A 72,089-nucleotide genomic window follows, 5' to 3' on the forward strand; every position below is an offset into this window, starting at 1 on the left:
AATGATTATATATAGTGTAATAAAAATTCATATCATCTAATAAGTAGCTTACACAAAATCAATTAGTAGGTTCTCTTTGAATGGATTAGTTGTAAGGGTTCTTATGATAAAGACTTAAGATTTTTGATTCACTAATTTTTGTTTTTGAAGTAGTTGATAGCAGCAAAAGAGATGGGGGCTGACCTCGGAGTACAAAAAGGTTGAGAATTCAGCTGGAGGTTACCTCCCAGTTGTCTAAACTATACCAACTTTAAACATCAAAAACCATAAAATTTTAAAAGCCAAATCATCATTAACCACAATCCTTAAACTACTATGCATACAAAATTGAATAATAAACCAACAACATTTAAAGACATTGTTGCTATTGATCCACTTATTGACATACTTGAAAAAACTCTATGGGGTGTAAAGTTTAGAGACATAATCAAAAAAATAAAAATAAAACACAATAGGACTCGGGCTAGATGTCCTCTTCTTTCTCCTAGTTACCATTCTTCTGCTCCTCAGGAGCTTTCTTCGTCACATTTTTCTCGTCTACTTTCACCAGTTTGTCCAGGATGGTTTTTAGCCAATCCTCCGCCAAGAACCCATATATGGATCGGGTTGTCTCAGTGATCTCTCCCAAGTCTTGTTCCTCTTTGTTAGCCTCTAGGAAGTAGAGGGTTGTGGCCACAGAGTGGATAACCTTGGTGGAGAACTCAACTAGGATTACGAACTTGTGATAGATAGTGGTATGATTATCTGCTAGGTCCATCATAGCCTTCTTAAGCCTCTCCATCTACTTCTTAATGTGGCTATGTTTGTCTTTCTTCCTAGTAACCTTGGGGTTAACCTTCATGAGAGAAGTGACGTCTTCCCCCCACTATGAGCTAGGGTAGCTTTCAAGGTCTCAAAGACATGGGGATGGGCTGATAGTGCTGGGGCTAGGTTTGATGTCCTGGTGGAGTATTTTCTTTTTAGCAGGTTTCTCCTCACTATTAGAGGAGTCAAAATTGGATTTGTACTTCGGGGGGTCTTAAATTTCTCCATGTGGAGATGCTTGTTGGTTCTCCTAGCACACTATTTGCTCTTCTTGGTATCTGCGTCTGACTCAATAATGCTAACTTTAACCTTAGGGTTGATTTTCACCTTAGTGACATGACCTTTCTTGGGCCTCTTAGGAGTAGAGCTGGGGCTAGGGTCTAGGGAAGTTTGAGGGGTGATAGAGGCTAGGGGGTTAATTAGGAGAGGGGGATTCTGAGCTAGGTGTTGGATGAAAAGTTTATTCATTAGGCCTTGGTGGATAAGGTAGGAGGGTTTCCCCTCCTCATGTTTCCTTCTAGCCTTAAAGATGCTATCCTCCAATCAATGCAGTAATAGAAATGGAAATGAGATAAGGTCTAGATTTCTGAAATGATTCAGAATAGGAAAATGATAATAATATAGTACTTGAGAGAAGTTGTTGAAGGTAATGTATTTGATAATTGCATAGAAAATGCTATCCCATGGCTTAGGAAGGCCAACCTGCACAAATCCACCACATAATCTCATTGGTTTCTCCTTGGATTTGAAGAATTTATGCAAACTCCCCTCTTCATTGACCTTAGCTTGCCTCCACCATTTCTTGCTATCCAACAGAAAATCCCCATCCCTCACAATAGTTTTTTTAGAAATTTCAAAGCTCATGTCATTAATTGTAACTTTTCTATCCTTCCAATTTTGATAGAACTACATCAAGATGACCTCGTTGTGTTTAACCATGCCCTCCATATAAGTTTAAAGGCCCCCCTCTTGCAAATAGACCATCACAGCTTTGCTATTGTTGATACACTCCTCCACATCCACTAGTTCAATATGGTCAATAGTGCCCATATTGTCGCCTAGGTCCATAACTGACTCCTCCAATGACATAGCCTTGCTTCAGGTTTTGGAGTTGCAAAATATAAAATGCCAAGCCATAATGGAAAAAATGAAAAGGCATTGTATAGTCATCCTAAATCCGCAATGTTTCCCAAAAAACCAAAAATCTCCCAACACAGTATGTCTAGACAGTTTCTTTTCATCTGCAAATGACCGTTCTCAGTTGTACCAATTGTGGGAATTAACCAACCCATATTTATGATCATTACAAAATTATTCTTTAAATCATGTAGAATTCCCCCTTTGTGTCCTTTTACTATAGTCATCAATGTTCACAGTAGTCAGAACATAAATGTTAATCAAAATCCAAACATGCAAAAAAAACCCTTTATTGAGTGCCACATTCCCATGACCATGTGTAGAAAAGGAGACTTGCCACCTGATTTGATAGTTCATGTGTTATTATTGAAGGTACACTCCCTTTCCATCAAAATTTGAGTTGATGATGACAATAAACTGATGTCATTCCATTTTGCTAACCACATGACACTATGGCCAAAATTGGCAAGGTCATCCGCCAAGCTATTTCCTTCCCAATATATATTTTCCATGTGGATATCGCGATAATCTTCCATCATCCTTCATGTTTCATCGATAATGATTTTAATTGACCAATTATATTTGCCCTCTTCCTTAGTAGCTTTGATGATTAGCATAGAGTCCCCCTCTATGACCAGCTTAGTGACTCCCCAAGTTCTCAATTCTTAGACCCTAGAGAAGCGTCTTCCATCATAGTCACCCAAATAAGTAGCCACCAACATTCTCATGTTATTCTAGAGGATACCCTCACAGCAGTACTTCCCATCATGGCCAACCCATCAAAATTTAACTTTATCTAAGACTCAGGGGGGAGGTACCAAATTGTTTCCTTTCTTGCTTGGATTTTGGAATTGTCAAACTGTGCCACCATCAGGCCCATGCCCCAAGCTAAAGCCCTATTCCTATCAATTTCACTTGGGAGATGAGGTGATGGGGGAGGGGGTTTCCAGTGCTAGATCCCGCTACATTCCTTTAGGATCCTGATAACTTGTTGAGCCACCCCCAAGCTAGTTTTGGCTTTCTCCTTGAAGATCCCACTGTTCCTCTCCTTCCATATTTTTCATAAGACATAATGTAATGACCAACCATAGTTTGTTTTTTCATTATATTTACCAAACACTTTTATGCCTATTTCATGGATATGTTATTTTCAAGGATATTATTTCATAACTTGGACTAGAGATATATCAATGACGATTATTTAGTTCACTATATTTCATTTGTTGTTTTATGATTATGGTTACTAATGCATTAATGATGCTTTAATAATTCATATTTAATAAATGTAATTTTTCTCATAGCAATGTCAAATGATGCTTTAATGATGATTAATTCATATTCATAACAATTCATTATTTTATCTGAGAATTTTATGTTTGACTTAAAATTATTATGGTACTTACCCCATACTTGCATGTGTATGATGCATGTGTCTATTTTATCTTTCTATTTGTCATATTCGATGTGGTTAAGGGAGGGAGTTGTGGTCACCTGCTAGTCAGGATCTACATGATGTACCACTCCCTACCATTGCTTGTTTAGTTTAGGTATATTTATATACATGTACATGCTCATCTTTTATACAAAATGTAGGTATCAAGGATGAGCATGTTGTACCACAATAACTGAATAGTAAGAATGCTAAAGAGATAATATTCAGGTCTACTCCTAGCCATAGACTAATTACTTGTCCTAAGAAGGAGGACATGTATTTGACTTTTCACTATTTTTAAACCCACAAGTTTATCTTTGTTTGTGTTGTTTGCTTTTGAGCTTTGGTTTGTTTTGGTAATGTTGATTTTATGTGGATTTCTCTATGTGATTTATTTGGTAAATGGTTTAATTATAATATTTGGGTCAATCATATAATTAAATATTATTTGGTTAAAAAGAAAATATTAAAGTATGAGAATATTTAATTAATTTAAAAACAAATTAAATATGTGTTTTAATTTAAAAATCTTAATTTAGATATTTGGTTAAAAAGAAGTTAGAATATGACGATATTTAACTAATTATAAATTTATTAAATATGTACTTTAGTTTGAAAGATTTAATTTAAAAGTCTAATTTAAGAAGTTGGACAAAAAGAGAATTAAACTATTAAAATATTAAAGAATTAATGTTGCTTTATTATAATTATTTATTTAATAATAATTAAATTAGAGTTGCATTTAAACAATGAGCTTTGATTATTATTATAAATATTAAATAATAATCTATGTTTTTTTAATTAGTGTTTGCACTAATTAATAAATTGGAAGAAAATAAAATATAAAATAATATTTTAATTTAAAAAGTTCTTTAAGTGTACATGAAAGGATTAACTAGTTAAAGTTTATTTTAAGGAGAGGCCTTTGCATGTTCAAAAATTAGAAACCCTAGGTAGAGTTAAACTCTTTTTTAAGAGATTCGAGCTCATTTCTACACACACAAGTTTTGGGAACAAAAATTCAAAATTAGATCAAAAAAATGTTGAAAGTTTCAAAGGGTTCAGATTTGCACTCATTCATAGATTATCTAAAATTTTAGCTGTGGTTTTGAGGCAAAGTTTGAAAACTCATTTTAGAGATTTATTGAAAGATTTGTTTACTTTGTATTTTCTTCTGTGCTTGCATAATGGTTATTAATTTACTATATCAATTCTAGATGAAGAATTATGTTGTAGATTTTGAAAACAAAAACTTATTAATCAAGAAAACTTGATTGTGGAAAAATTGTAGAACATTATTATGACTGTGTTCTTTTGAACCCCTTTTTAATATAGGGAAAATTGAATTATAGAAAATTGGAAGAAAATAACAATTGAACTGTTAGGTTTCAACTTTAAATTTATCATTTGAACTATGTGATTATCATGAATTTTCTAAATACAGATGAATATTCTTCTTACATCTAAAATAATTTGATTGCAATATTTATTTGTAAAGCAAAAGATTAATTGAGAGGAAAGTATGTTGTAACTAAACATATACATGCATGTAAAAATAAATATGCTAAAAATAGAAAGCTAAGTATAGTATGGTTGCATGCATGTAAAAACAAATATGCTAAAAATAGAGAGTTAAGTATAGTATGATTACATGCATGTGAAATAAATATGATAAAAATAGAAAACTAAGTATAGTATGGTTGCATGATTTGAGAGATCAAAGACATGCAAAAATACTAATTGCATGTGTATTTTTATTTTATATAAATTAATTTTCAAATTTATTTATTTAAAAAAAAATAGTAATTTATTAATTTCTAAAATTAAATAAACATTATCCATTTAGTTATAAAGTGAATGTTAGTATTGGTGATTATTTAAGTCTAATTAAACTCTTAGTTGCATATGAATGATTTTATATTTATTAATGCAAGAGGGAGGTTAATAAATAAATATTTAAAATTTTATTATATTTAAAGAGAAATTGTGGTAGAGTTTACTTTGTAATAATTTAGTTAATAACTACTTAACTTTATGAGAGGAATTATATATAATTAAATTAAATTTATAATATTATCTCTAGTTGCATTATGAATTAAAGAAAAAATAAATGTTATTAATTAATATAATATTAGTATTTAGTATTATACTAAATGTTATATTAATTTCAAATTAATACTAATATTAATTAATACTAATATTAGTATTATACTAATATTAGTATATTATATTAATTAATATCAGTATTAATAGTATTAATTAATATTAGTATTTAATCTAATAGTATAATTTATGTTATTAGTTAAATCATATATGATTTAAGGTTATTTAAATTAATAACATGATAATATTGCATGATATTTTATATGCACAAAAAGATTGGATTTTTAAATACTTCTTATTTCAAATAAGTATATTAGTATAACAATTTATATTAACATATATATTCTTACTTTATTTTTAAACACTTCCTTATGACATAAACTAAATAAGAGAAATTGGTGGAAGCAAATCATGTGGTTGAAAACTATATGTTTTCTAATATTTTATTTATAGTCTTGTGATGTTTATTTCCTTGATATTTTTTCTTTGTGGGTTGTTTAGTTGGCCAAGTTAACATGTGCAATAGAGGCATTTTTTGGAATTTCTTTTATGATTATTTGACTGAATGCCACGATGAAATTTATGATTTAAATTGAGATTTATGAGCTTTATGCTATTGAGTATTTATGAGAACTTGGGTTTTGAGAACCAATGCTATTTTTGGGTTTTTTGTTAAGAAAACAAATTTTATCAATATTTCTTATTTAATTCCTATAGTACGTACTCATATTAGTTGCATTAAACCTACTTGATTAATATTTAATTTAATTATTAAGTATTTATGTAGAACAAGAATTAGTATGCAAAGAACATTAACAAATAAAGTAAACATTCACAAACCAAAAACTAAATTCACATATATGCTTAGACAAAGAAAGCAAACAAGAAGTGAAAACCTCACAAAAGAAAACACTCCATGCTTTCTTGATTCTGTAGATGTGTCCTTTTGCTGTGGATGTATGCTCAAGATGCTCAAAAGCTGCTTCAATGGAGATGGGTAATGGCAAATTGGTAGCTTTGTGAGCTCTCAATTTGGCATTATAAGGGTATGGTTGATGGCTTTGGTTCTCAAAATAGCATGGTAACTTTAGCTCAAAGATTGTTGATGAAATGGCTTGGGATGGGATTCAATTTATAGGCTAAGGGGTAGAGGGATGGAGGGCTTAGATGCAAGGATGGATGAAGGCTTAAGGAGGGCTAAGATGCACTCAAAGGGGAGCACATGGATTGTGCTTGTTTAGCACCAATGGGAAGGTGACACTTGTCACAAGGAGGATGAGTGTGAGAGGGTAGGGTAAAGGGTTGGTTAAAGACATGATGAGTGGGGTTGAGTATGTAAGAGGGATGTAAGAGGAATGAATGTGGAAGAGGGAAGAGTGTGGAAGATGGGTGTAAGAGTCATGAGTGGGCTTGTAAGAGTCTTTATGTTTTGTAAGAGCACTCATGACTTAGTGGTTGGGTTTTTTTGAGGGGAGACTTTGGTTTGGATTAGGAAAGTCTTAAACTTGTTTAAGGAATGTGACAACATTAGGGGGTGGATTAGGCTTGGGTTTAGGATTAGATTAGGGATGTTAGAGATGTGCAAGTGGATGGCATTAATGAGGGTGGGTGAGTTAGTGGCTAAGCTTGGTTAGTATGGGTGGATGGGGTCGATTAGGCTAAATGGAGGATTAGAGATAGGTTAGGGGTTTTTGAATTTGAGGATTTTATTTATCAAATAGATTTATTTAATAAATGGAGATTTTTGGAATTAGATAGGAGAAAAAGATTTAATTGATAAATAATAGATTATTTGATTTATCAATTAGGACTATAGATGATTAATTAAATTAATCAACTAGGGGATGACAAAGGATTAATTAAATAGAAATTTAATTAATAATGCCTTTTTAGATAACTAAATAGGATTACTAAAATAGTGTAATCAAATTTAGGTGTCTACAATTTATACTTTAATTAAATTAAATTATATCCTAAGGCTAATATACTATGGAATTAAATTTATTTAATTTAATAAATACGCCTATCTTAATTAATTAAATGTAATTATTTAATTAAATGAGAAAGGTATTTCTAATTAATTAAAAGAAATTATTTAATTAAATAGAGTACTTACTTCTAAATAATTAAACAAAGTTATTTAATTAAATGGGAAGACATTCCTAATTAATTAAATAAAGTTATTTAATTAAACAAAAGTGTCTCTAATTAATTAAAGATTATTTAATTAAATAGAAAAAGTAATTATGAGAGGATATTTCATTTTATTAAATTAAATATCTCAACAAAATCTCTCTTCAATTCAAAAAAGGGGAATTTCCAGTTCACTATTGATCAAAAATGAGTTAACATAGTTAACTCCTTTTTCTACTCAAATTAAAATAGTTAACTCTTTATTTATCTCAAATTAAGTCTGTTAACTCCCTTTAACTTAGGGATCTCCCTTTATGACTGAAACTCATCTTCAATCCTGACCGTTGATCTGAATCGATCTCAACCGTTGATGGATTCCAGGAAACTCTATTTAAAAGACCCTCATCTCTTCATTTGGGGGAGGATGAATTGATTTGCTATCGAATTGCTGTTGAAATTCATGCTCATATTTACTTCCATTTCTTGCACACATTCTCATTTTTTAGTTTAATCTCATTTTAGTTTAATCATGCATATGCTTAATCTAGTTTGCTTCATTTGTTCTTAGATTACATTGCATCTTTCATTTTCTTAGACTAATCCGTATACTCATTCTTAGCTTAATTCCATTGTCAAATCCTTCGTTCTTAGAGGGTCTGGTTGCCTACACCTTGATTGTGAGGATATTAACAGGCAAAATCCCTTTAGATAGAAGGCAACATGTCGCTTTGCAGGGAAAATTTCGGATGTACAATTCAATGTTCATTCCGCGATGAATTCGCAAATAAGGACCGTGTTGAAGTGTATGTGTTAGTATAGGCCACATTTTCATGCATACATTTCTAGCGCCCACCGTGGGGATTCATTAATTGACGTTCACGAAGGCATTTGCGGATCTCATTCCAATGGCCTAACACTAGCTCGTAAACTCCTTCGTGCTGGTTACTACTAGCCTAAAATGGAGCAAGAAGCTATTAAATATGCTAGGTCCTGCAAACAGTGTCAACTACACGGGAATCTCATTCACGCTCCAGCTAGAGAGTTGATTCCCTCTACTTCAACATGGCCATTTCAACAATGGGCCTTTGACTTGGTAGGACAGATTCACCCAACCTCTTCTAATGGACATAAGTTCATTATCACCACTACAGATTATTTCACGAAATGGGTAGAGGCAGTCCCTCTCACAATTGCTGATGGCAAAACTGTAGCACTTTTTATCACAAACTACATCATCTGTAGATATGGTATACCATCCTCAATCATTACTGATAATGGAGGACAATTCAAAAATAAAGACCTTAAGGAACTGTGCAAGAAATTTAAAATTACACAACATTGGTCTTCCATTTATTACCCCCAGGGTAATGGGCAAGCTGAGGCATCAAATAAGGCAATTCTCAAAATTCTTCATCGCACAGTCAGTAAGTCAGGGCGAGATTGGCATCTCCAGATCAATCCAGCCCTGTGGGCATATAGAGCAAGCATTAGAACTCCAACGGGCACAACTCCTTTTGCGTTGGTATATGGGGCAGATGCTGTGCTCCCGATAGAGATTGAGATTCCTACCTAGAGAATCTCTATGAAAGGCCTTATCACAGATGATGACTGTAGGATAGCCCAGCTTCAAGAACTTGTGTTGCTGGATGAACAAGGACAAGTGGCCTGTGATCATCTACGAGCATATCAACAAAGAATGGCGCGAAGCTACAATAGGAGGATTAGGCCACGTGACTTCCAGCTGGGTGATCTTGTCCTAAGAGAGAATCCTAAGAATCAACAACAACGAATGCAAAAGGGAAAGTTTGAGCCAAACTGGCTAGGTCCTTACATCATTACTACAGTATATGGATCTGGCGCCTATCAACTTTCTACAACTGAAGGAGAAGTGCTTAAAGAGCCTATGAACACTCTCCACCTGAAGTGGTTTTTCAGTTGATTCAATCTCAGCAAGCTCTCTGTACATATCTAAATGTCCTGAAAAAAATCCTAAAAATCAGAAAAAGTTTTTAAAAAAAATTAAAAAAAAAAAAAAAAAATCCGAGGTGAGAACCTGGTAAACAGGCACCTCTTGTTAGTCACTTTCATGCTTTTGCTTTCCTGCTTATCCTGCTCATGTATCCATGGACTGAGTTTTGTCATAGGTCAAGGGCATTCCCCTCTAGTGTCACTCTTTTCGAGATTTTCCTCATAGAATTTCCTTCGTGACAGTCACCAGTTGTTCTAACTGCGTCTGCCTACTGTCACCAGTGTCACTCTTTTCAAGATTTTCCTCATAGAATCTCCTTCATGACAGTCACCAGTTATTCTAACTATGTCTTCCTACTGTCACCAGTGTCACTCTTTTCGAGATTTTCCTCATAGAATCTCCTTCGTGACAATCACCAGTTGTTCCAATTGCGTCTGCCTACTGTCACCAGTGTCACACTTTTTGAGATTTTCCTCATAGAATCTCCTTCCTGACAGTCACCAGTTGTTCTGACTGTGTCTGCCTACTGTCACCAGTGTCATTCTTTTCGAGATTTTCCCCATAGAATCTCCTTCGTGACAGTCACCAGTTGTTCTGACTGCGTCTGCCTACTGTCACCAGTGTCACCCTACTGAAGAGATTTCTTTCTTACATATTCTGGACATTGACACTTGACATCATCCCAAAAACATTAATCTCAATGATATACTTGTTTGGATCTTCTGAGCATTTTCTCTTATTGCTTTGTTTTGCTTTATCATATCTCCTCGAGCAACATCGATGATGTCATCTCTGACTAGAGAAGTAATGAATGGGGGCATGATCTTTTCATATGTTTTCTGTTTGCGGTTTAGTTCCAATACGTTGATACATTCCTATAAGAGGGGTGTCCACTATAAGAGCCTCCATTCCGTATTAGATGGCCGTGTGTACCTCGACTCCTTTTATACAGATATGTCAACGATATTGGTTCTTCTCCTTGTTTGTTGGAGTGAACTCTTCATGCTATAGTACATATTGATACTTGTTCTATTAAGTGAACGTACGGGTCACTGCGAGTATATTTAGCACACTTCTGTCTCAGGTTACGAATGCAAGGGTCGTTGTGGACAGCATGAATATTGAATACTTTGCATAAGAGGAATCTCCTGTGTGTTTGGTGTGCCTGTCATACAAGCAACATTCAGGTCATCCTAGCATTCATGCTTTGATGCTTATGTTAACTTGTTACAAATGTTCTGGTCATTCTGGCTTCTTGTGCCTCGAATGCTTACATTTAATCCCAACATTCCAATAACGTATGTTACATTCATATTTTCATGATTGCAATGTCAGTGGAAGTTGTGTAACATACGAGCTTTGTTTTATATCTAATGATGATAAATCATTGAGGCTTGGTGACCAGACCTAAGACTGCATTTATCATAATCTTGCATACTTCATTGGCATTAGCACGCAATTCGATGGTAATCCTATTCATACTCCACATACATCAGATTCCTCCACAGCTGCACAAGCGTTTGGTTCATCGATTCTCGTTCCTCCATGGAATACTTGTGACTGTCAAATAAAAAATGTATAAAACTATGTCAGATGTCAGTTCATACATATACGTTCTATCTAAACATACATCTCATGAACATCAGAGAAAAACAAAACAGACAATGACATGTACACAGGAATACTCGGCTCAAAATCTCGTATATGTATATATCAAAGAATGGGTCAGTACAAATAAAATGGGTGCTACTCAAGTGCAATCGATCAAAAAAATGATACATCTCGTGCTGGCACACCAATCAATACATAGCCAGAGATCAAAATGAAAGTCAGGCACAGAGCATCTAACTCTGTCCTGAACCCTCGCCTCCGGGAGGAGCAGGAGGGATAGGGGCAATAGGTGGTGGAGGGGGTGGTGGCATATCCGGCCTGACAGGAGGTCGTGCACCTCCGAACTCTCGTGCGTACTGAGAGAATCGCTGCACCTACAATGTCTCATCAAGTACTACACTAGTGTATGCAGCATAATAATATGCGGCTTGAGCAGACTCGAAGCGGATCTCATCCTGTGCCAACTCTAGCCTCCGCTCTGCAGCCTCCGTGCGCTCTCTCTGGCGATCTGTCTCCCTCTATATCTCTACTAGTTGCGCATCCTTGACTGCCACTACAATCTGCAACTCTCCCAACTATCGAGAGGCTACACGAACTCGCTCTCGGTACCGCCATACCGCGTCCTGTACTCCACCTACCAGCTGATCTGGCATATCCTCATCAACCATCTCTGGTGCATGCTGAGGTGGAGGTGCCTACTGCGGTGGAGGTGCCTGCCGTTGTGGGACCTCCTACTGAAGAACCTGCTCCTCTGTCCTCTGCCTCCTCTGTCGACTATGTCCTGCTCCACTACCCCTAGCACCTGGGTCTGATCCCATCTACCGTGGGGGAATAGGCATTTTCTGTACCCGGTGTTGGACCTGTGGTTATGCCTGCTGCTGCTGTGATCCCTGTCCCTGCCCCTGTACCTTCCCTGCCATCCCTAATGGATCTATGAAGCATGGGAATGGATGACTCATCAAAAATGCCTGATATGCAGGCGTCATCCTAGCATCTACTACCTCTGGCAGGTAGTCCCACTGAACTGCAACCAAACTACGAATATCTATCATGGATCGTCCTGGATCCATTCGTGGAGGCCATCCCCGCTCTATATCCTTCTGTACCCTGGCATAGTTACAGTACTCAGCCGCAATGTCCTATGGTCTACCATACTTTCGCCACACTCGAGAGATGACAAATCTCTCTATAAAAGATGTCGTCCTGCCTGCCAGCGGTCGAGAACTAAACATCCAAGGTAGCTCTCTCGGGGCATCATCCCAATCCTCTGTCACTCTCCAGGGTTGCCATATAACGGACACCAAGTCATTGAGATGTGCCCGCCAATGCTCAGTCTTACCCAGGTGGGCCTGGGTAATATGCCCTCGATATCTGCAAATGTAGGGCTCCATGGGCTCCCGAGAATCCTCAAAAATTGGTCTACATACAGGGAGATGCTCCCAGGCCCAGATTTGTAATACATAAACACCTGCTACCATGGTCTTCTTCTCGTGGAAGACGACCTCATGCATCTCATGAAAAAGATGGGCCAACATACACTGACCCCACCCAAAGATCTCAGGTGCCTCAACCATCCTACGGAGCATGACACCCCATACACACTCCAACCCATGCTGTCCCCTGTCAGGACATAGGAAGCAGCTCAAGAAAATACCCAACACAGATGCCAACCTATGTGTAGGTCCATAAGTATGCATCAGCTCATCCCAGCTGATGGCCTTGCCCCTCGATAGCTCTCTCTCAAAAACAATGGATAGTGCCTCTGTCCCTAATCGAGGCACTGTATCATATACAACCCAGGCACCGTGAAAGGGAATCCTCAAGATCCTCCATATGTCCTCTGGTGTGATGGTCATCTCACCCATCGACAAATGAAATGTGTTCGTCTCCGAATGGAAACGCTCTACCAATGCAGTCAGTAAACCGTGATTCACCATCACGGCTGGAATCCGACATAGTGAAGACAAACCCAATCGGGCAATGTGTGCCCGATCTGCATCATCCAAACTCCGTAATAACTCTCCATAAGGCAGATAATGAGATCTAAATGATACGTCTCCGAATACCTCCTACACGCAAAACATGGAAGCATCAGTATCAAGTCGAATCGAAGCATAAAAAAAAATACAATGCAATTTCTAAATGCAAAAATTACAAAAATGGCACAAAATTTTGCGCGAGATTGCTGAAATCTCGCACGAATACATATGGTTTCGTGCAAAATAGTTCTCTCCTCACACGAAGAAACTTTCCTTCGCACGAAAATAGATCTCCTCGCGCGAAGATAGATCATCTCGCGCGAGAAAAGAGGTTCTCACGTGAAACATGATTTGCCACACGCGAAGAATCTACATCTTCGCGCGAAGCCAAAATCGCCTCGCGTGAAGATATTTTGACCGCGCGCAAAGAAACAGCACATCCTATTTCTTCGCGTGAAGAAAGAATATCTTCGCGTGAGAAGAGATCGGTCTCGCGTGAAGAAAGAACTGCACATCCTAAAACATGCTAAAAATGTGCATAAATGATCTTGAAAAATGTGTAATTGAAAGTATGAAGATGGGAGATCGATGACTCACCGATGGTCCGTAGTCTGCTGGCCGGCTGTGTCATTTGGAGCGCTCAAAATGATGATATCTCAAGTTCACTGCCATGTCTATATCAGAGCTCAAAATCACTAAAAGACAAAAGCACAAATGAATTGAAAATGACCCTTCAAGCCATTATATAGGTGTTGACCAAATTTTTCAAAGTTCTCAGATTTGCACAAAAATCACACCCTTGGCTAATTGGACCATTCTGGATCCATTTTCGGGATCAAATTTGAGATCTGACACACCCAAAAGCCTTAAAAATGCATTTAAAAATTTTAGGGACCAATGTGATCAAGTGCTTGTGCAGTCAATCTTTCTGATACTTTATAATTCTTGGAATCTTTTCAACTTTACATTCTCCATATTTTCAAAATTCATTTGGAAAATAGTCAACTGAAGTCAACTTTACTGCTTCAAATCATATTTCTGGTGTGTCATCTTTTGATTTTGCTCCCGAGGGGGCATGATGATTACATCATTAAATACTTATTGCTCAGGGCATTTAGTTCCCATCTTATGTCCTAGTCACTTGGGGCATCTCGTCACTTGGGGCATCTCATCACTTGGGGCTTTTTGTTCCCTTCTATTTGACATTTCTGCCATCTATCTTATCTTTTCATCAATTGATCAACCTTATAACAACTCTTCTCAGAGTTCGATGGACAGGTATTGAGACAGTCTAAACCTTGACTCTTGAGGATCAAACCTTGTTCTGGGGATGATTCTATGACTCTAATGAGACCTTGTTATCTTTTATCAATTTCGGGTATCTAGGTGTTCTATCTGGATCCTTGAAGGTTAAGCTTCATTCTGGAGATAACTTTCTAAATGCTATTAATTTCGGGTATCTAGGTGTTCTATCTAGATCCTTGAAGGTTAAGCTTCGTTCTGGAGATAACTTTCTAAATGCTATTAATTTTGGGTATCTAGGTGTTCTATCTGGATCCTTGAAGGTTAAGCTTCGTTCTGGAGATAACTTTCTAAATTCTATTAATTTCGGGTATCTAGGTGTTCTATATGGATCCTTGAAGGTTAAGCTTCGTTCTGGAGATAATCTTCTAAATACTATCAATTTTAGGTATCTAGGTGTTCTATCTGGATCCTTAAAGGTTAAACTTCGTTATGAAGAAACTTTTTAAATGCTTATCAATTTTAGGTATCTAGACATTCTGTCTAGATCCTTAAAGATTATGCTTCGTTCTGAAGATAGTCTTTTAAATGCTATCAATCTTAGGTATCTAAGTGCTCTGCTTGAATTCCTTAGGATTAAGCTCTACTCTAGAGAAGGTCCTTAAAAAGCTTATCAATTGGTCTCCGCGTCATCACCTTCGGAACCAATCTCATGTTCACATCATGCTTTCTGATTATCTTTGAATTGAACGTGTTGCTCGCACATTCATTCAAAGAGGGGCAAAATGTAATACCCCAAAATTGGCTCATTGCCATTATACCAATTCTAGTCTATTTCTGATAATTCCAAAGTCCTATTCTAATAGGCAATTCTCATTCTGCTATTCGCTACTTGACTTAATTGTCAGATGCAGAAAAACCATAATCTGCATTCATCATATTTCTTATTTAATTCTTATAGTACGTACTCATATTAGTTGCATTAAACCTACTTGATTAATATTTAATTTAATTATTAAGTATTTATACTTTAATTAAGTTAAATTATATCCTAAGGCTAATATACTATGGAATTAAATTTATTTAATTTAATATATACGCCTATCTTAATTAATTAAATGTAATTATTTAATTAAATGAGAAAGGTATTTCTAATTAATTAAAAGAAATTATTTAATTAAATAGAGTACTTACTTCTAAATAATTAAACAAAGTTATTTAATTAAATGGGAAGACATTCCTAATTAATTAAATAAAGTTATTTAATTAAACAAAAGTGTCTCTAATTAATTAAAGATTATTTAATTAAATAGAAAAAGTAATTATGAGAGGATATTTCATTTTATTAAATTAAATATCTCAACAAAATCTCTCTTTAGTTCAAAAAAGGGGAATTTCCAGTTCACTATTGATCAAAAATGAGTTAACACAGTTAACTCCTTTTTCTACTCAAATTAAAATAGTTAACTCTTTATTTATCTCAAATTAAGTCTGTTAACTCCCTTTAACTTAGGGATCTCCCTTTATGACTGAAACTCATCTTCAATCCTGACCGTTGATCTGAATCGATCTCAACCGTTGATGGATTCCAGGAAACTCTATTTAAAAGACCCTCATCTCTTCATTTGGGGGAGGATGAATTGATTTGCTATCGAATTGCTGTTGAAATTCATGCTCATATTTACTTCCATTTCTTGCACACATTCTCATTTTTTAGTTTAATCATGCATATGCTTAATCTAGTTTGCTTCATTTGTTCTTAGATTGCATTGCATCTTTCATTTTCTTAGATTAATCCGTATACTCATTCTTAGCTTAATTCCATTGTCAAATCCTTCGTTCTTAGAGGGTCTGGTTGCCTACACCTCGATTCTGAGGATATTAACAGGCAAAATCCCTTTAGATAGAAGGCAACAGGTCACTTTGCAGAGCAAATTTTGGATGTACAATTCAATGTTCATTCTGCGATGAATCCGCAAATAAGGACCGTGTTGAAGTGTGTGTGTTAGTATAGGCCGCATTTTCACTCATACAATGGCTAGTTTCCTCTTCTTCACGAGAGGGTATTATGGTTACACATAGAGTCACTAGGGGGTCAAAGTCTTGAGAGACTGCTAGGGTAACCTTAGGTTTGGTTCATGTGATGACACTCCATAGTATGTAGCTAGAGTTTCCTTCATGAATTTTTTTATATTTGCCTCTAGTGGTGTACTTGTTGGATATTACTTTTGATGGTGCATTCATTGTGAGTTGTTACTCATTGATTTGATATCATTTATTGTTGACAATTGAATTTTATTAATGAATGATCAGTTATTCATTAGTGGTGTTTTTATTGTTGGAGTTAGTGATTAGTAGTTTACTTTTATTGATGACAGTTGTTATCTGTTGGTCATTGCTCTTATGAGACTTGACATTGATTTCGAGGTGGTTGTATATTTTTGGTTTTGGTATTTGTATGTTGACTTGGTATGAGATGTTAGTGTTGAAATGAGTGTCAATTTTTTATTTCGATTATCTCTTCTTCTTGAATAGTTTGTGTTACCCTTGAGGTAGTTTTAGCTATCTGGATTCCTTTCCTAGGATTATTTTATGATTTTATTATCTTTGGGTGGATCATACATTATCTCTCCTACATGGTGGGAGTGGGAGCCTGATTAGGTGACCATGCAGTTGGGAGGCAGTGTCTTCTTACCATTTGGGTCCCCCTTAGATTTCTAGTTTTTAGATGCTCGTTAATACAGTGGTACCATTATCATTATTCCTCTTATCTTGAGGATTTCTATTCATTTGATGTATCTGTGTATCATGTGTTTTGAGATCCTACAGGATATTGTATTGTATATTGATGTACTTATATCTATTTTCACATACCCTATGACATGTGCAGTGGATTCCTAGAATCACTAATTTATGTTGTAATGTAATGGTTTAATATAATTGTGTTTCCCATCATTATGCTTTTATACAAGCATTATATTGACTTCATCAAGTTTTTGAATTGATGTAATGGTTCAATAAAAGTACTAATAATAGTCATGACAAAAGTACACAAATTTTTAATGAATATTTTTAATTAAATTTTTTTTTAATCATACATGTTACTTGTAGATAGATACGCGTGCATTTTTTGTAGCATGCTTATTTGACATTTTCTATTAGATACTTGACGTAGACAAAGCTACAAGAAAATCCATTTATGTGGTGTCATATAGATTCACCATCACTCTTTATTTATTCATATGCAAATGACTCTCTATATAAATGAAATTGACAAATTTTCTATTTTAGGACTAGTTGATGAATAGTGGACATATACAAGGCTTTCAAACTCATGCAAGTTATGGTTTAGGATTTTCCACTATGATCCTTCTACAATTTCTCCCTTCTACTATTTCTCATTGGTGTATGTGTGACAGTGAGAAGATATGGAGTTTGGGTATATCAATGTTTCCTTGTATCTCTCTAGTGGTGGGAGTAGGCAATATGGAATCAATATGTTAACCATTTGGCCCATGTAAAAGCTAGAAAAAAATGGGATAACATAGTGTATGGTGATCAAGATGAATAAATTTTCTTAAGGATGACTTAAAAAAGATCCTAGAAGGGGTGATTATAATAGATCTCACTTCCTATTGATCTTAGATTAGTTTTGACAAGTGAGTATCAACACACTTAAGTCATTTACTTAGTTCATGCCAAACTAGTAATACATGCCAAGCACAACATGTAAATACTAGACCATGTCAAGTTGCAATGAGTGCCAAGTCACTCATGTGCCAAGTTACTCATGTGCCAAGTCACTCAAGTGTCGATCTGATAGACCATGCTAAGTGACTCAAGAGCTGAGTAAAGAGTGGATATCGAGTAATGTAGGTGTCGAGTCACAATATACAGAACAATGCATGTGCAAAATTAGAGACTTCATATGTCGAGTGACATAGTTTTGACATATTTGTTTATAATGGCACAAACAACTATGTAAACCATTTTTGAGATGACTTAATATTATATTTTGATATTTTGAAGATAAGGAAAAAATCTCTATTTGGATTTCGTATGAAATTACATGCACTTTATCAAAAAATGGGAAGGATTAAGTGAAAAAATGGATGAATCTCAACTGTTGATTCATACCTAACACTAAGCCACCTAAGTCTTCTTAAGTATGAAAAAAACCATAAACTATTAGTCGAGTGTGTAAGGAATTAAAGGTGTGAAAAAGGATAGTTTGCATGAGAAAACGAAGCATTCAAGGTGACTTAGAAGCTATGAAGAAAGATTGAATTGCAGAATCAATTAGAGAAGAATAGAGGATAGAGAAAAGGACACAACATTGAGACATTTGATCATGTAGGATCAAAAAGACATTGTTTAGAGGTGATCAGTTATCAGGCAAACAAGTGCCAACCACATAATCTATGCTGAGACATTTTAACAGGTGATTTTAGTTAAATCTCTTAACAGAGTAGTGCTAACAGGTTGTATGAAATCCTTTAAAAGGGTGCTTACTTAGTTGTAAGTTGAAGTCCTCTAACAAGGCACACTTCTAATAGGGTGTTGAAATCCTCTTACATGTTGATACCTAAAAATCTTTGTAAGCCTTTAACAGGGCAAACCTTTCATAAGGTAGATCATGTTTCATGGTCAAAACATTGTAACCTTCATTGGATACACTTTATTAGTACACTAGTGAAGATTTGTGGGTGTCATCCCCACCCCAGTTTTACCTTCTCACTTGGAGCATTTTTGGGTAATCATATTTGGTGTTATGTGTATGAATGCTTACATAGTTATATGATTTAGATGCATATGCTTTACATGTTATTTCAGTTTACTTATCGAATGTATGTGGTGAAAGTTTTAAAATTGGTCCAAGTTTAAACTACTAACTAACCCTCCCCCCACCTTAGAAGTTTACCTTTCCTATTATAATTTCAACAATTGGTATCAGAGCCTTGTTCTCTAAAAGGGAAGCTTTGAAAATTTGAGGAAATATCTTGAAATGGAAGTCTACAAGTTGGGAAAGACTATTGAAAACTAGGAGATTGAAATACATCTCATACTACATCAACTGAATGAGGCAAGATAGGAACTAAAGAAATCCTTGAAGAGAAGGAAAGAGATTTCTATTGTGGAGAATGACACACTATACAAAGAGATAAACACTAATAAGATATTTGTAGATGGTGACTTGAATGAGTTTGATGTAGTAGTCATAGATCTAATGGAAAATAATAGAGTCCAAGCTAAGGAAATTAGAAATCTCAAGATTGAATGAGAATCACAAGCTATAGTGCTATGTGAAGTGACTGAACAAAAAAATAAAGCTATCGAAGAAAAGGCCATGATTGAAGAAGACAAAAGAATTTTGGCCAACAAATTCAAAGAGAATTCAACAAAGCTAACCATGATTTCCAAAATGTAATTGGATACTCTAACTCAAATGATGAATGCCAAATATGAATTGAATGTCAAGGACATTGAGATAACTACATTAAAGTTGTAGAATGAACAATTGCACAGTGATCTAAAGAGAGAAAAGGAATTTTTTGAAAGTTTTAACAAGCCAAATGAAGCCATCAAATACTTTGAGCAACTATTGAGATCTCCTAGATCCAAGAATGATACATTAGGATTGGGCTACACAAGCACTGAAGAAGGAGAATCATCCAAAAGTGTAGAAGAAAGGAATGCCAAATGTAAGAACTCCAAACCTACTTGTCATAATTGTGGTAAGAAAGGACATACTATTAATGTGTGCAGAAGCAAGACTACAAATCAGAATATCAAGCCTAAGAACATGACTCATTTTCATAAGTGCAACATGCAAGGTCATTAAGCACATGAATGTAGAAGCAGGACCATGCATACACAAAGATTTGAAGGATATTTCTACAATTGTCACAAAAATGGACATGGAGCTTTTGACTGCAAATCCAAAACCATGTGGTCATTAAACAAGCCAACAAAGGTAAGAAATAATGGCAACTCTTATAATTGGGATTATAGTTGTCATTACTGTCAAGAATATGGACATGTTCTTGAGAATTGCATTAGGACACACTTTAGTGGCAATTACAAAAGATGGTTAAGTCAAACTACATGTTTTAGATATTTGAAGATGTCACATCAATAAATATTGTCCAACTGGTCAAAGACATCAAGTTTTGAATTTGATAAAGGTAAAGGCAAGGTAGATGTTGAACACATCAGAGATGAGATGAATAAGACATGGAAAAAGAAAGATATTTGTAGCACATCAAATGGAGAAGGGGTCACTTCACCCAATGGGTCAGGTGACCACACCTCATAAAACTAGGAAAACAAGAGGTATGTGAGACTAATATTTAAAAGTTATATCATGTATCAGTTCCAAAAGGAGATAGTATTGAAAATAATACATTAGCATGAATAAAGGTGCAAGATGTTATTAGAAATTTAAGACAGATCTTTAATTTTTTTATGTCGTTGCTGAGTATGAATAGTTTCCTATATGTGCTGAGTGGAATGTTAGTTGATGCCGAGCTATTAGACTAGTTAGTTGACATTGAGATCATAGTAGCTGCTGAGTGATGGAAATATCAATGGATGCCTAGTGAACCCAAAATTGGTTATTGTTGAGATTACAACTGTGTAAGCACTTAGCATTTAATGCAAAGTTTTCAAAGAGTATATGTTAGCTTTTCATCATTTCAAATTTGAGAAAGAGAAAGAAGAGGAGCTAGAGGTGATTGGAAATTTGTTAGAAGTGATTGTAGAAGATTTGTGCAAGCAATTCATTGCCACTTTGTCAGAATTTCTAAGGTATTTATCAAGAGCTGAGCTATGCAATTTAAATTTTCATAAACCCTAGCTTGTCACAATGGCATCAAGTTCAAAAAAAATTGAAGGAAATGAAGTTTTAAATGTTCAACTAGTTAGTAATGAAGTTAAACAACATGTATTTAATGCCATTCCTAACATCACTTATAAACAAAACCCTTCTAGCACATTGTTAATGATCTCACCAAATGTGATAATGGTGCAAGATGTGCAGAAATGCTACAATTGCAAGATAGGAAGCATTGGTGATATGTAAATAAGAGGTGCATATAATAGGTTGTGTGAAAATGGTTTTTTGAAAGAGGAATGCAAAATTGTTGAGAAAAAGGGTTTAACACGAGCCCTAGATTTTCCAAATGTATTTAAAATAGAGTGGATATGAATTGTGCTAATCCAAATTCATGATGGTTCCTTGTGGCTGGAGGGAGGAAAAATCAAAAAACTAAAAGAATAATTCATAGGGTTACTGGCTACCCAACCCTAGATTGGCCCAAGACACTTAGAAGTGATTTGAAGGAAATTACTGAGAAGAATACAGGAGCAGTCTGAAATAAGAGAGGTATGACTATAGATACAATAAAAAATCCTCTTATTGATTTTGTTGTAAGGGTAATCTCACATAAATTCTATCAATCCAATAGATCGAATAATGTACCCTACATACATGTGGATGTTGGCTACAAGATTGTTAAGAAAGATCATACATATGATCTAGCAGAACTCCAATTACAACAACTAATGGAGAACCTTGGAGCAATAAGGAAAACCAAGAGTGCACAATGCAAGTTTGGTTCTATACTGGTTTGTATATTATTTTATGTATAGAACACATTTCCCTCATTTGGAATAGTAGGATGGAAGATAAACATATCAGTTGTAGATAGGTGAATATATTGAGCAACTAGGAGAAAACTTTGAATCCATAATGACCAGCTACTTTGAAGATTTCAAAAAGTCAATGAAGCAGAGACTCAGAATACCAATTTCCTTAGTTGAGAAACATTATAATGATATATTTTTTCTTGTTGATGGTGACTACACATTTGTGCAAGCTGCCACACCAAGGGTAAGATGGTTAAGACCCTTAGGTTATGAGGTCATTGTAGATGAAGCCTCAACATCCATAACAAATCTACTTGTAGAAGAAGTGGATAAGACTATAAAAGTTTTTGGAAATTATGAGATGGCAAAATCAAAGATTGCCATGGAATTGAAGACTACCTCTATAATCAAGAAAAAGGACAAGCTAGTAAAGAAGTTAAAGGAAAAAATTGGAGAAAGTGTCGAGGAGGAAGAGGAAGAAGAAGAAATGGATGAAGAAGAAGAACAAAAACAAGCTCAAGAAACACTAGCTTTAACTCAAGGCATGAGAGAAGACAAAGAAGAGGAGGAGAATAAAGGTGCCAATGGAGAAGAAGTTGAGGAAGCACCTACTCCTGTCAAGTCAAAGAAGAGGAAATCCAAGGCACAACCTATGGAAAGGACAAAGAAACTTTTAAAACCAAGTCAATCAAAGCCTAATACAACTACTACAAGGGCCACCACATGTGAAGCTACCCAAAAGGCCAAGGAAAAGACCAAAAAAATAGAGCAAGGAGGATAGAAGCAGAAAAGATAGATAAGGAAGTATGTGGCTCAACTAGATTCTGATGAAGAGAAGACATAATTAGATGACAACAACCAATTCAAGGTGGTGAGTCACAATCCTCTCTTAGATCTTGAGAATCTATGTGAAAATGTGTAATGCCCTGCCAAGGGATCCAAAATGATTAACGTAAAGTTTTACTAAGTTTGCCAAACATTTTTTTTTAAAGAAAGAATAACATACACATCAAACATAAAGTAGCGGAAGCAAGAACATACAATCATACATAAGCAAACATAATAGATTACATTCCTTAAGGATTCCAAGATGTTGAATCACATTTAAATTTAAATAATACTAAGTCTAATAAATACCACATCTACATGAAATAATAGTTATAAGTCCAAGTCCATTTAAATAATATACATTTGTTTTGAATGCCACTTGGCAGTAAAATTTAGAATGCTCAATCATCCACTATACATGTCATAGGGTATGAAAGGTTGAAAAATTATTCATTTATAATAGATTACATCATCACTTTCAGATCCATGAAATAAAGTACAATACAAAAAGTAAAGATCATCCATGATAAAGATATAACCATCCATCATAATACACAAAGATAGAATGAAAGGAAAAGTAGACAAAGAACTCCATCCATGGAATAAATAATAGATTTCGATGGTAAGAGTTAAAAGCACTACCAACTGACCATATGGTAACCCAAAAAGGCCCACTCCCACTACACTAAGAAGATAGTCTCAAGTATCAAACACAATATCAATCCAAAAATCAAAAAGCAACATCTAAGTCCAAGAAACCCTAAAAGTAATCTATCTCAAAGGTTCTAAGATAAATCAACATCTAGACCCAAAGGCAAACACAGACATGTAGGAAACCTACTATGTAAGTGGGCAAGTGTCATCGCACGAATCAACACTAGAGTTACTGATGAGTCATATTAATGTCTCAAATTTGATATAGTTTTTATATAGTCTGAACTTACTCTTTGATCCATGTGAAAAACATTTCCAATATATTTGTTTTAAATGTCTTGTGAACTTATGTTGATTGCAGCTAGAACCTACTAAACCTATGGATAGTGGATATAACATACCTTGCTTAATATTATATATAAAGTGTAGTATTTCATATAAATATTTTAAGCTATATTTTAATAATTGAATGAGAGTAGAAATATTGTTGTGCATATGTGTTCAAATGTTTCTAATTTTTAGAAAATGGAGAAGTGGCGCAAAGAGTGGTGAGCACTATATTAAAGGAGTATTGAAGACTAGTCATAGCATGAGAAGCGTAAATCAATTCTGAGTGATAAGCCATGTCTACGAGGGGAGTTATTCTAGGAGACCTGACTTGTTACATTATTTGTGGACCATTATTCTATTGCTTAATCAATGTTCTAAACTCATGGTTGGCATTCCACCTTTTTCTTCTGACAATGTTTGCTCCTAGTTTTTTTTATGATATGTTTGTAATAAGTTCCAATCCTCTATATATATATGGGAGAAAAGGAAAAGAGTTAGTTGGGAGGTTTTTGAAGTTGTTTCTATGTTCTCTACAAATTATTCAGTCATGTAACAAAAGAAGAATTCTAATGAGAGAGTGATTTTGGACTACTTGTTGTGCTCTTAGTTAGTTGAAGCCAACCAAGGAGGCTCACTTGGGAGGTGGAATAGATTTGGGTAGAGTATATTTGTTTATTACAATTTCCCATCTAAGATAGATTTACTATATTAGTCCTACAACACTTGTGAAAAATGATCAGAGTGGATGTTTGAATTGTTAACTAGTTTAGAATTCCCTTTTTTGTAGTTCTTTGTTGAATTGTTAACTAGTTTATAATTCCCTTTTCTGTAGATTTTGTAGTTCTTTGTTGATAGTCTAAGTGTGTTTACTATTCTATGTTAGTAGTATAGATTCCTTTCATCCATTTTACTTTCTTGTAGCATAGGTGTTAAGACTCTTAAAGGAACTCAGTACATATACTATGCTGACCAATTTCAAGTCCTATGTCCCTGAGTTGACAATTCAAATGTATTTTCATAATGGAATAGAGAGTCCTAAAAATGTATATAATATCCTTGTGAGAGGAATAGTGGTGTAATTATCTTGACCTATTATGGAAACCTCCATTTTTGGTGCCATTGTTGAGGATGGTGTGAAACTAGGAACCTTCATGAGTCCTTTATTTTTAGATTAGTGTGTTAGTTAGAAACCACATGATTGAGTGCTTGAGTCTCAAGTCACTAGTTCAATTGCATGCATCAAAGAGATAAACAATGAGATGAATATGGGAGATTTCTTCCATGGGAACCTATTAATCTGAATGAAGAAATTGAAGAAGAAGTTATGTTGTCTTTTTCGGATGCAAGCCCTATTTTTCCTACAGAATTAGACCCTCAAGAGAAGAAGCTTTGGATACAATTGGTCTTCAACCTTTTGCTAAAAGTTTGGCTAGTTTTCTTGATAGTACTACTCCAAATCCACTAGTTGTTAACAATCCAGTGCCCAATGTTCCTTTTTAGTAGCAACCTCATAATCAAATACCTCTAGTAATGGCACAACCTACTTTTCCATTTCCTCTTCCAAGCCTTGTAACCAATGCTAAGCTTTAAAAAATACCTCCAAATGCTCTTCCAAATTTTCACAACCTTGCAATTGAAGATCCTAATACCTTCTTGTTTGAGTTTGGCATACTCTATAGTAGCTTTGACTAAAACAGAATGCCTATAAGCTCAAATTATTTGTAGCAACACTAAAAGAGTAAACTTTACAATGGTTCATGGGTTTAGGAGCTAATGTAGTAGGTACTTGGGATGAAATAAACTTTGTTTCTAGAAAAATACAAAGAGTATTACAAAGAAAATAATTCAAGAGGAGATGATATCTTTAGATTATCACATAAGGAGGAAGAAATATTGGAAGACTATGTTTCACGTTTCTTGTATACACTGCAAAAGAATCCTCAACATGTGTTGTTTGAGGATTCACAAAAGCTAGTCTTTTTGAGAGACATGAATGATAGTTGTCTAGAACCATTAGACTTGATGGCTGGAGGAGATGTATATCAATCTTCTTGGGATGACCTCAAGAAAATTTTTCTTAATTACTCAAGATCAATAATGAAGAAAGGAAAAGGATACTGGACTACAACTACTAAAGGAATTAGTCAGGGTATTTCAAAGCTCAAGATATCTAATCTACTCTCAGATTTCAAGCAGGACATTATAAATGATGTTGCTACACATCTTGACACAATGACTACAAAGAAGAAACATGTAGAAGCTGAGGTACAATTAGCTAAGTACTGCCCACATTGTTAGTGTAGACACCTAAAAACCTTTAGAAAATAAAGTATTTTTATTTTCTGAAAAATTTCTGATGACATCATCATTTATTAATTAATTAATTATTTAATTTATTTATTTATTTTTATGCCATTAAATCCATTTATCTTAATTAAAAATATTTAATTAAGGAATCCCTCCCAAAAATGTTTAAATCTTATTTAAACATTATTTCCTTATTTATTAATTATTTAATTAATAAATTGACCAAAAACCCAAAATAAATAAAAAAATTATTTTTTGCCCAAAACTTGGCCAATTTCCTTATGACCAATAACCTCTTCCAAAATCTTCTAATCCTTCTTTAATTTTGATTAAAGGCTAATCCCATCATTTCCTACCCCTAATCCCAACTCAAAATATTTAATTAAAATTAAATATTAATCCTCATGTTTATTAAAAAAGTTTTAATAAATATCTCCTCAACCCAAACCCTTGAAATAAATAAATCTTTATTTATTTCCTAAAAATCTAATTTATCCTCATCCTAAGAAGTTCTAGACTCTTCTAGAAAGTCTTCATCCTCATCCTAGGAAATTCTAGACTATTCTAGAAAGTCTTTATCCTCATCCAAAGTCTAGACTCTTCCAGAAGATGTCTTTAAAACCTAATCCTAATCCCCTCCTAACCTTGTCACATTCCCTAAACATGGGTTAAGAATTACTAACCCAAGCCAAAGTTAACAAATATCTCCTCCTTCACCCACCCTTATTAAATGCCATCCACTTGCCTATCCCTAAGCTAATCCTAAACCATCCTAATCCATCCTCTAATAATTTTCACAAGCCTAAGCAATCTTAAAACCCTCCCAATCAAGTCCAAGTTGAAATTGCTCTCATCTCTCTCAAAATATCTCAACCATAAAACTTTATGAAGTCCACTAGGTCATAAATGACTCTTACAAGCCCTTTTATTGCTCTTACAAGTCATTATGAGGGTCTTTATGAAGATTTTATCCCTTGAGCCTCCTTTTTTGACTCATCCTTCCCCTTTCCTCCATCCTCTCACCATGTGACATGTGTCACTCCTTGATTGGCTATAAGGAAGCACAATCTATGTGCTCTCTTCTCATGCAATCTGAGTCCTCCATGAGCTTTTTCCCATCCTTGCGTCTTAGCCCTCAATCCCTCAAGCCTCTTGCTTATAAATTGGATCCTTCCCCTTTGCAAAATAACACAATCCATGAAGTAAAGTCATAATGCCATTTTAAGAAGCCATTTTACATCAAAACCATACACTCACACCCAAATTCCAACTCCATTTGAAGCCCTTTTTGAAGCACAAGCTTGAGCATACATCCTATATATTTAGACAAAGCCACTGAACAAGAGAGCTTCTCATTGAGAGAGTCCATTAATGGCTCATATTCTCAGTTGAGAGTTCATCTTAGTCTATCTTGAAGTTTATGAATTTTGTTTAGTTTGTAGAAGCTTTATTTAAATTTGGTTTCTATTAGCATACTAACATTGCTCATATACAGTTAGAAGCAGAAGAAAGATTGTCAATGTAAATTAGTCACTAGCATGGAAAACCAACATCCTCCAACTGAGTACATCAAGATAGATGGAGATGATGAGAAAGTATTCTTTGTTGCTCAATGCCAACCATGGGACCAATGTCAAGTTATACCTTAGGACCCTTTGCAAAATTCAAAACTATATGGTAATCAATGGAAAAATCATAATACGCAAGGTCCTCCACAATATAGACAACCTAATTAGAATAATGCTTGGCAAAATAATCCCCAACAACCTCAATGGCCTCAAAATTCCCAACCTTCCTAGCCAAACCAACATAATAATCAATGGAAAAATCAGCAAAACTAATGGCAACCACCCCAGGGGAATTGATAGTCTACAAATAAATGGAGAGGACCTCAACAGTGGCCTAACCAAAATACTAGTAATCCACAATTATCACAATTACCACCTCCAATCCAACAACCTACACTAATGCCACCACCTACAAGTCCTAGACCTCAAAAGTAGACCTAGTTACCTGCACAACCTCAACCAAATCCAAATAACCAACACTCACAAAAACCCATGTACTCTGTTGATGCTCAATAATATCCTACTTATGCTCTGAATGTTGCAAATATACATTTGAGATCTGGTACAACCCTATCAATGCCTAAACCGCCTCTTATAAATGAAATACTAGATACTCCTACAACATTAGAACCCACAACTTCTAAAGAGATTGACCCAACTAATGTCACAAGGTTAGCTCAAGCCCAACCAATAGTTGAACCTCCTTTTCTAGAGAAGCTCATACAAAGTAAACCTGCACAAACAGAGGAACAATCTTTTGATATTATTGATTAGTTAAAGAACATACATGTCCAAATACCCCTATTCCAACCTATTAAAGATGCTCCTATCTATGGAAAAGCCATCAGAGAAGCTTGCTTGAAAAAGCCCAAGAGGAAGAATATGAAACCAACTATAGTCCATGTTGTAAGACAATTGGATGACATTATGTTAGGAAAATTTATCATTCCTAAATATTATGATCTAGGAAGTCCAGTTGTGAATGTGATTATAAATGGTCAGTCTATTAAAAATGCTTTAATTGATCCTGGTGCTGCTATAAATATCATGACTAAGGATACTATGAAGAAGTTGAAAACAGAGGGATTGAGGGCTAGTCCAATAATTTTGCAACTTACATATAGTTCTACTATCACTCCTGATGGGATGATAGAAGACATAGTTGTAACCCTAGACTCTCTAGAGTACCCTGTAGATTTCATGATTCTATCTCACAAAGTCAATTTATCTAGTTACCTTGTCATTTTAGGATGACCATGCTTAGCCACAAATGATGCAAATATAAGTTGTAGATTAGGGAATATGACCATATCTAATGGTCAAGCAACAAAGAAATTTGATTTATATCCTCCAACACAACCACAACCAGATTTAAGCACATATGTTTGGCTAGATTTTTAGAGGTGGAGAAGAAGAGTTAAACTATATAGAACAACTTATGATGTTACATAGACAATCTTTTCTAAAGCTACAGGAAGAGGATTTAGTAATTCAGAGTATTCTTACTAACACTTGTGTGGTAGAAAAAGATGTATCTAATAGTTTTGTGTTAGAATTAACCACATATGAGGAATGTAATGAGAGTTATATTCTGCCCAAGGAGCTAGAGATTATTCATCAACTCTTACCATGTGAATTAGATATAAGTCCAATATCTGAAGTTTCTATAATTGAATCTACAACTACTGTTGACTTGTCAAAAGGTCATGATCTCCATGTCAATCCCAAATTATCTTCCACACAGATGAAACAATTAGTAGAGCTACTTCAAAAACATGAAAATGCTTTTTCATGGGACTATGGGGATATGAAAGGGTTGAGTCCTACATTATGTACTCATAGAATATACATCACTGAAGGGTGCCTGCTACTCCATCAACCCCAAAGAAGGACTAATCCAACCCTTAGAGAAATAGTTAAAGCTAAATTGCAAAAAATACTTAATGCTGGTTTTATTTATCCTATATCTGATAGTAGATGGGTGTCATCCCTAGTCATAGTGCCTAAAAAGGGAGGGAAATGGTGGATTTGTGTAGATTGCAGAGAATTTAATAAGGAAACCAAAAAGGATCACTTTTTTTTACTATTCATTGATAAAGTTCTGGACACTTTGGCTGGAAAGAAGTATTTCTCTTTTTTAGATGAGTATAGTGATTATAATCAAATAAGCATTGCTCCTAAATATTAAGACAAAACTACATTTACATACCCATGGGGTACTTTTGCATACTCTATTTTTCCATTTGGCCTATGTAATGCCCCTACAACATTCCAACAAGTTGTAATCAAAATTTTCGCTGATATATCACATGATTGTATGAAAATATATATGGATGATTTCATAACATTTAGAGTCACCTTTGAAGAAGCCATGATGAATCTTGAAAAGGTTCTTATCCAATGTAAAGAAAATAATCTAACACTTAATAGTGAAAATGTTTCATGGTCATGCAAGAAGGAGTGGTACTTGGTCATTTCATATCAGTTGTAGGAATACAAGTGGATCCAACTAAGATAGAGGTAATTCTAACATTTCCCATACCTACAAAACCAAAAGATGTAAGATCTTTTTGAGGTCACGTTGGATATTATAGGCATTTTATAAAAGACTTCAGTGAAATAGCTAGTCCTTTGTACACATTGTTGACTAAGGAAGCTGAATTTATTTAGACACTTGAATATAATGAAGCCTTCCTGTAGCTTAAGAAAATCCTCGCCACAACACCAATTTTACAAGGACCAAATTGGTCAATTCCATTTCATATTCATACTGATGCATTAGACTATGACATAGGAGATGTATTAGGACAAAAGCCTGCTAATTGTGAGAATACCATCTACTATATTAGTAAAAACCTACATGGACCTAAGTTGAATTACATAGTAACTAAAAAAGAAATTTTATCTGTAGTCTATGCATTGAACAAATTCAGACATTGTGTGATTGGATATCCTATTTTTGTTCATTCTAATCACTCAACTATAAGGTATTTAATGAACAAACTAGCTATCACTGGTAGATTGACAAGATGACTCTTATTGTTACAAGAATTTGATATTAATATTATTGATAAGCTAGGAAAATCCAACATAGTTGTAGATTGTTTTTCTGGATTGACCATTGCTAATGAAGATCCAACTCTAATTGAAGACACCTTTCTAGATGAGCACTTGTTCCATATAGCAACTCATTCAATATGGCATGCAGACATTGCATATTATCTTGTTACAAATAGACTGCCCCCACACTTCTCTCATAAACAAAACAGAGAGCTAGTAGAGAAAAGTTTTAAATATTCTTGGATAGATAACAATCTCTTCTATGTAGGACTAGATCAAGTCATGAGGAGATGTGTCAAGAAAGATGAGATATATGATATATTTCATGCTTGTCATGATGAACCATGTGGATGCCATTTTGCAGGGAAAAGAATAGCACTAAAGATACTTACAATGGGATATTATTGGCAAACATACATAAGGATGTAGTGACATATACAAATTATTGTGACAAGTGCTAGAGGATGGGCTAACCAACCAAAACTGATGATATGCCACTCACTCCACAGATTATGGTCACACTTTTTGATAAGTGGGGCATGGACTTCATAAGTCCAATTGATCCACCATCAAATGGAAAATCCTACATCTTAGTATTTAAAAATTATGTATCTAAATGGGTAGAAGTTAGAGCAATGAATAGTGCCAGAGATGAGAAAGTAGCTAAGTTCTTGTATGAAGAAATATTCACAAGTTATGGAGTGCCTAGAGAACTTGTCATAGATCAAGGAATTTAGTTTACATCAAACTTGATCACTGAGGTTATGAAGGAATACAACATAAAGCACTATAAATCTAGTCCTTATCACCCTCAAGAAAATGGGTAAGTAGAGATTACCAATAGAGAACTAGAAGGCATTCTGACTAAAATAGTGCATATACACAAGAAGGATTGGACAAGTAGATTAACTGAAGCTGTTTGGGAATATTAGACCATATGAAAGAAAACAATTGGATTCATTCCATTTGAGCTTGTCTATGGTAAAGTAGTGATATTACCCATTGAATTTTAACACAAGACACTGTGCACTACTTTAGAGTTGAACATCAGTCTTCCTACAACACAACAAGAGAGACTCCTCCACTTGAATTTGCTAAATGAAATACAAAAGAGAGATTTATTAAGAACATAAATTATTCAAAAACAATGAAAGTAGTGGCATGATGCACATATTAGGAATAAAAAATTCCAAGCTGGAGATTGGGCCCTTCTCTATGATTCTCGCTTCAAAGATAATCCTACTAAATTGTAGACTCAATGGTTAGGGCCTTATGAAATTCAACATGTATTTGACAATGGTGTAGTGCAACTGACAACCATTGATCCTATTCATTTTAAGTTACTTGTAAATGGCCATAAGCTGCATCTTTCTCATAAGCCATAGACTAAAGCATAGTTCCTGCAACAATTCCAACCAACCAGTGCACTCGCTCTTTTGAACACAATTTCTATAGCAGAAGATGAAAATCTTCTTCCTAGAGCCATAAAATGATAGAATTTTAGGAACCTTCATAATAAAACCTCATTTAATATGAGGCCCCATTCTTCCATTCACTTTTCTCTTTTTTCATATCAACCCATCTCATTTCTCTATTTACCATCCACCCACACTCCACATCACCCACACACTATTTTTCCTACTTTCAATAAACAAAAACTGTCAGCACTTTTTGCAGTCATCAGACTTTGCCACCTCATCAATTTGCATGCGGATGTACACTCTCAAATTTTTAGGTATAACAATTTCTTTTACACTTTTTTCATTTTTAGAATATAGGTTTCAATATTTATATCTAATATTGCATTATATATATCATATAAGACTTAAGCCAGTTTCTCCTTCCCATGCCCAAATTTTTAAAGTGAGGACACTTGTCAAATTTTAGTGGGGGGCTAGGAAAGTGTAGCCATTTCCAAATTTTATCTCCATGTTATCCTAGTCATGTCTACATTAAAGGACATACTTTGGTGGTAGTCTAATAGTTTTTCATTTCATTAATTTTTAAAATCTTTTTGTATCCACTTTTTATTGTGATTTTTGGGAAAAGATCTCCTATACTTGGCATGATTGAAAGGACTAAGAGTTATTAATGGGAACACCTTTAGTTAAAGTCTCAATGTCCTTCACCATTAATGTATCATTATTCTACATGTCAGAAATAAAGGGGTCTTGATTACAAGTAGTGGTAATGGCATACGACATTTTTTCATTTTTCATAAAGATTAGTTTTGAAGTTCAGAGAAAGAGGGAATTCACAGAGGTAAGAGAAGCAAAAAAAATCACAGTAGCAAGAGTGGAAGCTAGACATTTTGAAGATGGGGGGACAACTAAAGAGGTATGAGCTAGTCATTCATGATGTTTTACACATAGACATTGAAGCAGTTCAACAATTTCATGCTTGTGGATGGCTTGGTTACTTTTTACAATTAAAAAAATTCAATGAAGAATTGGCAATGGAGTTCATGATGATATTTGATGAAGGGGAAGCCTTAGTTTTGGGATTAAGAGTGGTTGCTACTGAGGAGAGGATAGTAGAGGTCACACAATTACCCACAATTGGGGAATTATTATCCAAATGAACAAGATGCCAGGTCTTCACGGGCATAGTTCACTCAACAAGGTGACCCTCAATTAGACATTACAAAACAAGGATGTAAGAGACTTTCTCTAACACCTCCATATCCAGAGTTAGCAACCCACATTATTAGATATTTAACCTATGAAGGTAGTTTTTTGAACTTGCGTGCTCATCATTTTAAATTACTTAGTTGCATAAGGCATAACATGCAAGTAAATGTTCCCAACTTTCTTTGCAATATGTTTGTATAAGTGCTAAGGAAACTCAAAAAGGAAAGGAAAAATTTATTTCCCATCATGCCCTCCTTGAGCTTCTAGTTGAAAGATCTCTTATAGATTCCTCCCCTATTTCATGGGCATAATTTTTTAAATCCAAGAACTTATAGTCGCAAGCCAACCCTATTCCTCAAAACTTAGAAAATGAGGAAGAAACCATAGAGCCAATTCAAAATCCAGCTGAGATGGAAAAAGAACCCTCTCTTGATAAGTTTGCTAAATCTAATTTAGAGATGATATGCCAACCTCTTCTAGGGGTAAAGGCAAGCGTAAGGTTAGCCCTAACCTTGAAAAGAAAGTACAAAATCCCTTTGTTAAGGTAACAAAAAGAAAGAGGTTTGTTCTTGCAACAACTAATCTTGTAGCATCTACTCCAATCATGCCTAAACCAAAATCGACCCAAAAAGTGGTTGAAGCTAAAGAAGTCCCTGTATGTAGAAGCCCTCATATGTGAGGTCGAGTACCTCCTACTTCTATTGAAAAGCCAAATGCCCCAATTCAAAAGTCTTAGATAGGATCAGTAGTTGAAAATTCCCTAGATGATTCTCTTGTGAAATTAGAGCCCCAAAATGTAGAAACATGTGAAAATGAGCCTATCAAGGAGACACTGCAAGAGAATCAAGGAATGTGTAAATCAAATCCTACTATTGTTCCATAAAAAGCACCTAGCAATGATCAACCTGCCATGCCATTAGTCCCTGAATATTCTGATGTCTCTCTTATATCTTATAAATCTTCCTAGTATACCCAACATTTTCAACAAGTTTCCAAAGAGCAAAAGATGAAATCTAAAACTCGAGAATTTTTGTCATCAAAAACTCAATCAATATTGTTTGGTCTATACAATAATTTTTTTTTTTTAGAAAGCCTTGTGAAAGCAAGCAAGAGACTAGATGCAAAAGTAATATTTGACAAAGACGAGGAAATTGAATCATTAAAGGAGTAACTAGAAAAGCAGAAGCGACAAATGGATAAAGCTTTGAAGCTAGCTGATCAGGTTATGGCCTCTAGACCACCCCAAGGGTGTATGCTATGTGTTTGAAAGAACAATTTTTATTATTCCAGTTGATAATAACAATGATAAATATTGATTTTGAATTTAAGAATGCTCAAGATTTTTATAATGTGTATCAAACTTTGCACTCATGGAAAAAGAACTTGTTGTGTGAGCTCTATTTGCATAATTTCATAATTCCAGAAGAAACATAGTGGAATCCCCTGCTTTAGATAGGGGATGTTCACTTAAGAGCTCTAATGTCATGGATGCACAATGAAACAAATTATGATAGATAGTTGGATACCTATAGAGACCTTGAAAAGTCTAAACCACTACCACTCTAGGTTGAATCCCATAAGCCTTATGACCAAAACTTAAGGGTTAAAATTAACTTATGGAAGACCAAAACTAGAAATCAGAGAGAAAGTGTTTGAAGAAAGGGAAAAAGTTTACAAAGAGTATCAGAAACTTCCTAATTTCACACAATAGAGAGCAATTGCAGGGCTTAGAAATAGATGGATTCAACATCTAGAATCTTTCAAGAAGGCTAAACTACATAACCCTATTAATTTTGAGGTAGTAGTAAATAGAGTGGCTAAATATATGCAATTGGGAAGGCAAATCAGGAAAGAATTATGGATGCCGCTAACCTTCCAACCTTCTACCCTTTTCTAGCCCCTGTATGAAAGAAATGCTACTAGCTTTTATCCATTAGTTGAAGAACACTTGGGTGAGCATTGGAGACAATCTAGAGTATATTTCTACACCTTCAGAAATGGGAAACAGGGGAAGACAATAGTGGGAGATTTCAAAGCAATGGCAAAGAAGTACAATGCTTGAGGACAAGCATTTGCATGGTGGGAGGGCAGATGATGAGGCATATTAATGTCTCAAATTTGATATACTTTTTATATAGTCTGAACTTAATCTTTGATCCATGTGAAAAAAATTTCCAATATTTTTTTTAAATGTCTTGTGAACTTATGCTAAATGTAGCTAGAACGTATTAAACCTATGGATAGTGGATATAAAATACTTTGCTTAATATTATATATAAAGTGTAGTATTTCATATAAATATTTTAAGCTATGTTTTAATATTTGAATGAGAGTAGAAATTTTTTTGTGCATATGTGTTTGAATGTTTGTAATTTTTAGGAAATGGAGAAGTGGCACAAAGAGTGGTGAGCACCATATTAAAGAAGGAGAAATGAAGACTGATCATAGCATGAGAAGTGCAGGTTAGTTTCGAGTGATAAGCCACATCTATGAGGTGAGTTATTCTAGGAGACCCAACTTGTTACATTATCTATAGATTGTTATTCTGTTGCTTAATCAATGTTCTAAAGTCATGGTTGACATTCCACCTTTTTCTTCTAACAATGTTTGCTCCCAGTTTTTTAATGTTATGTTTGTAATAAGTTCTAATCCTCTATATATATGGGAGAAAAGGAAAAGAGTTAGTTGGAAGGATTCTAAAGTTTTTTTTCTATTCTCTACAAATTATTCAATCATGTAACAAAATAAGAATTCTAATGAGAGAGTATTTTGGACTACATGTTGTGTTCTTACTTAGTTGAAGCCAACCAAGGGGACCCACTTGGGAGGTGGAATAGGTTTAGGTAGAGTAGATTTTTTTATTGCAATTTCTTGTTTAAGATAGATTTACTATATTAGTCTTGCAGTATAATTACTATGAAAGTTCCTACAACACTTGTGGAAAATGATCATAGTGGATGTTTGAATTGTTAACTAGTTTAGAATTCCCTTTTCTATAGTTTCTATAGCTCTCTGTTGATAGTCTAAGTGTGTTTATTATTCTGTGTCAGTATTATAGTTTCCTTTCATGCATTTTACTTTCCTACAACATAGGTGTTAAGAATCTTAAAGGAACTTAGTGCACATACTATGTTGACCCATTTCAAATCCTATGTCCCTGGGTTGACAATTCAAATGTATTTTCATAATAGAATAGATAGTCCTTAAAATAGATATAGTATCCTTGTGAGAGGAATAGTGGTGTGATTATCTTGACCTATTATGGAAACCTCTAGTTACCCTAGCAGTCTAACTTGACCCTAGCCCCCTAGTGACTCTATGTGGCACTAGTATCCTCTCATAATGACAAGGCATACTAATGATGCATGGTCACAACCAAGCATTCTCTCCACTCCCATCCTAGTCTCTATTAGCACTCACGGCATGGGTGAGAACATACAAAGACTCTTATTAGGTTCACTTTACTCTCATTTAGTGTATTGTTTTCACTTATTAAAAAACTTACAATGGATCACCTTGGCAACTAATTAGGGCCCTGACCTCCGTTGCCAACCACTTCCTAACATTACATTTAGATAACCTACCCTAAGCTCATGAGATTACAAATGAAATAACCATATAGTATCACCTCAGTCCTATACAAGTGACTGGAAAGCATCAAAAGATAATTCACAATAACCCATCAGTTCTCTTCAAGCAACTGGAAAATATCCCAAATATACTGATCAAAGACTAAAAAATGGTCAAGTATGTCATAACATTCATCTCATTATCCCATAAGGACATTGAAAGAAATAACCAACAATATAATCAAACTCATCATAGAGCATACCAACACATTACCATGCTTGAATTTTAAAAGATCAAAGATCAAATCAGCATAATACCATAATCACAGAACTCCCAAGCCTCTAGTAGACATCCTAGAACTGGTCAACGCACTAGTCAACCCAAACCCAAAATATAGACAACATACAGATAACATAGTAGTTTCATAGTTTGGTTTGATTTTGAAAATACATTGTTGAGTTAACAAGGTTTTAGTTTCTAGTTTAATGTATGTCTCAAGTAGATAAAACTCATAGTTTACCCTTACAAATTAACCCGTTCTTATATTTGAATAAAATGCACAATTACCCCTATTTGATTATAAGTCAACTATTCCAAATAATTTAAGGAGTAATTATTATTTAAATTGTTAAAATAATAATAAAATAAATTTATAGCTTCATTTAAACAATACTCATTATTAATTAAACTTAATTAAACTAATTTTAATTAAATTAATTAATAATTATGAAAATAACCAACTAAACTAATATCCTATTAATTAATAAAATTATTAATAAATTCATTAATTAAAATTAACTAAATTTAAATATATTTAATTTTTTTAATAATTAATTTAATAATTAATAAATTAACTTATTAATAAAAATATTAATTGAAATAATAATAAAAATCAATTTATAAAAAATAACATATATAACAAGTGTATTGTTTTTAAAAGGCCAGTTGGCCTTTAAATGGTAGGCGACGATCCTATTACTACCATAGGGGCCTACGACAGCAATAGTACTTTGTACTGCTGCTATCACAGTACCTTACGGTCAGTGACAGGTTAAAGCCACTGGCAAGTAAGGGTGGGTGGGGTAAAACCCACCTCCCTTCAATATGCATATATATATATATATATATATATATATATATATATATATATATATATATATATATATATATATATATATATATATATATATATACAAAATTCTTATCAGTACTCTGATAGGAAAATTAGAACAAACCAATCAATTTTTTAATTTAAAAATTCCATTTCATTTCAAAGCCCTTCCCAATTTAATTTACAATTTTAATTCTTAATCCTCACATATACAGAATAAATCAATATGAATACCAGTAATTTCAAAGAAAGATTGAGAAGTTCATCACAATGACATTTGGAAAATGATTCAACAATCATGAAGAAGATAGGATTCAAGAATCACAAAGAAGATAGGAATAATAAATAACATAATTAACTATGCAAATCAAAACACAAGAATCTACCTAGATTCTGATGCTAAAATCGCAAACACCCAACAAAATTGTGAGAGAAATTTCTTCTCTCAAAAACTTCTCTCTAAAAATTCCTTTCCCAAAATTTGCGGTCCCTTGAAAATGAACCCTCAATTGTTGATAAGGAGTTCTCTCCTAAATTCAAGGCATTAATTGTGTGATCACCCAAGAGGACTCCTTGCTTACCACTCTTTAAATCTTTATTATCTTTCTTTTATGTTTTTATGCATACTTTATGCAATCTTAAAATTCTTTAATAGATTGATATCTTTTCGATTCTTTAATCTATTTTTCAAGCATTAATTGATAAAATATTTATTAACTAAGTAATAATAATATTTAACATTTATTTAAAAATGATCTCCTAAATATATTATTATTAAATTAAATAAATATTACACTTTACAATTAAACTTATAATTTTATCTTTAAATTTATTTCTTTTTATTTAATTAATTTCCCAATAAATTAAATATAATTAAATATTAAACACATCATAATAATTTGCTATTAAATTAAATCATTAATTAAATCTTTTAATTAGACTTAATTGATTAAAAAATCACCAAAGACCTATAGGATGAAATATGAAAACCCATCATAGAAAAACACATACAAGATCAAACTAAAGGATTATAATCATGAGTTTATGTCATACAACACATTCAGAAGGTAAATGCCTTAGATACTTGTCCTAATTTTCTAGAACAAATGGGTTTAAAGGTTAGAATTTGGACTCAAGAATTTATCTCCCCTCTCTTTTCATTGAGATAATGTGATAGGGTACGCTCATCTTGGCAATTCAGAGAAGTTGATACTTGGTACTTGCAATCTACATAAACTCCATGCATGTACAAACACACATATATACTAAGCTAAATAGGAAATGGTAGGAAGTGGTGCATCATGTAGATCCTGACTAGTAGGTAGTTACGCCTCCCTTCCTTAACCACATTAGATACATCATACATAAAGAAAATATACATGTACACCATACACATGCAATATGGGGTAAGTATCCATAAGAAAACATGTATAATAATCCATCTAACTAACCATCATCAATATCTAAATCACTATAATAATAATTATGCATACATGAAGTACATAGGATCAAGTAGTCTCATCATAAAATCAATTGAATATGAAACAATATCTAATAATCTCAAAAATAATGCTACTAATCATCAAGCATAAAACTAGCCGAAAAGAGTTTGACAATTATAACAAAATGTAAACTAGGGGTAGACACTACAAAATGTCAAGAACAATGTTGATTTATCAAGTTTTAGCCATGTTAATTTTGATAAATTAGGTAAAGATGAGAAAAATCAAGTGGAAGAGGCATTATATGCCATTATGTCAAAGTTCAAGACAACACCACTAGAATTTGCCAACTTAGTATCTAAAAGCCTATATGACATTGTTGAGTAAAAATGACATTATTGTCTAAATTTGGAAAGACAAATCAGGGAGACAACACTAGGCCAAGTAATGCCTGAATTCACAAAGGGACAAATTACTAAGGTAGTAAAGGAATATGCAATTAGGTTTACACCTAAATATATAGCCTTTAGCATTCTACAAAATAATATTGAAGATGTTGTTAAGAAATCAACACAAATATGATAACTCATTTATGGGTAACCATTGTCAAGAAAAGAGAAGTTGACCCTTCAAAGGGTAAAGATGATGACAAGGAAGATGATGATAAAGATAATATAGTTGGAGGAGAGACAAAAAGAAAGAAAATGATGAGGCAACAATGGAGCAGCAACAAGAAAAACAGAGTGTGCATGACACATAATTACCAAGTATCAATCCTCCCCATGACAAAACCAAAAATACTAAAACTATAACTATCAAGGATTTTTCTAATTTATCAGTTCAGAACAACAATCCTCTTACTACAAAAGATTTAAAGAAGATCCTAGATCAATCTACATTGCAACCCAAACTATGTGATAATCCAAATTTGGTTAGTGTAGAAGAACTACAAAACAGTAGTAACTAATGTCAAAAGGGAAAAGGTGAATCCACAAGAACTACCTTCCATCATCCCTTCAGTTACTCATGTACAACCTTTGACCCAAATGATAGTAGACAGATCTACTAAGGTTGATACAATTGAGAAGAAAGTAGAAGAGAAAGACACCATTATAGGACAATAGAAGAAAACATGACAAATAGATTCATCTATACCTACAGCACAAGAACAAGGTGCAAGCCAAGTCTTAGTAATAGACCAGGGAAAGCTTGAAGAGATAGAACCAAAAGTGAAGGAAAAAATGGCCATCCAAGCACTGGTAGCTTTACTAGCAACTAGCACTCCTTCTACACAAACTCTTTAGAAGCTAAACATAGATGCTACTCCATTGCAAATCTTAGTTCCAAGCCCAAGCTCATCAAAGGTTGAAAAGGTAGTACACTATGGAGACATAAGCCTTGATGAAGAAATTATTATTCCAAAATATGATTATGATACTATGACATTGGAACAAATAGGGATTTTATAGCAAGCCTTAGAAAGGAAAAAGCATAAGAAAATGCTTAGGAGAGAACATGGACAAAAGCAAGCACTTCAAGATATTAAGGACATATTTCTAGATGCATTTAGTCTACCAACTCCTGAAGAGATTGAAAGACACTAATAGAACAATCGATAGATATAGTGGAGAAGGTCAGTAATGAAGACCTTGATACAAATGCAAAACTATTGGAATGGTTAGAAAAGAAATTTTAAAGCAAGGTAAATGAGAAAATATCTAGTGAGATAGCACTAAAACAAGTTGCATTGGAAACCAAGATTAAGGATGTGAAGAAGGTACTTGAGAATGTATTCTCACTATACACAAAACTATGCAATTCTAGATTCTTCACCCAAGAGACCAGAAGTCACATTCTGAGTTTGGAAAGCCAAATATCTACATTAGGTGCAAGACTACCTACAAATCCATCTTAGAGTGAGAAGCATTTTAGGACATTGCTTCAGACATAGAGTCAGTTAGCTATCTTAATAGTAGATGAGGCTAACATTAGAGCCAAACTGACATGCATACAAGCTACCCTCACCCCACATATGGAGATACTACACAAGGAGCTAGGCTATGCTGAAACTCTATTGAAGAAAGACCCCAATCTTTGTACTTTAGATGGTCTAATACACCTTACTGCCAAGCTTTTAATTCAAATTAGGTCATTGGATGTTGCATGTGATAATTGGGATGTAGCCCTAAAGACCATAATGGATGTCCACAAATCTTTTTTGGACAAACACACCATAGGTGTATAGCCCATTTGACATAAGTTTCAAAAAGGGGGAGAAATATAATATGGGGGAGTATGAACAAAAGGGAGAGAAATAAGAAAGGGGGAGCATAGTAGAAGGAAGAATACAATAGAGAAAAGACATATCATTGGGAAGATATACATTTTTGGGGGAGAAAGAAACAAAAAGGGATCGATATCAACTAAGAGAGAGCATATCAAATGAAAGAGTATTAGTAACGTAACATATTGAAGTTGAAGTGTATTAGTAAAGACACATTTACTCAAAGAGAGCACAAAATTTTGGATACAATATAGACATATTAACTTAGAGGGAATTATCCATTTTTGAGGTATACAAGTTAGTGAATTTTTTTCAAAATTTGAAATTTGTATATAAGCCAAGTCATGGATATGTTATAGTCGAGAGATTAAGAATGATAATGTATATTCAAGTGTTTTTGACACTCATGTCAAAGGCGAAGATAGTTGATCTCATATTAGTTTTGATAAGTGAGTGTCAACACACTTAAGTCATTTACTTAGTTCATGCCAAACTAGAAGTACATGCCAACCACAACATGTAAATACTAGACTATATTGAGTTCCAATGAGTGCCGAGTACATAGACCATGCCAAGTGATCCAGGAGCTGAGTCAAGAGTGGATGCCAAGTAATGTAGGTGCCAAGTCACAATATATAGAATAGTGCATATCCAGCATAAGAGACTTCATATGCCAAGTGACATAGTTTTGACATATTTTTTTGTAATGGTACAAACAACTATAAATCATTTTTGAACCGACTTAAGATTATATTTTGATATTTTGAAGATAAGGAATAATCTCTATTTGGATTCACTATGAAATTACATGCAACCTATCAAAAAATGGAAAGGATTAAGTGGAAAAATGGATGAATCTTAGCTATAGATTCATGCCTAACCCTAAGCCACTTAAGTCATCTTAAGGAGGACAAAAACCCTAAAATATCAATTGAGTGTGTAAGGAATTGAAGGTGTGAAAAAGGATAGTTTTCATGAGAAAATAGAGCATTCAAGGTAACTTAGAAGATATGAAGAAAGAGTGAATTGCATAATCAGTTAGAGAAGAATAGAGGGTAGAGAAAAAGATACAACATTGAGACATTTGATCATATAGGATCAAGAAGACATTGTTTAGAGGTGATCTATTATTAGGCAAGCAAGTTCCAACCACAGGATCTATGCTAAGACATTTGAACAGGTTATTTTAGTTAAATCTCTCAACAGAGGTCCTAACAAGTTGTATGAAATCCTTTAATAGGGTGTTTACCTAGTTGTAAGCTGAAGTCCTCTAACAAGTCACACTTCTACTAGGGTGTTGAAATCCTCTAATAGGGTGAGACCTAACAGTCTTTGTAAGCCTTTAATGGGGTAGACTTTCATAGGGTAAATCATGTTTCATGGTCAAAGTATTGTAACATCCATTGGATACACTTTATTAGTGCACTAGTGAAGATCTGTGGGTGCCACCCCCACCCCAGTTTTACCTTCTCACTTGGAGGGTTTCTGGGTAATCATATCTGGTGTTATGTGTGCGAATTCTTACATGGTTATATGATTTAGATGCATATGCTTTACATGTTATTTCAGTTTACTTATTGAATGCATGTGATGAATGTATGGTAAAAGTTTTATGGGTCCAAGTTTAAACTACTAATGATTTACCTTTGCTATTGGAATTCCAACACTTCCTGAATCAAATTAGAGATTTCATAGTGTACCTCCTTCCTTAAGGCCGACCAAGAATGCCTAAATGTGGGTTTGGGAGATGATAATTTAAAATAGTTAAATAAAAATAATTTTTTTCTCATGAAATATGAATTGGTTGGAAGGTTTAGAAATTTATGGCTGATTTTGACAAATTTTCTTTAGTGGATCATAAAAAGTTTGTGGCCCATTTTAAAAGAGATTGCTAGATTCATCTCTTTGTGTGTGGTTCCACATAGTTGTTTTTGAAAACTCTCAAGCTCATGACATTATTCTTTCTAATTACCTATAAGACTATGACTAATATTTACTTATGTTGAATCCTTGGCATGTTTCCTTTGATCTAGCTATTGTGTCCTTCTATATGATTCCAATATGGGTAGGACTTATGAACTCTCCATAATAATTTTAGTTTGATTTCCATTTTCAAGCAATTGGTATCTTTTTGGGAAAATTCTTGGTGGTTGATGAGATTTTATGAAGTTATTTACACAACACATTTGCATATATATTAGTAAATGTGGATACCACCAAATAACTCTAAGGATATCTAGATCACTACTAGACATGGATGTTGGAAGACTATGATGAAATCCTTTCTTGATGCTGTAAATTATTTATTATTGGCCATTTAGCTACCCAATACATTAAAACAAACTATGACACCACTTGGTGGAAGGATTTTTTCCTTCATCATTATTCAGTTGAGAAGACATATTCAATCTTGAAATGAAAATTCAGTATTAAGACCCTTAAGAAATCTTCTAATGATAGGAATTTGACATAGTGCAAGGTAGGAGAATCCCCAAAGGAGATGTCCTAGCCCCCAGTAAGTAAACAAATGATAGAAACATAACACAAGATAACAACAATGCAAGATCTGATACTAAATCATAAATCTATATTCATATAATAACTATTTACATGCAATATGCTTGGCTAGAAGGCCTTCCTAGTTACAACCAAATACAACAACAATTCTGCAAGATCCCTCAAGATCCAACTCAATCCTAGCTAGCCTGGATTTGTAACATAAAAACAATCTAGTAGAAACCTCCAAGATCTCAACTTGTGCTCGCAAGCCACCAAGTAACCTCCTTTTTTCTAAACCATAGCTACTAGCTCTTCTCACAAATGCACAACTCCACCATAATCCTATTGTAAACTACCTCACATTTGACACTCTGAATTAGGAAATCTTTCTCTTCAAATACTCTCCAAACTCACTCCTTTGAATGAATGATGAATGAATAAAAAAAAGACTCCACAAGACCCCTTACTTATACCCAACTAAGCCACAATTCAACCTAGAAATTACAAATTAAATGCATATTTAAGCCACATGTTGGCTCACAAAAAAAATTAAATACAAAATGTTAACCCTCAAATTAGCCCACAATTAACATGTGATAACCACACAAAAATAATTAGGACAAGCCCCAATTTTACAACCAAGAACTCTAGTCAGCACTAGTAGACTGCCAAGTGACAACAAACTCCCAAGTATCATTGAACTCTTAATACATGCCGAACACAACAGACCATGCCGAGCTCCAAGACCATGCCAAGCTCCAAGACTATGCCAAACTCTATAGACCATGTTGAGCTCCTAGAGCATGTTGGGTGCCAGTCCTTCTTTGACTGAGTACTAGTCCAAGCACCCTCCAAAGAAACTACTGAACCTCCTACCATGAAATCCAAATTAGTCAACAAGAAATCTCAAGATGCTCCTGTATCAGACTCCCCAGGTAAATAGAAAAGTGTGTCTCACACTTTGATGCCCTAAGAAAGATCAACAACCATCTTCATCTTCACTAAAGGCTTCCACTCCAATAGGGACAAGAAGACCAATCTATACATCATCCATATCTACATCATTCTGTCAAACACTAGAATCTCAATCACCCAATCAACATCCTCACTCCTTGGAACAAACTAGGAAAAATGCTTCATTGACAAATCCTCATCCACATCATCAACTAGTGAATCCACACCAGCAACAAAAAACTCCACATCATCAACACATGCCAAACTCAAAACACCAACAATCTCATTGCTAACAACAAGATGATCTATACCATGCAACTCACCAACAACAAATGGATCATCCATGATAGAGTGCTCTACAATATCCATGTTAGACCCAACCAATTGATCATGAAAACCTATCTCCATCCCAGCATCAACAATATTAGGAATATTCTCAGCAATAGCCTCAAGTTTCTCTCCAAGTTTTGTATCAAACTCTACAAACTTATCAACAAAAACAACCTCTTCCACCTCAACCTTGTTATTCCATCTTCTCTCTTGAACTAGTTTTCTAATTGGCTAGACAACTCTCCTCCAAATTGGTAGACTCCAAATCTAGAAACATCTGCAAAATTTGTTCCTTATCCCATCCTTAACTCGATATAAAAAACTAGATTCAAACTAAGCAAACATCTTAGAAAACCTCCATTCGACCACATCATAGAGATTCAAAATCACCATAGGGTCCAATCCTCTTGGAACCATCTCCCAAGATCTCTGCAAACCCTGTACAATAAATCCTTCCCACACTCCTTGTGATAAAATTGAATTTTTTACAAGTTAAATCATAACTTGCCACCTCACACAAATAATCAGGAACCACATCACAAGTCTAGGACCATAGATTTGCAATCCACAAACTCTCTACAATCATGCCTCAATAAGATCAGTCTTCCATCTCTGCATCCATCGATCCATCTACAAGCCCTCTATAATTGTAAGTCAAAATCATGATTTTCCACCTCACAACCAAGATATATAGGACTCCAGAAAGAACAATACACCACCAAATCAAGATCTTCTTGGATCAACTTCTCTCAACCCCAGTCTTGGTGTAAACTACCTCAACTTTGGTGATCTATCTACACGCTTAGGAACAATTTTTTCTCTAATACTTCCCTACGTTGTATAAGGTATGAGACTCCCCAAAGGATATATCCTAGCCCCTAGCAAGTAAACACACATCAGAAACACAACACAAGATAAAAAAAATTCAAGATATGATAACAAATCACAAATCTATATTCATATAATAACTATTTACATGCAATGTGCTTGGTTGTAAGGCCTTTTGGGTTATGGCTAAATACAACAACAATTACAAAATAGTTTTGAAAGATCCCTCAAGATCCAACTCAATCCTAGCTAGCCTAGATCTGTAACATAAAAACAATTTGGTATAAACCTCCAAGATCTCAACTTGTGCTTGCAAACCACTAAGAAACCTCCTTGTTTCTAAACTGTAGCCACTAGCTCTTCTCACAAATGTACAACTCCACCACAATCCTACTGTAAACTACCTCATATTCAACTCTCTATCCAAAAAGTTAGGAAATATCATTCTTCACCTACTCCCTAGATTCACTCCTCCTCCGAATGAATCACTCCATAAATGAATGAATAAAATACTCCACAAGACCCCTTATTTATACCCAACTAAACCACAAGTTGGACTAGAAAATACAAATTAAATAAACCCCTTGCATTAAATGCATATTTAAGCCATAATTCGGCTCACAACAAACATTAAATAAAAAATGTTAACCCTCACATTAACCCATAGTTAACATGTGATAGCCACACAAAAATACTTAGGACAAGCCCCAAGTTTACAACCAAGAACTCCAGTTGGCACCAACAGACTATCAAGAGACAAAAAACTCGCAAGCATCACTGAACTCCCAATACATGTCGAGCATAATAGAACATGCTGAACTCCAAAACCATGTCAAGCTCCAAGACCATTCTAAGCTCCAAGACCATGCTGAGCTCCATAGACCATGTTGAGCTCCCAGAGCATGCAAAGTAACAATCCTTCTTCAATCGGGTACTAGTCCAAGCACCCTCCAAAGAAACTACTAAAGCTCCTCCTATAAACTCCAAAGTAGTCAACAAGAAAGCCCAAGACACTCCTACATTAGAATCATCTGTCTATTTTGAAAAAAAATTCCTCTAGGCTATTGATTGTCCACCCTCAATAGAACATGATGATGGGCATTATATTTTTCTACAAGTAAGAAGATAATTTAGAAAATTATAAGTTTTGGAAAATTTTGGTTTGAGGAAAAATAACCCTTAGGTATGGTAAGATAAGGGATTGAAGGAAGATATTTGGATAATTATGTAAAGAAGTAAGAAGAAAATTAATACAATTTTCAATATTCAAGCTCATTTTCTTGTGGGTTGTCATTAAGGGCCCGTTTGGTAGCTGGAATTAGAACGGAATTGGCATTCAGAATTCTAAAAAAATTCTAATCCATTGTTTGGGTCCGCACAATCGGAATTGGAATTGGAAAAAAGTGGAATCCGGTATCCCCATTTGACCCCCAAAACGAGGATTCCAAATTCTTTCAAATACTTGTTATTTGGAATTCCCGTTTTAATTCCCATTTTAAATCCCATTTTTTGAAAATGAGGATTTCAACTAAAATAAAATTTGATTGGGTTTGACTTCCGGATGCCCATTTGGGGGCACTTTTTTTTGCACTAATTTTTGAAATTTAATTTTTTTAAACGTGGGGAAAATTTTCTGCTATTACTTGCTCATATATTTGCCACTGTTGAGTAATTTATCAGGCTTTTTCCGCCTGATCTACCTCAGTAGTTACTGCAAAAAAGTTTGGTAAAATAACTTTTTCACATACATTGTTTCTCAGTTAAATGAATTGTATGCAGGACAAAAACAATCTACTCTATTGATTTTTTTTCTGGCGTAAAAGTGTTTCCAAGTAAGATTTTGTAAAAATTTAATATAAAAATTTAGACTTTGCACCTGCGAGTTTGAATGTTGTGATGATCAAATTTTTTATTGGATCTCTACAAATATATATATATATATATATATATATATATATATATATATATATATATATATATATATATATATATATATATATATATATATAATGGGATGTTTCTGACTCTTATTTCATCAATTCTTGTGATTCGGATTCATTCAACGAGACTTGAACAATATACATATTTCATATCAGTAATTATGTGAATTATAATCAATGGTATTTTTTTTATAGAGCAAGAGTCATAAAAGTTTTAGTATCCATTAGTACAATCTTGTCCTCATCCGTTATGATAATGTTTACTTTCAACATGACTTAATCTTTTTATACTTGTTAAAAATGTTTGGACTTCAACAAACCAAATAAGTATTGAATTTTTTTGCATGATGATAATGCTACAGCTGGATGATAATATTTTGCATGTTATTTTGGCTAGTATTCCAATTCCACAATGTGCAACCAAACGGAGGAAATATGTATTCTCACAATGAATTCTTGGTCAACCAAACAGTCCCAAATTTGATTCCCTAATCATAATCTGGATTCCAAGTTCCAGAATCCCAAAGCCAGCATTCTGAATGCCAATGCTTAATTTATATTCCAGCAACCAAACGGGCCCTAAGGTTATAGTAAGAAATGGATTTTTTTTTATCTGTAGTGTTAGGAGTAAAAAATAATGATGTTATTTTGGTCTTGTATTGGTGAAGCTTGTTCATGAGTTTTTGTGGCCTTTTAGAATATTCTAATGTAGATCTTTAATATTTCAATTCAATGGGTGCAACCCATCTATTTCTATTTGAAAAAATAGATACATGACATAAATATTAAGCATTTATTAATTGATATTACTAAAGTATAAGTGATTTTTTTGTCATTTTTATTATTCTTTTCAATTTTTTAAAGTAGAAACTCTTGTTCAAGTGAAAGTGTCATTTAGACAATTTTATGAACCATAATTTATGAATAACAAATTATAGATTTTTAGATATATTAAGTGTTTTCCTTTCTAAGTTTTGTATTTGAGGGTTATATTTAGCCATTTCAATAGATATGTGATTTTAAAAATAATATGTTTCTTTACAAGTTCATTAATTATTGACTTAGGTATAGATTTTTTAACCTAATTTTTTGAATTTAAAAAGAAGCAAGAAGTTGCTGACCCAAGGTACAAACAAAACACACTACTAGAAACTGTTAAACAAGAAATTAACAGCACTAGTGCAAGACATCCATAGAGATATCAAGTAAGGTCTATGTCTATTAAAAACAAAGGTTCAAATGTTGAAAATCCACCAACCATAGTCTGCAATGCTAAGGATTAGCATGGGACAAACCCTCACACTAGCTACAATCTCAACCCAAAAACAAGAACAAAGGACCCAGATGAGCCCTTTGAAACTAACTGTTGGGTGATGCGACGCGCTCCCCTGCCCACAGGTGGTTAATTATGTGGTGTTCCATGTTCACTGATAGTCATGGCTTTTGGTGCAACGGAAAATGGGCCCTACAATTGGTATCAGAGCTTGGTTTTGGCTTGGTCATGGGTTCAAATCTCCCCGGTGCCTTCCCGACCCACATAAGCACCTGGTATGCACGTCGAGGGGGAGATTTTTGGGTGATGCAACGTGCTCCCCTACCCACAGGTGGTTAATTATGTGGTGTACCATGTTCACTGACAATCATGGCTTTTAGTGCAACGGAAAATGGGCCCTACACTAACAACAACCACTTGGCCATAGGAGAAAAAGAGACAAAGAGGGAGAGGAAACCTCATCCTCAGAAGGCCCAAAAAAAATCACAAGCAATAGGTAGCCTATTCTTCTTACAGCCTTATAGCTATAGGTCCATATCCAACAAAACCATCAATTCAAGTCAATTGTCTCAAAAATCTTCAGTGCCCCCGCAAACTCCCTTCCCACCTCAATAGTGAAGGGATCATCCTCAATAGTATTAGGGGGAGGGAAGATCCTGAATTTAAAGTTGGGGGAAGAAACTCCCAAACATCCACTCTATCTCTAGTGTTCACCTAGGTTCTATCCCCTTTGATAAAACTAGCCTCTGCCACCAAAACTGTAGAATCAACTCCACCTCTATAAGAGTCAATCTCATAGTTAACATTGCTGAGGACTCAATTAGAAAACTCCACATCCACTTTAGAGGGACACCCCAAATCCACAAGAAAATCTTGGAAGAAGCAACAACCCCTTAAGATATGTTTCTACATTAAAGTTGGTACAAATTTGGTTTACATGTAAATTATTCTTAGGTACATGACAAGTTTACTAACAAATATGAGATTTTTTAAATGTAAAATTATGCATTAAAAATAAATTATGTTGATACTAAAACACATTAAAATTAGCTATATCATTTTGAAAGGGAAAATAAAAGGGTTTTGATAAGTTTCAAAAGAACATAAGTCATAGTCCATATAAAAAAGTAAAGTAAAAGGATAAATGTATATGAATTATATGAAACCTATAGAAATTGACAAGAAATTGAATAATCATAGCCAAGAAGAGCCCAATATACTTATAGCTTGATTGTGTCTCTTTACTTTGTCTTAAAATAGATATAATCTGTTGTTAATTCTAACTCAATATCTTTGTCCTCTTGACCTTAGTAACTTTACCAAAGGTTTATATAACCTTCTTTTGTGGATATAGTTTCCATATAACTATTATTTTAAGCCTTTAATCCCCCATTATCATGTTTACATTTGAAATATAGTCATCTTAGTCAAATATGTTCGTGTGTGTGTGTGTGTGTGTGTGTGTGTGAGAGAGAGAGAGAGAGAGAGAGAGAGAGAGAGAGAGAGAGAGAGAGTTTTATTTTGGGAATTGTTAAGGAAATTATATAAGTTATCTTATTGTTTTGGATGATATCCCTTTCAAAACTATATCTCTTTCTTCTTTTTCTCTCCTATTCTATCAATAGACTCTTGAATCTTGTGAGGAATAATGATACCATAAAATAAATAATTCACTCTAATTTTTTTGAAGAAGATATTATATACATCTTACCCCTATCTTCTTGAGTGAGAAGCACTGGTCATCCCTATCATGAAATTAGTGCCATTATCTAATATTTTAACTATGGATAATTTAAAGGTCTTGGGTAGGACATATTAGACATCCTAAGGGGATAATTTTGAACAATCCATAACCAAACTATCTTTTTAAAAATAAGGTACATCATTTAATAGTTTTGGATGAATATTACCTACTAAACTAAATATAAATGAATAAGATTAATCTGGAATTATTAGTTTAAATAGATATCACTCAATTTTGTAGATATATTAGTAATGAGAAAATAATGCTTATAATGTTCATGCATCTCAAATGGTTTATGAATTAAAAAGTATTTAATTAGAAAGAAAATTTATATCAACCTTCTAATGTTGGATACCTCATGCTCTATTGCAACACCTCATCCCAGGGTTTTGGAATAGAGTCTCTATGAAAGCTTATAGTTTGATAAAAATAAATTCCACTTCTAGGAATAGTGGTATCTTTTCATCTTCACCCTTTTAATCTTGTAAAGTTTCCTTCCTTTCATACTAATGGTCATGACCTAGATAATTATTTTCTTGGGGACTTATAGAATAAGATAACAACATAGCTTACACTTATTTTATTCCATAATTTACTAAATTAATGAGATGTGGAAATCAATATAAATAAGTTATCTCCAACTAGGCATCTCAAAAAATTATCCAAACTTTTTTTTACAAATTTTGTCTATCCATCAATCCATGGATGGAATGTAGAACTAAACTTTAACTCAATATCTAGTTTCTTCCACAAAGTCCTCCAAAAGTAACAAATAAGCTCACTGTCCCTATCAAAGATAATGCTCCTCAATAATCATTGCAATCTGATAATCTCCTTAAATAAAATATCTACAACATGCACAACATATCAAGCCTTATTATGAGGTTTGAAATGTTCCATCTTGGAAAATCTTTGCACAACAATAAATATAGAATCATTCCCTCAAAATAGTTGCTGATATCACTCCAAGGTTTCTTAGGTACTGAAATAGGTGTATACAATCCATTACTCTAATTTACTCCTTTTGCAACTTGACAAACTCCACAACTCCTTACAAACTTCTAAACATCCTTATACACTTGAGACCAAGAATACTTCTCTTTGAGAAAAATAAATATCTTATCAACATCAAAATGTCCTTCCAAGCCACTACTATGCTTTTCCTTTAGAAAATTAACTCTCATTAATCCCTTGGTATACATAAATGAATTCCTTTTAACCAAATACATTATTGAACAAATTGATCTTCATACTTGGTTGATCTAACAAAGTTAGTTTTCTACATGCTCTCCACTTTTCAAAAAAATTAGGATTATTTTTATACAAATATTTCATATCATCAAAACCAATAACTTACACGTTCATCTTAGTCAACAAATATCTCCTTCTACTCAATGCATCTACAACTCGGTTTATGACTACTTTTATGCCTGATCACAAATGTAAAATTTATCAAATAATCAACTAACTTCACATGCCCCTAATTCAATTTATTTTGACTTTCCAAATATTGTAAATCCTTATGATCAATATACAACACAATTGTCTTAGGTACCAAATAATGTTTCCAATTCTTCAAAACTTGAACAATAGAATAGAACTCTTGATCATATATATAATACTTCCTTTTAGCATCATTCAACTTTTCACTAAAGAAATAAATAAGTTTACATTTTTGACTCAACACAACTCTAATTTCATAGTACCACTTGCATCACATTCCATTTGAAATACCTTATTGAAATTAGGGAAAGCTAACACAAGTAATTCAACAGCCTTCTGTTTCAAAGTCTCAAAACTCATCATCTTCATCTATCCACTTGAATTCCTTTTTATTTCCTCTCTTTGTCTTAGTCATAGACTTTAAAATTATACTAAATTTTTTGATGAAATTTTTGGAAAGGGTTAATGGGAAATGAGAGACTGAGAGGGGGGGGAGGGGGGAGGAATCAAGATCTTAAACTTTTATCTTCAAAACCAAGTTAATGAATTCACACCTGACTCATCTCATATAATAGATCTATCATTAAAATTATAACACTGAAACATAAACAAAATACATAATAGATTCAAAACATAACACAAAGATTTGGTAACCAAGAAACACTTCATTGTGAAGATAAAACTAGGGTGGGGATGAAACCCACAAATCTTCACTATTACAATAATAAAGTTAACCTATCAGGGTTACAATGTTTGATCATAAGATATGATCTACCCTGTGAGAGGTTTTCCATGTTAAAAGCTTTAGAGAATATTAGGTCTCACCTTGTTAAATGATTTTACACTCACAATGAGGTAAGGGCTCTGTTAGGAGGTTTACATAGGTCTGTTAAAACCACTTTATTAAGAGATTTACCCTAACTCAATTAACAATAACTGATTTAGTATCTAACCCTCAGTTTTCTCCATAAGTTGGTCTAAGGTATCCTCTTTTCTATATCTCTTATCTAATATCCTTGTTCATTTCTTCACTACTATGATTTCCCTCTATTTGATCTTCTTTCAAACTTAGTCTTCTCTTCTTCACACTTTCTTATACCTAGTCATTCCTTTATTCATGCATGCATATTGATTCTATGGTTAGAATCCTCCTTAAATAGATGTTATATGAAGGTTCTAGATCTTGATCAATGGTTTACAATTGATCATCTTTTACCATTTATATCTAATTTTATGATTGGTTGAATTGCACACCTTTTTTTTTTTGTGATGATTGTGTAATCTTTCCTAGTAAATGACTAAGTTTTTGGATACTAAGAGAGAACATAGGCTTAGAGATCAACATAAATTCCTGTAGAAAATTTATAATCCATGAAATGATCTAAGTTCCCAAACATTCTTAGGTGTAGGCCAATCAAAAATTGCTTTTACTTTCTCATGATCGATCTTCAAACCATCTACAAATATCACAAAACCAAGGTTCACAATCTCTTCTTTCGTAAATGAACATTTCTTCAAATTAATCAAAAACTTCTCTTCCTAAAATCTCTCTAGCACTTTCCTAATATAAAATAATTTTTCTTCTCTAGACTTACTAAATATCAAAATATTATCAAGGTATACAATAAATAAGGAAACTAATAAAAGTTTACCGATGAATTTCTTCAAAACCTTATTCATCAAGCTCATAAAAGTACTTAGTGCATTAGTCAAACCAAAAGGCATAACCAATCACTCATACACACCCTCTTTTTTTTGAAAGAAATCTTCCCTTCACCATCATATTTGATTCTAATATGATGATAGCCACTCTTGAAATCAATCTTGGTAAATCATCGTAAACCACTTAAATAATCCATTATATCATCTATTCTTGGCATAAGAAACCTATGATTCACTAGATCATATTGATTTCTCTAGAATCAGTACACATTCTCCACTCTCCTTTATTTGACATACCAATAGAACAGGTAATGCACATGGACTCAAACTCTTTCTGATCAAACCTTTCTGCAATAGTTCATGTACTTTCCTATTAATTTCTTCATTCTTAGTCAGTGTCAATTTATAAGGTTCTTTGTTCATCAAAATAGCTCCAAGAGTTAGGTCCCTACAATGAAGTATACTTTGTACTAGTGGTAAAGTATCAGGTACATTCTTTGAAATAATCTTCTTCTACTTGGTGAGTAATTCTTCAACTTTTGCTGGAACTCGATCAACACTCTCATCACTCAATGTATTAGGAATCACATCAAAGAAAACATTTTGCTTCTTTTCATCTCTAAAAAATTTATTTAATTTTCCTAGAAAACCCTAAATTGTAATGCAATGATCCTCCTCTAGTCTTTCTATGAAGGGTAACAATACTTTTCTCTTTCCATTAGCCAAAATGACATACTGATTTAATCTCCCATTATGCACTACTTGTCCATCATACTGCCACAATCTACCCAAAAGAATTTGAAAACAATCCATAGGCATAATATCACACATGACTTCATCATAATATCACCCAATCTTGAATTTCACAAGGCATCGTTTACTTACTAATAATTTATAGTCAATATTGATCCAAGAAATATGGTATGCTCATTATTGATCCAAGCAATATGGTATGGTTTAGCTCAACATATTCTTACTTCTATCTTTACTTGGTATAAATTGGCACTTGGTCCATACTAGGGTGCTCAACAACCTAAGACTTTCTTGTCTCATATCAAGATGTAAACAAGTCAATAATTATTTGACCTTCATTAGGTGGCTTGGTCATAGTGATGATTGACCAACTTTTCTTAGGAGATGACTAAGTGTTTGACACTAATAGGCAACATGACTTGGAGATCAACATTACCTATAGGTTGTTATTCATGTAAGAGAATTGGTCATTTTTCTTCTATATGTCCTACAAGATATAAGTTTAAATCAAGACCTCACAAGTAAAAATTCCCCAAAAAATGATTTTATGTTAGTGATGATGAAATTGAGATCAAGAACATCAAATTTGAGGATAGTGATAATGAAGATAAAATATGATTTGTTGTGATAAAAAAATGGAAGTCCCATTAAGGAAGAAAAATACTTAGTTTCACATCTAGAAAGAAAATTATATTGGATTATAGATAGGGGATGTTCAGATCATGTGCTAGATGAAAATGATATATTTGTTGAGTTGAAAAGGTATGATGTTGGTGTTATCAGATTTGGTGACAATACTATGTTCTTGATATTATAAGTTAAAATTTTCCAACAAATGCTTTTATGTTAGCAATGAGGAAATTGAGATTAAGGATATAAATTTAAGGACATTGATAATGATGATAAAATAGGATTTATTTAAATTAAACATGAAAGCCATGTTAAGAAAGAAAAATCCTTAGTTTCACATGTAGCAATTTAAAATTAGATTGGATTATACATAGTGGATGCTCACATCATATGAAAAATGACAAAGACATATTTATTTTTGTTGAAAAGGTATGATGGTGGTGTTCTTATATTTGGTGAAAATTATATTTTCTTGATAATAGGAAATGGTTCTATTACACTTCATGGTAAAAAAAAAATAGATGATATTTTATTTGTTGATGGTTTGAAACATTGTTTGTTATGTATTGGATAACTTGTAGACAAGGGTTGTCACTAACAATTCAAATATGGAAATGTTCAATTAGAGATTAATTAGGATATGTGATTGAAATTGGTGATGAGAGCATAAGTAATGTTTTTAAATTAAATCCTTTTGAAGTAATTTTTTTGTTGCTAAAATTTATGATATTTGGTTATGGAATAATTTTTGTTTTCATGTAGACTTTGATAATATGGTGAGAATTAGCAATTCTAATGTGGTCAGATATCTATCTAAGATTATGAATCCTAATAACATGATGTGCATGAAATGTGTGATAGGAAAGTGTATCATCAGAAATTGGAAGCACTTCAATTTAATGATGGTTTAGCACCCATTTAATGTAGAGTTGTCATTTCTTTTCTTTTCTCTCCTTTCTTCTCATATCTTCTCATTTCTCTTAGGAAAAATTGGGGAAGGACCAAATAGATCTTCCTGAATCTTCCTATTTAATGGCACAAATATCAAGGTAAGATCTATCCAGTTGGGTCCTCCCTTTCCTCCCTCCACTCTCTTAATATCTATTTTTTGCATCAAAACAAACTTTTCTAAAAAACTATACCTACTTACTGAAGTCCAAACCTATTTTGTGACATCTAGGGATTCCTTAGGGTTTTAGGGCTTTTTCTTAATTAGGAACACAATTTTTCGCTCATGGCCCAATAAGGAGTGAAGTGTATCCCTACTTGGGACCTATTTTGGGTCTTCTTCTTGGGTCTCAAGTTTGGGTTAATTTGGGGTGCAAAATTTGAACTACAGTCAACCTACAAGAATATTTCTATTTTGAGCCCCTTATAATCCCATCTATTTTCCTTAATTTTCATCCACGATTCATATAAAGTATCCATATAAAGTACTCACATTAAAGCACTCAATTATGAACAAGCACTCAAGAAATATTCAAGTACATTCAAGGAGATCCTTTTACAAGTCATTGGAGAGGAGATCTTGTAAATTCATACTTCTTCTACATGAACATCCTCTTAATCCATTAAATTGGTAAAGTTAGTTCATTGCAATTGATTTGAGAGATCCCACTATTGTAAGTTGAATTTGTTTATTTACTTTACATTATAAACATTTCAATTATTTTAATTTCAAGGTTGACTCCTAAAGTGGATATTGATCAAGGAAAACACCCCATGAAAAAAAAAACCATTTTTCTTGCAGGTTGTAGATCTCAAAAGGAAAAATATAGCGCATATTTAGATACCCTTTTTGTAGAACCTTAGAGACTCAAAATTTGTTTCTTGATGATACACTATTGAGAAGGGATGAATTTTATCCTTGCCAAATTCCTACTTAGGAAAGTCAACCTTTCTTCAAAAATTTGACCTTGCTACTCCATTTTAAGTCTTCTTAAGAAAGTTGACCCTGCTAGACAACCATGCAAATTTCTTGGTTTTGTAGATCTCATAGTTTCAAATCCATTTATTTGGAGGAAATAGCAGTCTGAAAGATCATTTGACAACCTATTTAGAGGTTTGTATTTAGTAAGGTGAGCTTCTAGTCCTCTATTCTTCAATTTCACATTACACATGTACTTTCTATACCAATAATCTTAATTTCATTTCATAGCTCTTTATATAATAGGGTTTTGAGGATTTGGTATTCTTTCTCTAACACTATGACCATTAGATCTTTGTTTGAATTAGTGATCCTTCATTATTTGGTTGGTACTAATATTGTTAGATCTAGTTAAATTAGAGTTCGAATTTAAAGGATAATTCTTCTTAACTCCCCTTTTGAGGTGTTAGGTTATGTGATGAACTTAGACTTATTTCCTTGTTTCACATTTTCCCTACACATCTTTGGTGAACCTGACTATGTCAACTCTTTATTTATTTTTTCTATTAGATTTTCCTTTAATTCTAATTTTGTATTTACCTTCATGTACATATTTGGTAAACCTAAGATGCAATATTTCTACTTTTGGTATTGTTGATTAGATTGCTTCCTTTGTTCAATTTTGGAGTTAGATTTCTTGGTGTATTTAGATCTACTTTGTTTTCAATTATGGTATTTAGATATCCTTTATAGATTTAATTTAATATATTTTCATTGTGTGGTAAGTGCATGAAGGATTGTTACATATGTGGACAACAATCATGAGAATCTTAGCCAAGTACCACTCGATCAGGGGGTACTCAGTTGAGTCTACGTGGGTGCCTACATGGAAGGGGGTGCTCAACTGAGTATCCCTCGCCCAAGGGAACTCAACTGAGTACCTCATGGGCTATAAAACCTATTTATGGCTCTCCTATCTTCTCATTTTGCACAAGTGGGCTAAAGGAAGAGGAGCGACCTACAAGAGGTGATTTGTTCGAGTAGAGGTAGGTGAATTTTAAAAATTTGATTTTTTTGTCTTGTCTAATTTTATTAATATGAATGTTAAAATTGAATTTTAATTAATTATGTTAAAATAATTATTAACTACTTAAATGCTATCCTATAATGTCAATGTTGATCCTAAAACTATAAATTCAAACCCCACTTATAATTTCTAATTCTTGTTCTATTTTAGTAGTAATTATAATAATCATCTTAAGTCTTTCCCACTTCTTAACGATAACTTTTATCTTTATGTACACAAATTTATCATTTTAAATGTTCATGTGTGTTAAGGGGATATTTGTACATTTCATTTAATTTAATGTTAAATTTAATGACTTCTAATGTTTTTAACTTAGAAATTATGTTTTTAATTTTAAACATTATTAAAGCATGTACATGTAGTTTGAAGGATGTAGTTTACAAATTTATTTACACATGCGCATAATCACTCACACACACATGCATGCATATATTAGATTGCTCATTTAATTTTACTATTTATGCTAATTTTATATCTATTTACATGTGCACACTTGTAGTGTTTATATATTCCATTTTCATTTGTATTTCATCATATACTTACATATTATGGCATCTAATGGTTCATAGCTCAATGTAGGGGCTTTTAGTTGTCAATCATCATGTGGTGGTAAAGCATCATATACTTCATCTCAGGATCATACTCCCTAGAGTATGGCAACCCATAGACAGGGTGTTATGAAAATATTATGTGACTCTTTGGATAAGCTAGAGTGTACATTACAAACTACCAAGCACCTCACTAAAAGATAGAAACTACATTTTATCAGGACTAAGATTTTGAGTATGATTCAAAATATTGAATCATACAACCCTTATGACACACCATCCATTGAGACGTATCACTCCATGTTATCTCATGCAATTTTAGTATCTGTTAGATATAACACTATAGATGTAGAGGTTTCAACACATATGGTTAAGAACACTCTATTCCCTAATTATTTACCTATGCATGTACTAAGAGCCTATAGAGTGACAAAGTGTTAGGATCCCCTTGCTTCCCCATTGAAATATCCTAGATGTTTGGGGGCACATCTTATGTGGCCAAAAAAGGATGAGGTGTCACTTGGTTTCTACAAATTGTTGTATGTGAAATTTTATTTTGGGGGCACATCTTATGTGGCCACAAAAGGATGAGGTGCCAGTTTATTTCTACAAATTGTTATATGTAAAATTTTATTTGTCTTATGAAGTGGACTATATAGACTATTTGAGTTATGCAGACTTGGGGAAGTGTCAATTTGGGGATAACTTTAGACCACCTGAACTAACACAACCCCCTAATAAGAGGAATTTGGTGGGTCAAAACCTTTTGATTCTTCTGAAAGGTTTGGAGGCATATACACGAGTTAGAGATTATGTATTTGAGGATGCTGATGTCAACCTATACTCTAGCATTGTGACTGTTTCTACTCATGTTGATGAGTTGTCATCTAATTACATTTTTTGGTATATGCTATGATATTCTTGGAATAGTCCATCATAGTATGAAATATAGTCATAAAATCAAGGTACGAAAATCCACTCTCCTTCAATACATTTTTTTTAATTCCTGTTTAGTCTTTGTTTTGTATGTCTCCTATTCAAATCTCTTCCACACAACTAACTTTTTAATATCAATATTCTCAATTTGAAATGGAAATTTTTGTGAATTTCCACAATGAATGCATTCACCTTTTATACACTAGATGTTGAAATCATCCACATCATTTGATTTATCACATAGAATGGACTTCACAAATTGTGTCATACTTCTAAGGAAAACCACATCTTTATTAACTTCTACCACAAAATTTTTATATTATTGCAAATGTAGATGAAACTCAACATGATTTCAATAATAAAAAATTTCATGAACCTTATTTGTACATATGAAGGAAGAGCACAAAATCTCAAACTTTCTTTGATCTATTCTCACATCTTGTAATTCTTGTTTGAATGCATCGAACAACTCACTTTGTGTTGTATCAACAAAATGTTTTGGATGTGAAATATTTATACTATATCTTCATCCCTTATTTGTATAAAATCACTTTTATGAGATGAAACATGGGAGTGACTAGTCCAATATTCAATGAAACATCTTACATCATCAGTAATTGTGTCTTTTTGAGGAAGTTTTAAAATACCTGACCTAGTTGTTTTTGAAAATATTTTCATCTAACATGTTTCTCCTTCGAATATACCTTTGAATGGTTCTTCTTGAAACATTCAATAATCAAAAAATTGCTTAAATGTGTCTTTTATGTGTCAACCTCTTGCCAGAAATCATAGTTATCAATGCTCTACATGCATTAGGTAAATCAAACCCTTGATGTTTACTCACTAGCACATTTAAGTTGCATTTTTTACCTAAATTTTCAATCACAGGCCAATTTGGTTTGTCAAATTCATTTTTAAAAAAATATGATCTTGATGACATCAAAATTTCAATGATAGTGAAGTTTATCATCAAAATTTTGATATTGTCAAGGATATAAACAAGAAAAAGAAAAGTGAAACTTCATTTATTCACACAAAAAAGTGTGGGCAGGAGGCTTCAGTGGCATGAAGAAGATATTTTTAGTATCATTCAAGGTAAGGGTTTTCAATGCTAAGTTGGGTATATGCTAGGGAAACTAAGTCTTAAATTTTGATTGATTATGCTATAACATGACAATAGACAGATCTCAAATTCACTGGCATTCCAACACACCATCTCCATCCTCTTTGAAATCACCATTGACCACTTTGAAAGAATAGGTGTAGCATATAGGCTAGCAAGCTCCATACAACCTACAATAGTTTAGTAATGAACCAAAATGATGCCCTAGCTCATGGACCTCCTAGGAATTTTCATATGATGCATCCTATTATAAAATAGACCTCACCATGGAGAATGAAGCTCCCAAAATTTTTCTTTTTAGAGAGCTTTAATATTTTTTGTGAGGATTTGGAGAGTTAACTTATCAAAATGTATAAACCTAAATGGATTTTTATAGGTTGTAAACTTTAGATTTGTAATGTTAAATCCCTATGATTAGCATTTTAATTCACGTATTCCATTGGTAGGTGTAATTATTGTGCTATCTTGACATTAGCTTGAGCTTTTATGGGTAGGTGATATTTTTACATAGGTTGGTTGAAGCCCCTGACCACTCTTAGTTGTTTCCCTATACACATGATTATTGCTATCTTCTTGTATTGGTCACCATAGTGCAGATCTCTAGCCACCTCAATTTTGTAGTGATTTTTTTGTGCATAATGGAACTATTTATTTTTTGGAGCCATATCTTGGATTTACAACATTGTATTTTTGCATACGTGTAGGCATTGGAAAGCTAGTTCTATGCATTACACAACCATATCCTTGTTTCTTTCAAACTTTTCCCTAGGTGCCTATTTCTTTAAGTTAAAGTCTTTTTTTTCTTGTTTTGTTTTGAATTATACTTTGGACATTTTGCAAAATATGGGCTCACTTTTACACTATAGGGTTTCCAATTTTACATGTTTTCATTTCTGATTGTTATATAAGAAATATATCATTGTAACTAATGGGTTTTTTAATTCATCCTTTCATAAGAATTTTTACTATAGGGAATTATAAGTCTTCGTAAGTTGGCATCTTAAAACATCTTTAGTGGCTTCATCTCTTGCACTATCTCTAGTTACTTGCCCTTGAACTAGGTTCATATAATAAGAAGCAAGCTTGGGATTGTAGGAATGATCATGCCCTTTTATTGATGGTAACATTTTGTGGGAGATATGAGATAAAAAAATTTAGAGACTAAGAAATCTGTGTGCACCTTGGACTTGAATATGGGAGACCTATGGAGACCCACATCTTTCTCCATTCCTAGATGACTCTTTTATGGATGATCGTGACAACCTACCATTTTACACTACACAATTGGATATTTTGAGTTGGTGGATCTTGATAATGATGATGACATTGAGACATTTCTTTATAGTTCTTTGACTTTAATTAGTCTTGATCTATATTTAAAGGTTCACATTCTTTTTTTTTTGAGTTAGTACTATAAGGTCAAGAACTCTTGCATTCAAACATTGGAAAATTCAATTTAAGGTGTTTGTATTCAAATATGTTTTCTAGAGATGTCATCATGGGATAGGTAGTCTAATAACATAACATATATTGAGATCACTTCTCCAACAATTGTTGATTCTAGTCATTCTTTGCAAGAAGTACTAATCAATCTTTTAGATTTAATTTAGTGGGATGAATTATTGACAGATGATATAGGTTTATTTTACAATCTCATCATACAGATTTTACCAATACACTTGAGGACATTCCTTATCTCTTCAATGATGACTCTATCATAGGTGCTACCCCATTTTTTATATTGGTTTTCATTAGCTTCCACTTGGCCTTATCTTATCACCATTTTCATTAATTAGGCTTATACATGATTTGGTTGCAGAATTTCTTTTTTTAATATTTGAGAAGAGTTTAGACACATCATACATTATGATTTTCTTCCCAAATTTTACTATTTGACATGAAAAAAAACCTTGCATACATATTTAATTTTTCTTATTCCCAACAAGAGGAACATTGTTTTGTAAGAATTTTCCTTAGGGAAAAGTCACCCAAGACTAAGAAGCACAATAACTAGCACAAAATAAACCAACAGAGTATGATCAGAATAACAATATGATATCCAATTCATTGTATGGTACACTAGGAGTCCCTATATATAAAGGCCTCTAGAATGCTTCTAGAATGCCTAGGAGTTAGAAATATGATAAGTCTCACAACTAAGCACATGTCCACCAAGAGTGGATTATCCTCAATTAAGCACAAGAGTTAGTGCGATGATGAGAGGATAAGCCTACAAAGGTGTGTCACATAAAATTATGTTGTAGAAACCATGTGCTTAATTGATATTGTGAAATACTATGTTTTCTACAAGACAACTCATGTGAGTACGCAAACTCCTAGGTGTCTAACCTAAGAAATAATAAAATAATGCATTTATCCTAAGCAAACTTAAGTAAAGTGTAAATAATAATTATTTACACTAACACCCTCCCTAAGTGAAACTTAGGGGAATGCACTTAAGCTCACAAAAGCTATAATGAAATGCATAATGGGTCATGACTACTAGGCCATGTTAGGTACCCAAGTACAATGCAATGCTGAAATGCAATGAAATTTCTTTGTAAATGGAGAAAGAGGGAAAACCTCATGGGAAAAACCCTCCTCCAAAAAGAGAGATATGTACAATATAGAAGAGAAGGATAATGTAACCCCCTTGGTGAAAAATCCCTCACCCCCAAGAGATCTCGCAAATGAATATACTTGACCTCCGTGAAGGGCTTGGTGAAGATGTTGGCTACTTGTTTCTTAGTAGGACAATACTGCAATGTGATGACTTGCTCACTCTCTAATATAGTGCATGTGAACCTCAATGTGTTTGGTGTGTTGATATTGCACTGCATATTTTGAGATCTCAATGGCACTCTAGTTATCACAATGGATGACTGTGGGTTGGGGTAGATCAAATCCAAACTCCTTCAAAATTTGTTGTATCCAAATAGCTTATGTTGCTACATTAATAGCTCCTTGATACTCATCCTTAGTCAATGAAAGAGTAATGGTGTTTTTCTTTTTACTTTTCCAACAAATGGGGCCATAACCAAGATGAAAAATATATCTTGAAGTAGACTTGTGAGAATCAAGGTCCCCTGCATAGTCTGAGTCTATATATCCCACTAACTAAAGTCATGTACCAGCTAAATATTGTATCCCATGTGTATTTATACCCTAGATATAGTGCAAGATTCATTTGGATACCTTCCAATGAAGTTCATGTGGCTCTTGCATGAAGCAAGAAACCATGCCAAGTACAAATGAGATGTCAAGGCATGTATGTGTCAAGTAGATAAGGCCTCCAACCAACTGTCTATACAAAGTCGCATCAACAAGTAGAGTGGAACACTTTGTTTCTAATTTAACACTTGAAAGGAATGGGGTACCTATAGCCTTATAGTCACTCATGTGAAACCAAGAAAGAAGATAAAGAGCATACTTGGGTTGTGATAGTGTTATCCCTAATGAGGACTGATGTATCTTGATACCAAGGAAATAGTGTAGTAGACCCAAGTTTGTCATCAAAAACTTGTCCTACAAAGTATCCTTAACATTGTTGATGATGGATGCAATACTTCCTGTAATGGTCAAGTTATCGACATAAAGTACAAGGAGAAAATGTGAATCAATCTTTTGAAGTATGTAGACATTCAGATTAGAATGACATCTGGTGAACCCTACTAAGAGAAGAAAAGAGTCCATCTTGGCATACCAAGCTTTGCAAGCTTGTTTAAATCCATAGATAGACTTCTTTAATTTTCAAACCAAGGTAGCATCCTGTATGAATCCCTGTGGCTGATCCATATATATCTCCTCATGAAGATCCCCATTCAAAAATGCACTTTTCACATCTATTTGATGAACAATCCATCTCTGAGCTACTACTATAGCTATTGTCAAATGAATGGAATTAATCTTTTCCATTGTTGCAAAGGTCTCAGTGTAATCAATGCTAGGTATGTAAGAAAAACCTTTTTCAACAAGTTGAGCCTTATGTTTATCAACACTTCCATCTGCTGCAAATTTGGTCTAATAGAGCCATTTACACCGAACCAATTTTCTTCCCTTAGGAAGAGAGACTAAGTCCCATGTATCATTTCTCATAAGAAAATTATATTCTTCCTCCATTGCTCTATCCCATTATGGAATATCTAATGCTTCTTTGAATTATTGTGGATCTAAAGAAACTATAATATAAGCATGTGTGAGTGAGTTGTGATGTGATCTTGTCCTCCGATTATCTAAAGGATTCTCTACCAATGGTCCTGCTGCATCCAATGTCTTCTTATCCCATCTAGGTCTAGTGGAAGAAGATGTAGTAGAAGTATCCTCAATGTCAACTGATTGATGCCTCTATGTAGGTTAGGGACAAACATCTTCCAAGTCACTATTTTTACTATCACTCTCTTCAATGAAGGAGGAAGAAGAAAAGCTTGGACAACTCTCTTCAAAATGTACATTCCTCTCATAGAATACATCATGTGTCTCTAGATCCATTAACTTGTACACTCTATGTGAGTTCACATATCCAACAAAGATGCAAGGTTTTCTTTGAACTAATAATGCCTTGTGTTTTTGTGGAGGAATTCTTTCCCATGCTGGACAACCAAAGACTTTGAAGAGCTTAACTATAGGTTTCTTGCCATTCCATGCTTCAAAATAAGGTATACCATCTAAAGCTTTGTGAAGACTCCTATTCTGTATATAGTTAGCACAATTCATTGCTTCAGCCCAAAATACTTGATCAAGAGACTTGTTTAGTAGCATGCAAGTGGTCATCTCTTTGAGAGTTCTATTTTTTCTTTCAGAAACACCATTTTGTTGTGATATATATGTAGTGAATGTTGAAGTTCAATTCCCTCTTGAGTGCAAAATTCTATTAGTCTTGTGTTCACATACTCCCCCCATTATTTGTTTGAAGAACTTTGATGAATTTTCCTAACTACTTTTCCACTTGAGCCTTGAAGTTGAGAAATTTTTGAAACACTTTACTCTTATGAGCCATGAAGAAAACCCAAGTAAAATGAGAGTAGTTATCTATGAAGGTGAGTGCATAGTGATACATGCCAAATGATGGCACTGGAAATGGTCCCGCCACATCACTATGAACTAATTCAAGAACACATTGTGCTCTCTAAGACTTCCCCTTTTCATAAATTTTTTCTAGATATTTTCCAAGTGAGCAACTTGAAAAAACACCTTCTAAAAATTGGACTCGAGGTAGACCATTAACCATTTTCTTGTTGCTAAGCTAGTGAAGATATCTATGGTTGAGATGTTGAAATCTCTCATGCTATAGTTTTCTTTCTACATTTGAATGTAATAACAAGGCTTGTGCATTTGATTTTGGAACAAATGAGGAGAAATTGTAAAGCCTTGAATCATGATTGGCTTCACCTATTACAATCATAGAGTCATCCTTGATGCTTTTCACTACCATTGAATTTGGAAGAAATTCAACTTTATTTCTACCTCCATAGTGAGTCATTTGGTAGACAAAAAGAAGGTTGGAGATAAGATTGGGAACATATGGAACATCCTTTAATGCTCCATTGTTCATTTCAACTTCACCTTTACCTTCAACTTCCACCTTAGTATCATCACCTATGAAGATGTGTGGTACCTCTAAATGTGTCATGGAGGAAAAATCTCACTTTGACGCATCCATATAATGTGTGGCACCTGAATTAATGATCTATTCTCCTTGACTTATAGTGTGAGTAAAGCATGCCCTTTGCCCTTAGAATTTGAGGATGAAGATCCTTTCTCCTTATAAGAATTAGGTAGTGGAGCATTTTGTTTCCTCATGATATTCTTCAACTCATCAATCTGCTTATGAAAACACTAATGTTCATCATGACCCATCTTCTTCTAGGCACATTTTTTCTTCTCTTGATTAGTGTCCCCCTTCTTGTTTTTATTTGAGGAAGACTTGCCTTGTTGATTTAATGTTGCTGTTGTATTTTCTATATCCTTTTATTTTTTGTTCTTCCACTTCTTGTTCTTGCCCTTTCCTTTGTTTGAACTTTGACTAGCTGAATTTTGAGAACCCTCATTATTAGCCACCAATGTCTTTGACTTTGAAGACTTGAGAATCCCCATTATTTGAAACTTAGTTTCTTCATCTTCTAACAATTGAGAATAATCATCAAAAGTGACTTTCTTAAAGGTAACTCCTAATGTAGTCTTTTTGGTGTTGAAAGAAGAGACAAAGGTGGAGTACTTGGATGGCAGCTTATTATGAATGAGATAGATCAATCTGTCATCTTTCATAGGACTAAAACAATCATCTAGCTTTTTTCTTAATTCATTCACCTTAATGATAAAATCTTGTATTAAATCAAAAGTCTTAGCATCTAGGGAGACAAGCTGATCTTCAATTTTGTAAACATCTTCCTCAAACACTTTACCATATAGGTTTTTGACGGCATCCCAAGATTCCTTAGATGAATCATAGTTCTAGATCTAATAGAGGATCCTATCTTCAACCCCCATCCTAATATCACTTAAGGCTTTCCTATCTTCCTTTTCCCAAGCATGGATATCACTTTGAGATACTTTATCACCTATTGGTTTAGGAAGGGCATCGTCTACATATTGAGAAACTTCATCATGCATCAATTTAGACCATATTTTAATAGACCATGTGGCATAGTTATGTGGTGTTAATTTTGGAATGTTAAGATTTCCCATGATGCAAGAAATGAAAGCTAACAATAGGAAAAGAGGAACACAACACCAAGAAACACCCCCCAAATGAAATATTTTGGCACTTTATACATAGTGCAATTACAATAACCACTTGCCAATTTTTGTCCTTATTGGTCTTTTGATTTACTATTTACAACCTCCTTTTGGAGTCCAAATCTAGAACTAAGAAATGTACAACAATTTTGAAGCAATATAATACAAAGAAAGGACCTAAATCTAAAAGTGGTATTTTTGTCCACACAAGTCTATAATCTGATTGAAGATCTGGAAAGTAGACAAAAAAATATTCCTTTCACAAAACACAGAACCTAATTTAGAGTCCAAATGAGCCCGTACGGAGCAATTGAAGTTGAAAAATGTAGGATTGGATAAGGACAATCACCAAAAACTACAATTTTTGACAAATCCATGTACCAAAACTAGAAAATAATACCACCCCTTAAAAGTTCAGGAAATCCTAGCCCAAAAAAAAAACAAAAATTGCTCCTAATTTAGAGCTTGGATGACTGACATATGGCCTCCCAAAGTCAGACTGTCAAATCAAAACTAAATCTAGGAAGTGGTCTACTTAGAAAAATATGAGGTTAAATTTGATGTCCAAACAACTATCATAATAATTTAATTTTGCTAGTGGATGACAGTCAAACAATTATCAAATTTAATGATGGGGTCTACTAACATCATCAAAAATCAACCTCCATAATGACATGGCAAGTGACATCACTGATGATGTCAGGTGTACAGATCATACAACCCATATAGACTATATGAAAATAACTATTGTGTCTGGGCTGATGTGGAAGTCATACATATGTACTAAGTTATTAGTCTAACGTGCTAATATGTCAGCTTGTTGTCTGCTGACATATAGGAGGGGTCCACGTGTTTGAGCTAGCACTATGTGGTGTGACTAGGATCTCACGTGGCTACATGGAAAATCATAGGGATCGACATGTTTTGTGAACATAGCCATGGAATTGTTTTCATGTCAGATCTACAAGGGACTGCACCTTGTCAGTTCTGTGGGGGGTTGCGTGTTGTCAAAGTGTTGTCACTGGTGAAGTCTATATTGTGACTTGAGCATAGTGTTGGAAATGGAGTTTTGACCACCAATGGGGACTAAAGGTTAATCCCACATGCAACATGGGAACACCCTACAAGTGTTTTAAATGAAAACCCCATAGGTGTTAAACAAAGCAAGAGGTCGTTGGTGGATATAGAAACTGCTATAAAACTGTGGATATTGCTACTAGGTTGTAGTATTGTGCCATATTTGTAATATTTTCCTAATCTTGCAATATGCCAGTTGGTTGAAATAAATTGAAATGCAGGTGTTGGGATTTCACCACCCAATTCCTAGAAAAAAAATTTCTTTGCGGCCATTAAATTTTTCAAAAATAAAATCTGAAAATTGAAATTGCAGAGAAAAATAGAATTAATAGATTTGAAACTAAATTAAGAAGATTTGAAAATAATCATGCCATACTTGCAAATTGGGCCTTTAAGTGTCGGTTTGCAAAAAAAAATTTCCTCAAATTTGACTATTGCCCAATATAGGCAAATTTATAGTCAATTTTCATCGAATTGACACTCTGAATGCAATGGTGAGGTCTGCTTTATCTCTAGATGCTCTCAATATCTATGAATACTTTGGATTTGGGTCGAGTTTTCCTTAGAAAGGTGAAGCACGATCGGTCTCCAATGGCAATGAAATGATGCTCCTATGGCTCTGATACCATGTAAGAATTTTCCTTAACCCAAGACCAAGAAGCACAATAACTAGCACAAAATAGACCAATAGAGTATGATCAAAATAACAATATGATATTCAATTCATTGTATAGTACACTAGGAGTGCATGTATATAAAGGCCTCTAGAATGCTTCTAGAATATCTAGGAGTTAGCAATATGATAAGCCTAATAACTAAGCACATGTCCACTAGGAGTAGATTATCCTCCATTAAGCATAGGAGTTAGTGTGATGATGAAAGGATAAACCTACAAAGGTGTGTCATGTAAAATTATGTTGTAGGCAACATGTGCTTAATTAAGAGTATAGATTACTGTGTTGTTTACAAGACAACTCATATGAGTACACAAAATCCTAGGTGTCTAACCTAAGAAATAATAAAATAATACATTTATCCTAACTAAACTTAAGTAAAGTGTAAATAATTATTATTTACACTAACATGTTTAACATTCTTGATTTTCATCATTGTTTGTTGATCAACCAATATTAATTTATTTGATTATACATTGTGGGCCTACATACCTTCTCTTGTTCTCTCCAATGGGTGAGAACAATGAATTTACTTTGGTGATGGAAGTTCCTTGTTGGTTCCTCCTTCCTTTTTCACTTTTACATATTTTCTTCATCTTCTTTCTCTTTTGGAGGGGATTTTTTCCCATGGTTTTTTCTCCTTTATGATGTTTGTTGTTAGAATTCTTTAGAATAACTGAAAGGGGGGGTGAATCAGTTATTCAAGGTCCAAATGCCCTATTAATACCTTTTTACTACTTTTAATGGATCCATACCCTTTTCATCTATTCAAACTTAAATCAATCATATAAGCAAGTTACAATAAATCAATATGCAAAGATAAAACATTCAAGATCAACATATGACACAATGATTTACATGGAAACCCAATTTGGGAAAAACCACTAGTAACATGCTACTTGATTCTCACTCTTCTGAAGTGATGCCCTATTAAAAGCCTACCCTATTAAAGGCTTACAACACACTATTAAATGTGACCTTGTTAGAGGATTTCACCAAACTATTAGGAATGGGCCTGATTAAAGGTCTTTAGAACATTCACTTGGAATGTCACCCTGTTAAAGGATTTATCTTATGGCTATTAAACCAACCTAAGTCCATAGGATTTAAAATTACTATTACAATTGCTAGAAAGTAACGATAATGGTCTTTTGATCTGATATAACTTACAACATACTTTGCAAATTTCAGATCACACTTTTAGTTCAATCCTTATGCTTGGCTTTAATCACTTTAGCTCTGACTGCTTGTCTCCCTCTCAAGCTTTGTCTCCTTGAGTCTTCTTACTCATTCTGCCAATGCAATCATCCTTGTGGTTGTCTATCCAAACAGAGTTCCTATGCTTTCTTCTCCTTAGCACATTCTTCAGCACTTCATGCTTTTATGCTTGACCACCTCTCTTTCCCTCTCTCGCTATCTATTTTATTAACTTATGTCTTCTTATATAGGAGTCTGATTTGCCTTTGCTACTGAATTTTCCCTCTCCAATTTTAGGGTTTCAAAATGGATTAGGTAGGATACAATGTATCTACCCCATATCTTGTTTTCTTCTAGAAACTTCACCAGTTGTATCTTTAAAAAAAAATTTAAATGTTGTTCTGTGCCACCAGCTCATCATTCTTAACTTTCTTTTAATTCACAGATTTCTAGATAACAACCTTGTCGGCTTAGATCTGGCGAATCTTTGATTTCCAAAATACTGCAGTAGCTTGGCATTATTGAATTACTGGTGCTCGACACCTCTGTGTTACTCGGCACCTATACCTACTCGACACTTGGTTCTACTCAGCACTTGGTTCTACTTGGCACTTGATTCTGCTCGGCACTTGATTTTTCTCAGCACTTGATAAACTCTGTGTTACTCGACATTAACTAGGAATTTTCTCAGCTCTTACTAGCTTTCTTGACTCCTTCTCTCTAATGAACTTAGTTTGAGCTTTACAAAAGACTTAGCTAATACCTTAAATCTTTGATATGTTTCAGTGTGCCCATTCTTTGTAGTATGTCATCAAATACACTTTTTCATCAATGGCTTAGTTGATCCTTGTACTTCATTACAACATCATAACTTCAACCTTTCTCTAGGTGTTCTAGTTACATCTTATTGATTGCCACCACCTTGAAAATCAACTAATTGATAGTATT

Source organism: Cupressus sempervirens, chromosome 7, assembly GCF_028749045.1.
Source record: "Cupressus sempervirens isolate cs-2001-9-10 chromosome 7, ASM2874904v1, whole genome shotgun sequence".
Lineage (NCBI taxonomy): Eukaryota > Viridiplantae > Streptophyta > Pinopsida > Cupressales > Cupressaceae > Cupressus > Cupressus sempervirens.